This window comes from Aphis gossypii, chromosome 1 (assembly GCF_020184175.1).
Source record: "Aphis gossypii isolate Hap1 chromosome 1, ASM2018417v2, whole genome shotgun sequence".
Taxonomy (NCBI): domain Eukaryota; kingdom Metazoa; phylum Arthropoda; class Insecta; order Hemiptera; family Aphididae; genus Aphis; species Aphis gossypii.
Window position 1 is genome coordinate 81,376,207 of NC_065530.1, and position 61,086 is coordinate 81,437,292.

The 61,086-nt window shown below is 28.0% G+C and overlaps 1 protein-coding gene and 1 non-coding gene across 4 annotated transcripts; one reads left to right on the forward strand and one right to left on the reverse strand.

Annotated features, from left to right (window-relative positions):
- Positions 1 to 18,815: 18,815 nt before the first annotated feature.
- LOC114129373 (probable G-protein coupled receptor Mth-like 3) lies at positions 18,816 to 54,312 on the reverse strand. Of its 3 annotated transcripts, XR_007603101.1 has the most exons (9): positions 53,995 to 54,312; positions 43,100 to 43,470; positions 41,020 to 41,675; positions 34,824 to 35,336; positions 29,262 to 29,340; positions 28,982 to 29,169; positions 28,634 to 28,787; positions 22,804 to 23,324; positions 18,816 to 19,876 (listed from the first exon to the last, which is right to left on the reverse strand). XR_007603101.1 is itself a non-coding variant. In XM_050197112.1 (8 exons), exons 2-8 carry the CDS (start codon positions 43,357 to 43,359, stop codon positions 22,889 to 22,891), a joined length of 2,286 nt encoding a protein of 761 aa, XP_050053069.1. In that variant the 5' UTR covers positions 43,360 to 43,470; positions 53,995 to 54,312; the 3' UTR covers positions 21,101 to 22,888. The 3 variants fall into 3 exon arrangements, 2 of the variants coding, with proteins under 2 accessions (XP_050053069.1, XP_050053127.1); XM_050197112.1 differs by lacking the exon at positions 18,816 to 19,876 and having other exon boundaries at positions 21,101 to 23,324; XM_050197170.1 differs by lacking the exon at positions 18,816 to 19,876 and having other exon boundaries at positions 21,101 to 23,324; positions 53,992 to 54,312.
- Trnak-cuu (transfer RNA lysine (anticodon CUU)) lies at positions 32,321 to 32,393 on the forward strand. The gene has a single exon. It is a non-coding gene; the product is annotated as a tRNA-Lys (tRNA).
- Positions 54,313 to 61,086: the final 6,774 nt, after the last annotated feature.

Sequence of the window (61,086 nt, forward strand, 5' to 3'; positions counted from 1 at the left end):
AATATTTCTTTAATTCTATCTTCTTTTAAATTATAAATTAATAATAATATATTCTTGAAATTAATTATTTTTTAACATTTTAAATGTTAGTAGTATCAATAACATATGACATTTTAATAATCAAATAATAATAACATCGCTTACATTTAAAATGCTCATTTAAAGAAATAGAAAAAAAATATTTATACTAATGATAATTAACTAATAAGTATGCACGTTCACACTATAACATGCTAATTTTTAATGACTTATAAATGACTTATGACTTATTGCTACAATTTCCAAAAATATACACAAATTAATATCAATTAGAGTTAAGAAAACAATTGAATACCCATGGAGAAATTGAAGTATAGTGTACAACATTTATCTGTCTCTTTAAATGCTTGTCAATCGTTTAAATAAGTACCTAGGAACTTAATATAATTAGATTTGTTTTAATATTATATAACTTTACACTGTGTTTTCTTCTTTGTCTTGCTGTAGAATGTAATACTTATTTTCTGTAGGGTCCTATATCAAATCAATAAATTGTCATTAAATATTGACTTAATAAAATACCCTACAGAATAAGAGTATCATAGTGATCAATCAATTAGGTACCCAAAAGTAAAATTAACTTAACAATGGTTATTTAACTTATGATGGAGAGTTATTATGACTTTAGTTAGAAATAAATCTGAAAAAATACATATTTAATAAATAATTATAATTAAATAGCTATATGCAAAAGTTACAAGTAATGAATTTGTAAAGTAAACATTTGTTTGAGAGCCCCAGCTGGTATAAGCTGTAACATGATACATGAATATTTATTTAAGAATACTATAATATGATTTATAATATTTTATTTAATAATTAATTAATTTCTATTATTTTTATCAACTTTATTACTATACCTTATATTCTTTTTGGTATCATTATTTTATTTTTAAAGTTCATCTATCAAATAAGGATTTTTATCCTTGATGATATTCGAAGGAGTGTAATAACAATACCAATATATTGTAATTTCATTTTTGTAAACTTCAGTATTGCTGAATAAAATAAAGATTATTATTATTATTTCATATATTTTATAATGATGTAATTTTACATTGATAAAAATAATCATTATAGAATGGTCGAAAAGGACCCCTTATTTGAATTTATATATTGTATGTATATAAATTTATTATTTTTGAAATCTTTTATAATGACACCTCTTAATCAGTTGCAGTGACATTTTTATAATAACTATACGGATTTAATAACTTTCATTTTTGGCGACTTAAGACAAATATTTGAATATATAATTATATACATTATACACGCACTATATGGATCCCATATTCGATGATTTGTGAATCATAAATACATCTCATGGTAATGCAAAATATAAAACAAGCATCACATTACACGGCCATTAATGATATAAGTTTAAAAAATCAACTTTATTAAATTAGAAAAGTTAAAAACGCCCGGGCCTACTCACTTATCTCCAAAAATAAATGTTTTAAATCGTATTGAATATGTAGTCTATATGATTACTATAAGTACTAATATTTTTAAAATTTTAAATAAATGCATATAATATGCATACAACAAATTTATAATAATAATGTATTCTATTACTTTTTTGTTTAGTAAAAATATTCATTGGTAATTCTTACATCGATATCAGTTCTACCTAAGAAAAATTGTCTAGCTACGGCACCGCATATTAGTATACATAATTAAAGGGTTTTTTGGTATACCGGTTCTGCGGTATTGGAACCAGTATGTCTAAAGAACTCATACCTGATTTCAATACCTTCAATATTTTAATGTAACACAATAATAAAAAAAAACTGTGACAAACAAAAATTTTATTTTAAAAATCAGAAAGGAAAAAATAACGACAATAGATACAGCACGCTAGCAATAAATAACGTCTTGAAAAAAGACCAAAACTAAACAAGTTGATTAATTACTCTTAACTAGTTACAATGAGATAATATAGAAAAATTTAAGTTAGCTTTAAAGACAAAAAATACTTTTCTTTCTTTTTAACTTAACATTTAAATGTTGAATTGAAATGACATTATATATTATGAACTAAGATAACTACCTATAGAGGCATCTTGTGTTCAAGTACATTATATAAACTCCTTTAAAACATCCTTTTAAATTAATTCAAATTAAATACATAATTAGTGTGCTGAAGGGTCCGGAATTTTTAGCTACGATGAAAAGCAAAAAGATAGATTTTACAGGGCATTATTAGTAATAATAATAATCTGTCTCAATTTCCATAAATCTCAAAATGTCTGTTTGAACACCTCCCGGGGTCTGGCCTATCATATTTTAACTTAATCTATCGTCTGCCCATACATAGGTCTAATAATATATCTCTGTACTTAATTTCATGACAACCGGTTCAGTCGTTTAGAAATACATATAGAACAGACAGATAGAAATCCATTTATATGTATATAGATTAGGTATTAGGATTTGGTAACTAATTGCCATAGTAACTATCACATAATATCTTATCTTAACTTATCTTATTTTATATCCTAATAGTATATCTTAGCGCAATAGCAAAATAATAAATAATAATAATTAACACTCTCGTAAGTTACGGAACGAGGAGAACGTAGGCGATAGCGGTCACGCGTTAAAAAACGGATTAATAAAGAACTGATACATCATTTAATAATTAAAGGTATATGTTAATTTGTTAATTCATCACGCTAACCTAACTGGCTACTCCAAGTTCCAATGAATCTTGTTAATATTTAGAATAGTCTATACTATTTAAAATAGATCAGTCCTGAAAACTAAGGAAAAACAATTGATGCACTAAAATGTACAAAACGAAAGAGCTTAACTGCGTTAGGGCCACACCACACTTGAGCATTTTTGTCGTACGTTAAAAACGCTATAGATAAAAACGCATTTTATATAATATAGAGCGCAGCAAACTAGTGTAAATTAAACAAAAAAAAGCGGTAAAATAGTTATACTTTAGCTTAATATAACTAATAAATATTAATGATGTTTAAAAATAATATTTAAATATAATATTTTATGACATAGCTACTTCTAGTTATGAAAATAAATTAAATAGTAATTTAATAAAAATATTATTTTTATGTGCGATTAATTAATTTTCGACACATAATATTATCTACTCTAAAATAATTTAGACAAAATAAGAATATAGCACAATTACACTGTTGTTAATACAAAATTAATTTTCATTTTTATAATTAGACTTAAAATTATTATTTATTTTATTTTATTTTATTTTTTTATATTAACACTATCTATACCGACATATTTTAAAATATAGATTATACGCTATTTAATAATATATTTTACTGATATATCAATAATACCTACTGCATAATCATTTTTAATATTATTAAAAAAGTTATATTATTATCAAAGTTTAATACAGAAACTAATTTTATTACTTTATAATATTTAAATACAGAGAGAGAGAGAGAAAGACTTTAACGCTAGTAAATTGTCATAGGTAAATTATAACTATTTGTCTATTACTCATTAAAAATATTTAGGTATATAAACGCATGTTATAAAAATATTAATTTTTTTAAAAGGTCTAAAATTATTCTAACTATGTATATTTTTTAATCATAAAAAATAGAATTCTTATTTTTCCTAAATTTATATTTTATTTATGAAAAATTATTTTTAAACACTCATCATAAAAAAAAAATTAACTACTTAAACTAAATATAAATCTTATATTTATTTGAAATAATTATTGAAATTGAGTAAAAAGAATATTTTAACTTAAAAAACTAATTAAGTATATAAAAAAAAAATATTTCATCTAATCTAAAATTAAATTGAAATAATTTGAAACATTAAAATATTAATTAAAATAAACTTAATAATTTAATATGCATACCTTAGATGTACATTTGAGTATCGCACAGTCCTTAGATTTGGAAATGGTCTTCATCGGCTTCTCGGCAGCAAGAGCACGGCACGGCAAAGAGCGGAGGAGCACGACTGTCGGAGAAAACAACTTAAGACATACTGCAAATGACGAAAAGTGTGAAATGACGAATGCCGGATAATGCGGGCCAATTTATAAGCAATCTCCCCACCTTCTTCTTGAACAGCCGCCGTAGCAGGAGTGATTATTGCCACGGCCACACCCAGTCCGTCCCAGTCGATGTGCGCATCGTATAATATAGAATACAACATATCTCCTACCCAATGAACTCTCTGTTATTATAGACCCATGCACTATATATATACTATATATACTATATACTATATGTACTATATATATTCATCGATATTTACTGCTGAAGTCGTTATTGCTGTATTATAGATATATATTTTACATGTTATATGATAGGTATATTGTATATTATATATCAATACCAGGCTAAAGACACTGTGTGATATTAGCCAAATCGGATTACTTTGGCGTTGAACACGGTGTCCAGGAAGAAGCGGCATACGTTATCACTTAAATAAATCATATCAACATTATCACAGAACAATATATTTTTATAATTTATTATATTATTATATTTAGCAATAAACTAATGTCAAATAATAATATTACAGTAAAATGCAACTATTGCAATTTCAATTTGCACATTTTTAGCAATATTAGGTGACATAGACATGTTCCGGTGGTCAATGAATTATATCCGTTTTTATAATATCGTAACAAATAGGGATACACATTATCATAAACGAAACTACGGGTCAGGCTAGTCAGGCCATGGCCTGACCTAATAGGTACTGGCTGAATATCATATAGAATCATACTGGTTTATAGTAGTTAGTCGAATTTAAAATTAAAATTAAAAATTTTGAAATTTTTTTCAATTTATTACTTGGCCTATCCTAATAAAATTATCAAGTTTTGTCTATGCACATTACCAACATCTAGTCAAGTACGGATACGGTTTTAACTTTTAAAATCCAATACTTCATACCTTAGAGATACAATAGACCGACCAGCTGATCGAGTGTGTCACTTCTATATTGTTCTGTGTCAATACTAATGTTTTATATAAAAATTACAATATAGTCAATACATAAGAACTTGACAATGACGAATGATTATACTGTATAGAACAGGGGTGGCTAAACAGTTAAAAGTAATTAATTTTCGATAGTTGTAATTATATAGGTAATATGCTCTACTAGAAAATACTCGAATATTTAATATTCTATACGAATTCATAAGCTTTACAAACATAAGCGTTGCTCTGTAGGACTTAGTGGTAAGATGTTGCTAAAAGTTTTTAATTTGGCTATCAGTCACACTGCTTGTTATAGTGTTTGAAGTTTGAACAGCCTATGTAACCACACGGTAGCGGAGCGCGGCGGCGGCGACGGCGGCGACGGAGACGTTAATGCTTATCATTTCAACAACGCTCCGCCGCTGCCGTCGCGGAAGACGATTTATCATCACGTATGACATGCATTATTATTACGCTGTGTTCAGAAAATTGGTCGCTACTCAATGGTAATAAACTACCATTATATAACTAATAAATAATAATACAATATTATAATACGTATGTTAGTGCACCGGCGTAGTATGGTGGCGGCATTTACACTATATTTCAATTTGTTTCCTGTATTACAACTTCTCGATGACTGCTATATATGTGTTAATGATAATAATTATAATAAAATCCAAATTATTATTATTACTATACATATATATATATATATGTGTGTGTGTGTGTGTGTGTTATTTAATTATTTAAATATAAAATATTAGAAACTAGAAACATATTGATATCATTATATTATGTCACCGAACACTAGCTGTTTTACATTACAAGACGAATGATAATGTATAACTACATTTTAAACACTGAGCGGAGCATAAAATTGAATGATCTTAAAATTTAATTTTGTGTGACAACATGTGTGATGACAATGATAATATTATTCAAATCATTCGATCATTCAGCTCTGTATAATATTTAAATTCGAATAATAAATTGTCAATAATATACTATATATATATATGCTATCCGAGAAAATCTCGAATTTAATGTTAATCATTATGCTTCACAAAAATAGGCGTACGCAGAACTTAGTGGTAGGTTGTTGCTAAAAATTATTCATTAGGATATCAGTCACACGGCTTGTTAATGTTTGAAGAGTATATCAATTGCGCTGAAATTACGTTTTTACCTGAAACAAAACTATTGTCCTTCATATCAACTCCGCCAATTTTTTTTACATATTGTAATAAAAATAGGACAGTTAACCTTATATATATTATTTATATTACCTTATCCTACTAGATGAATTATTATTAAGAGGTTCGTAAATTTCTATAACAAAATAATTCCTCCATAGAGCAAACCTTGCTCATAATATTATATATAGTTAATTATTAATGCAATGTTAGAGACAAATGAATTAATTATGTTACTTCTTAGTAACCTGTTGTGAACTTCCAAATTCTTTACTCTTTCTGCAGTAATATTTCTGTAGGTTATTGTGTATTCGTAATAAATGAAAACTTTTTTGTTTAATAAAAATTATCGACACCCACATAGAGACGTTTTGAGCTTATAGACTAAGTAAGGCCTACCGAATATGATATTCTTATGTGAGAGGTCAAATCGTTTCTATTTTGTTAAATATTTATTGAAATCAACTTTTACAGTTATCAATATTTGTTATTTACATATAGTCAGTGATGATATTTCTAATGCTACCAAGAATTTAATATTTAATATGATTATTTGATTAAAATATGACAATATAATATAATTTATTTGTAAAGGGCGGTTCACATTCTTATGAAATAAATTTAATGTACCTAAATAGTGTGACTTTGAAAATAAATAATCTAATATAACTTATAAAATACTATAACATTAAATCGTATGATATATTGATATGATAACAATAATGATTCCTCTGACTATTAACTCTGCCGAACGATTATTTAAATATTTAAAAAATATTATTTAATTTTTTTTTATTTAAAAACGATTAATAGATTATATGTCATTTTTATTTAAATGTGTCCCGAATACAGTGATAAAGGTACGAATTATAAAGATAGGTATGCACTGTGAATACACTTTACCACATATACCTATTATAGATAGATAGGAGTCCCGACGCTCGTCCCAACCCAACTACGTTAAATTAACTGCAGCGCTTTCCACGGACATTTACACGTGTTAGTATAATATTATTATTCACTGTCCCGTATAGTATTTAAGTATGTATTGTATACACTTGCCCGATTTTAATGACATTTATTCTGTATAATATATATTTGTTAGACATAAAAATAGGTCGTAAAATATTTTTCAATAATTTTATTATTATATAAAATTATTATTAAACCAAAATACCCGCATTAATTAAAATAACTTATTTAAATATTTAGACTATATTTACTTATTTATTTCTTATATAAATAGGTAAAACTTTTATAACACATTTCCGTAGAAAATGTGACTCATCAATGAGCCGTCGAATACTTTAATACCATTATCAATTCATTTTTAATACCTCATGACTATTACGGGTACAGACGATGACTAATGATCATTAGTAATATAATGGTCACTGCCAACGCCAAACCAAATATTTGTATAATTATTATCGTAGTTTATTTAATTAGTAAACTATATATTCTAGTAGTTTGCTAATCAAATAAAATATGTCAATACTGGTAAGTATAAAGGTCATGTTAAAGTCATTAAATTTTATTGTAATTAATAATCAAGCAAAAAAGCACCGTGCAAGGGACCGGAGTACCGGACAATCTTTTAAATATAAATTCTTATGTTATGCTCGCCTGTTAACTCATTTAATTCATATTAACTATGTACTTATACCTATATACTGTATTCTTTATATGTATAATTTACATGTTATATTTTCCAGATTGTCCATATAAGTATTACATACTGTTTAAAGCTGGAGTTTATACAACATTTTTATATCACTTACTACTCGCATAATGTCCACGATCCGACGCAGGGGGATTTTTTCCAAACGATGACTGACAACTTGACTTGAATGTTCACATGTTATTCGACTTTAACTTATCCTACAATACAACATTAGACTATCGACGTCAGGAGGTACGACATTATCGGATATCGATTTACACCATGTGATGATTACATGATGATAGCTAGACACTTACCTACCATTTTTCGTATTTATTTATTTTTTCTATTTAATTAAAATAAAATAAGTTTAAAAAGAACCGGGTAATCGTCGAGATAAACTTTTTCATTACTTTATATTTACACCAAATGATAATACATACCATTTCCGACCGAATTATCGTTGAAACGATTTTCACTCGGCCACCTCGAAATCGGCTTCTACACACCCGAAATCGAGCTTCACCGGCCCCTATCTTATATTATAAAATATTATGTACAGATAACTACTGCATGGTATTAATCATTTATATTAGTACAAGCGGTTAAACGGACCATTTAAAATTGTTATAGAAACATATGAAGGTACCTAGTTGCTAACGTTGCGAACGCCAGCAAGACGTTTCTTTGAATAGAGACAGTCCCTTTTATATGATATGCATGTATAATGTACAGCATTAAGGTCCCCACACACTGCAGCGGTGACGGTAAAATTCTATTGTCTCAGCAGTGGCAGTAAAATTGTGTTCGGGCTCATTTTAACACTACCGCCACCGCTACCGCTGCAGTGTGAGGGCACCTTTAACCTGCGTAGGTCTCTATTATTCTCAGAACTGAATATGAAACGAACAACAACAAAATAGAAACCTTTAACATTATCTACAAAAATCCTTACAAAGCGTCTCTCACTCTCACTCTGTATGTATATATATATATAAGTATTCCGTATAGAGCAGGAACGGCCAAACATTTTTTGGTCAGGACTCAGGATCTACTTAAAATATAATTCACCTTTCAGGATTGGTTTCCTTTGAATTTTTTTTTTGTTTTGAAATACATTAATTATTAAGAAACATATTATAGGGTGTGTGGCCCTTAAATCAAATTATAATGTAATCGGCTTTGAAAATGTCCGTGTTCGACAATTTGACCACCCCTGGTATTGTTTAAACATACACTATGTACATAAATATAATATAATAATTAATAACGGTAGGTATTGTGTGACTTGAAACAATGAGATCCGAGAAAAAAGTATTTGTAGGTATACGATACTTGAACAAAAAATGCAAAATTATTTTATAAGGTCGCGTGTACAATCTTTATAGCGTTTAAAACCACGGACAAAACGTTTAGCAGTGGTTTTCATACTATTCAAATTAAAGGCCGCATAAAAAAATATGTTAACATAAATCCAAAAACGTGTTGTGTGGATCAAAATACTAAATGTTAAATTAATAAACTATTATCTAGCAGTTTGCTAATTAAATAAAATATGTCAATACTGGTAAGTGTAAAGGTCATGTTAAAGTCATTAAGACGATAACCTTTTAAATTATACAGACATTTATAAATTGGAAACGAATAATATACTTATCTATGTAATTACATACATATAAAATATGACTATTAATTATTGAAATATATTTTAAAAAGACTTATTAATAGCAGTTTCTCAATGTAAATGGGTGCTTCAAAATCGTAGCCACGCATTTCTAATATTTGATTAAAATAATTATTATTGATATCAACAAATTCTGTCTATTTATTTATTTATTAAACTCAATTAGTTTACTAGTGTTAGTACTAAAACTATTAAGCGTTTTAAACCAGATGAATCATTTTGGATAGCGTTGTAATTTTATTAAACTATTAGATATAAAGAAAAATTATTTTCTTTATACTCAAAAACTTTAAGATTATTAATATTATCTTAATTCTATAACATCGTATGGACTATTGCGACGATAACCTTTAAAATTATACAGACATTTATGAATTGGAAATGAATAATATTCTTATCTATGTAATTACATACATATAAAATATGAGAATTTATTATTGAAATATATTTTAAAAAGTCTTATTAATAATATCCTGTAACAGAAATATGCGTTATAATCTAGGAAAAAAAGCAGTAAATAATAAGTTTATAAATTATATACGCCGATGTTTAATGAATTAAACTTCGATGTATATACATCACATACTTAATAAAATCATATAAAATATAATATTCTTGTAATAAACGCTGTATTACAACAAAAGTGTATTATAAAATATTTTATAACCTTAATAATCAAAACACATCAAAATCCAATTATTACTATTTTGATAACGTATATTGGAAGACGGAATAATTGTTATTCACAAACGAAATCTAAACAAAAAAATCATATTTCTTTACTAATATTTTAATATAGATAAAAGGTAAATATTTGACATGAACAAAAATATCTGTTTTATGACGACAACAAAATACTAATTTTAATATATTGTAATATAGGTAGTGTTTGTGTTTCATACGATTCGTAGAAGTGCCTAATAAAATAATTTTTGTTGAATATTTCTCGAATATTATTACTATTGCACAAACTAGGTAGTATGGTAATATAAATAATCATGAACATGAGAATAGAAATCTTATAAATTTCGATAAATTGTGACGACACAAGCGAGTGAGTTAGGTTAGGTATTCTACCTTCAATCGTATGTTTAGAATGATAAAACTGTATTTATTTCACAAAAATTGTCTATAAACTTACTATAAAGTAGTACCTAAAGTACCTACTAGTTATTACCTACCTAATTTATAATACGTGCAGACAGTAATTTCGGGATAATTAACCGACTCATCACATTTTTATTCTATTTAATACACATAAAATATTATTTTATTTAATAATAATAAAAATTCAAAATTTAAAAATATATATAGGTATAATACATCATACTTTTGGCAATTTTTAATATTTTCACTTTCTATACCAACCTAAGCTATTTTGAAAAAAACTGATAAAAAATAATGTACTACCTGCAAAACAAATACGGACAAGTCTACAAAATTATATGATAGTAATTAATGTGTTCTCAAGGTTTATTTTATACTGCATACAAATTCTGTTTATATACCTAATGCTTAATATAGTTTATGTATATAAATTTAAATTTAATATGATAATGCATGTATAGGTTCAGGATGTAAAATTATGAGCATAGAATACAGTTCATATAATATTAAATTTTACAATCCAATATTTTGATTGATATATTAAACTAAAATTTGTTGTACTAATGTCGACATCTCAAAGATTGCAGCTCAGTAAATTGTAAATCGGTAATTATTGAGTCGCTGAAGACAAATAATAAAATATAAATCTATCAATTTTTTCTATTACCTTATTATTATTATTCTTTATAAAAATTAATACATGGACACTAATAGTAGACAATAGATGTTTAAATAATATTTAAGTAATTCAATATCATTGAATATGATAACTAAATACTTAATTCATTATCGAGGTTCACAATAACTGTATATTTTATCGATGACTAAATACCAATGTATTATTACTATAATTGTAGTGACTAATAATATTGATATCATTATAATATTATCTGACACCACACTATTGTCTATTATAATATTAATAGCTCAAAATCTATAACAATGAAATCGTTGTTTTGATTTATAGGTAAATTTCCATCGGAAAATACTACACGTATTTTTAATGTTGTACTGTTTGTACTATAAGTAGGTACCTTAAAAATGGTACGCTGACTATTCACATTTTCTATGTAAATTAGAAATATAATTCACTATTTTATAACATAAATTAATTGATGGTTCAATTATTGAAATGAATAATGGTTTAATATTTGTATTAAATATTAAATAAGTATCAATTAGCATATTGTACAGCCGCCAAATTTACACTTACCTAAACAAAACTGGTTTTGATCAATATTCTATGTATAGGTAAATCATTGTAACGTATTCTTCGCATTGTCAACGCGGCCGTAATAGTTGCAAAATTGTTTTATGGAATTTTTTTCAATTCTGAATTTATCTCTGAAAAAATGTTGAGTATGTATGTAGTTTTTTATTGTTTACGACTATACGTTGTATTCCTTTATAATATTTGAATAATATGTATACATACAACTCAAGTAAAAATTAAATATTAATACTTATTCTAATAAAACTATTATTGTGTGGAATTTTCGTGGTAACTCCAGAAAATCGACTCTCCAGAACACAAAATAGTAAGGTTTTTAAAAAGTTTTAAACTCCGTACAAATAACTGAATAATATGTCTACGAACTCACATAACGATTTTTTTTTTTTTATATATATAAATATTATGTTTTATAATATTTAATATTGTATATTTCTATGTATTAATAATGATTGTACCTAGTATAAACTATAAATGTCCCCTTGGCTGTGAATATACGTTGCACTAAATTTAATTTAATTTTTTGGCGATTGTTAATATCGCGTTTATAGTCGAAATTAAAAAAAAATAACTTAGCTAGCAGTAGCGGCAATAGTATTGGTACTTATTGGCGGTGGTTAAGCGTTGACTAAAACAATGGAATCACCACTAAGACAATACAATTTATTTGTATATCAATCTCTATGACTCTATTACATGAAGGATGAGAGGAAAGTAAACGTAACATATAAAATAAAAGAACGCTTTTAACACGACATATTTATTAAATATTTTTATTGGTCAATTGATTATAAATCGAATTTTTAACGACGATAAGGGTTTCAAATACTTAGTCAAATTAAACCAAATATATTATATATTATTTTTTATTTATATTACATTTTTATTATATGTGTGAATTAATATTGAATAACTACTAATACATAAAGTCAATATATGTATGTGCTATTAAGTCGTCGTGCGTTATTCCATTAGCGTCTTGACATCTAGTAAAAAATACGGCGAGTATAATATCATAAACATTGTACATTTGTACTAGGATCAATTACTGATATAATAACGTCTGCATTTTTTAATATAAAATCATAAATATAAGTTACAAATTAAACTAAACACAAACCATGCATATAAAGAATAATATTACTAACAAAATATAATTTGATAAATATACGACAATATAAAAATAATTAGCTTATAAAATATAAATAATCTATGTATGAACTTACTATGATCGTTAAATGTTAAAAACATTCAGTTTAATAATTGATTGTAATAAAGTAAATAGTATATACCTACTGTATAATAATAATTATTATTTTGATAGCAACATCCGGTTCAAACACATTTTTAGTTTTTACAATAATTGTTTCGATAAGACGTGCCTTTGATAGTTCAATATGATAATATTCATTATTCATGTACATCTGAATACGTTTGTGAGTACTATTCCGATAAAATACGTTCCAATTAAAAACGATTACAAGTATTTACTATTGGTTCAATCTCCAAACGCTTATGTTTTAGAGTAAAATATATAGGTACATTTCAAAAGAAACATATTCCCTAGTCAAAATACTTCAAGATAAATACAATGCAGAAAAGAAATTTTCGGAAATTTTACGTTTCATGCATTTTATTATTTTTAAATAAAAATATGGGAAAGTTTATCGATGTTCTGTACACTGTACAGTAGGTATCTTGAAATTTCGGCAGGCAATACCAAGGATTTTTATTTAATTAGACAACTACTAGGTACGAAATTTACAAATATTTCTTTCAGAGCCATAGCAACCCTGAGCAAATTATGGGTGTCTGCTCGTTGTCTATATTCGACAGACAGCATTAAAAATGAATTAAAAAATAATAATATGAAATTAATCAATTGGCTTCTTTTTGTGGCATTACAATAAGATACATTTGGCATTTTTTTCATATAAATTGTTCAATTTAACTAACTAAAATATTGTATAGTATGTATTGTGTGTACTGACTGCTATGAATTAAATGAAATATACCGTACACATACCATAAACCACTGATTTAATTAACATTATGACAATAAAATTATTTACTATACTGATCACGTGTTTACGTACTAATATTAAAAAGTAAATTACATTTTATAATTATTCTATCAAATACTCTTTTGTTAGAAGAGTAATAAATATTTTGTTTAAAATAATTGATTAATTAAACTTAAGTTTCAAGTTGTGTAAATGCGTTTAAATTAGCGTCGTACTAATAACCTAGCATAAACAGTCGTTGTACCAAAGATTAAATAAATTAAATACTATAGAATTATTATTACATTTAAATACTCTAATCATTACATTAAACATAATATCACTATAAAATACCCAATAGTTATAATTGCACATATACAACTCAAAGATGTTTGAATAAAATTATGCCGCAATCTATACTTTAATTGTACGCCAAGACAGCATCTCATTTAATTTAAAGTACATAATATGACTTACAAAACTACGCTCAGTTAGTCGTTCATTTTCTAGCGGTCCAGTCGCCCATTCTGTTTTCATTCAAGTATTATACTCTTTCAAAATTTAAGTTTTTTCTAAATTTATGTTAATTCTATATTATCGTTTCTGGATATTAAAATATTGTTTAAGTATATTCTTTTATTTTATTTTATTAACTCATTCTAAAAAACCAAAAAAATCAACATCTAAGAAGATAAATTTGGAATGAAATTCTACAAAAGGTAAAGTGACATCTGTATTCAACACATATCACGCTTTGTTTTATAAAAAGAAAAACTCTTGTACTCATCTTGGTACTAAAATTTGTCTCTAAGATGACCTCTGTACTTACCAGTATTAACAAATTTCATTTAATTAGCAAACTGCTAGATAATATTTTACTAATTAAATACAATGTGATGATAATCAAACATAAATTTGATTTGGCGTTTGCAATATGCTCTGGTCACATAATGGGCGAACTATCGCCTGCAACCGTAATCATCATAAGGTATTAAAAATTATATTTAAGTACTCGACGACTAATTAATGAGTCACATTTTCTATGGAAATGTATTATAAAAATTTTACTGACATATTTATATAAGAACTAAATAAGTAAATAGTCTAAACGTTTATATAATTATTTTAATTTTAATAATATGTGGCCATGATATTAATAGTGATTAATAAGCGATTAACAGCCACCGGATTCACCCATAATACCTGGGGAATAGTAAGTTCCTACACGAGAGTAGCAGGTAAACAATTTCATATGTTAGTTAAGTGAGTTTTTATTTTTATTTTTTGTAAATACAAGTTTAAAGTACACATAAAAATAAAAATTTTGATACCAAAGTTAACGTAATACGACCATTTATCCCAGAGTTGTGTCAAGTTAAAATGTGTAGTCTTTCAATGTTATTGGTATGGCAGTTCAATTTCTTGCCATACAGGAGTGGGGGTAACGAAAAATACGTCGGCCCGTTTTTCGTAACATACGAGCATAGGCAAGTCCGCGCTCCAGTATATTTTTAGCTATCTCAGTGTACAGAACTTGATTTTGATTTTATAATCTTAAAATTAGTTATAACTATACACACTAAAATATACATCTAGTTATATCTCTTAAAAATTTTGTTAGTATTGTTCGAAACATCCGTGTGTCCGTACATAATATCCGTCTATAGTTATCATATACAGTTATACAAAGTCACAATGAGCGAGAATGTATCATTCATGTTGAGTGAAAAAGGCAAACAACTGCTAGTTTTGAATAATTTTAAATTTTTTAAACATCATAAATCTAAAAAAAATGAAATAACTTGGCGTTGTGTTCTAAATAAGTGTAGTGCAAAAGTGTATACTTTGGGTCAAAATGCCCAATTAATAAATACAGATAAATCCTGTTTTGATCACAGTCATACAAGTGATGGCACTTTAAATCGGCAAAGAATAAGTAATGCTTGCAAAAGAAAAGCTGTAGACTCTATCGTTGAAAAACCGTCAAAAATAATACGAAAAGAATTATCTAATTATGCTAACGAAGGAGATTTGATTGCACCCGACTTAAAACTCATAGCAAGGAATATACATAATGCAAGGATGCATTGTTTCCCCAAACTGCCAACATCAAGAAAAGAAATTCACGAAACATTAACTTTATTAGACATAAAAACAAATAGAGGTGAGTTATTTTTATATGCAAATGATGCGCTAAATGAAATAGTTATTTTTTCATGTAAAACAAACATAGACTTTTTAAAAGAATTAGATGTTTTATATATGGATGGTACTTTTAACTATAATGATAAATATTATAAGCAACTATACACGATTCATAGCATTAAAAATGGAGTATACATTCCGTTAATGTTTTGTTTATTACCAAATAAAGAAAAAAAGACTTACATTGCATTATTGAAAACAATAAAAATAGCTGGAGTAATACCTAAAAAAATTATTTTAGATTTTGAAATAGCAATGCATCAAGCAGTTTTTGAAATTTTTCCGGAGACAGAGGTGTTTGGATGTCGTTTTCATTTGAGCCAAGCTTGGTACCGTAAAATTCAAAATTTAGGTTACGCACCACAATTTAATTCTGCAAATGACGATGTAGGAAAATGGTTGGTACATATTTTTGGACTTCCTTTTCTCAATCCAGAGGAAGTGGCAGAATGTTTTACAGAATATTTTATGGCAGACAAACCTGAAAATGCAGCTATAACCGATTTTTGTGATTATTTGGTAGACAATTATATATCAAATGAATCAATCTTTCCTCCGAAAATGTGGGCGCGGCAAAGTTCTGATAGAGTCCATACGACAAACGCTTGTGAAAGTTTTCATTCAGATTTTAACTCTAATTTTTATCACCAACATCCAAATATTTTTAAAATGATTGAAATTCTCAAACTTTTTCAAGTAAATACGTATATAAAAATAAGAACTACGATTAAGAACAAAAATCCAAAAATCAGTAAAAAATACGCCAAAAAAGAAGATTTTATAAATGAAAAAATTTCAGATTATACAACAAACAAAATTAATCAATACGATTATGTTAAATTTTTAAGTTATAGAAATAAACCTCATAAAATATAAGTTATAATTTTCATTATATTTTTAACGTTTAAAATTATATTCAATCGTGAACAATTAAAATGCGTTATGTGATTTTTATTTAATTTTTTACTCATCATATTATATTTATTTGTGACTATGCGTAAGGCGATTTCTTTTATATTTTATAATCTTCGTATATTTATTTGTGAAAATACGTTATGTGATTTTTATTTAATTTTTTACTCATCATATTATATTTATTTGTGATTATGCGTAATACAATTTTTTTTATATTTTTAACTTTTAAAACTATATTATATTCAATCGTGAAAAATTAAAATGCATTATGCAATTTGTATTATATTGTATAATCATCATTATATATAGTATATACATCATACATAGTATATAGTATATACATATTTACACCTTTTTTCCACAGTGTTGGAACTAACATACGTACCTGGATATTACCGTGTAGGAACTTACATTCGCCCTGTAAGTTGTAAGTACAATTTAATATTGTTACATATTTCTGTCTCTTCTGACAAAGCTGATACTGACTTGGGAAACATGCATTATACGTTAACTGACATTTATGAATAATAAATAAATTTTTACCAACGAAGTTTTATCTAATATTACAGTCAGTTATTTCATAAAACGATTTTGTACTAAACATTAAGTTTAATAAATTTGTCGTATTAAAATAAATAGTATTTATTTAGACAAATACTTATATAATATATTAGTTATAACAACGTCCGGTTTAAACCCATTATTACAATTTGTATCGATAAGGATGGTTTCTTTGGTAGATTAATATTGTCTAAAGGTGCCCACACACTGCAGAGGTAGTGGTGGCGGTGGCGGTGGCGGTAGCGTTAAAATGAGACTGGACACAATTTTACCGCCACCGCCGAGACAATAGAATTTTACCGCCACCGCTGCAGTGTATGGGGAGGACCTTAACTACTACAATTTCAACAAAACATGCTTTAATTAAAAATGATTACAAAATAATAATTATTTTCCATCGATTTAAATTTTAAACGCATATGTCTTCAAGAAAATGTTTTTTTAGTAAAATTTATTTCACAGCAACACAAATCCAAATTAATATACAAAAAAATATTTCCCGAATTTTTACGTTCCGACAATTTTTATTATATTATCATAATAAAAAAAATTGATTATTTATTATTACCTATTATCATATTATTGTTTTATTAAAATACATTAGATTTAATTAATTTCCAAGCAACTTATTGTATCATTTTTAATAACTTTATAAGCATACATATAGGTACCTATATTTATCCCGCATAGCTTGCATAGATCCACGGCCACTGCTAAGTGCTATTCGACAAGCTACTTACAAATGCTTCCCGTATAAAAAGATATAAAAACGGTATTATATTAATTGCGTATCCGGTTTTTTTAGCACGGCTGAATTGCATCCTCATTACCTGCGTGAAATCTAAAATTTATAAAGGTGAAATTATTGATAACCTTTTACTTATTATCAATTATTTAAGTATTTTTGATTTAATAAAACTGTTACGTTAAAGCTAATATTACAAAACATACACAAACAATAGAATTTTTCTAATAGACAACAACGATAATATTTTTATACAGTTACAATTACAAATGCAATAATCCAATATTAATATAAAAAGGAAAAACAATAATTTCAAACTACCTGTAGTAGTTATTATTATGTAATTATTATAACAGACAGTTCTAAGGCTGTGTAAAAATGAGAAGGGAAATATTGTTAAGTTTTTAAAATATACTGATAATAAAATTTTTAGTTCTTTTGTATTTTTTTTTTTTTTTGTGAAGTACATACATAACTCATAGTTCGGAATATACAATACATATATTATTTACATAAATAAATAATTATTTATAAAATATTTTTTTTGCAAATACATATATAGGTATAGTATGAATATTGAACATAGTTTGATAGATAAATAGAATCAATATTCGTGAAAATCGTAATTATTAATATTATAGTAATATAATAATCACATGGTTAATACATAACATTAATATAAAATTTTAATGCACACTAATACATTATTATTATAAGCTAACAAACAACACCAATAATTATATTTTGAATGGTGTAACAAACTTTATAAATTTAATAATATGTAATTAACAGCAGCAGACGACAACGTATAAATTTAAGTATTAATTTACATATTAATACATTTAATATGTATATATATATATTTAATTATCTATACATTCAAACCATATTATAAAGATATGCTTGGTAATATTGTATAAGTTACCTGATTAAACATACACGAATAAATAAAAATTGATTTTCTATAACCCTATTCGATGAATAAAGTATAAAACTAGTCATACGGTGTGTGTTATAAATCAAGTTAAATTTAGGATAACATAAAGCTAGATAGGTACTTTAAAAATATGTTTACAATTTGTTCAAAGCATGTAAAACAACAATAATTATTCATTTGTACATTCGGCTTGGTCATAAATGGTGACTAGATAACAATATAATATTATGTGATTAAGTGAACCGTGGAAACTACGTATATAATTAAAACAAAACGAAACGGCGAGTGGGAATGAATAAAGTGAACAATTATCAACCAAATATCTTAGATGTTAGATTCGTAAATTATAACGATATAATTAATAAAAATAAAATTAAAAAACATAGATATAAAGCGCGAAAAACGATTTTTCATTTGGTTTAACAAAATCGTTTTAACCGCAAGTCCGCGATTCTATATACTAATATATTATATACATTTTATAATAAGAAAAATACAACGACGTAGTAATAATAATAATAATAGTAATATGTAGTCTCATTATTTGTTGAAAGTCAAAAAAATCAATGTACCCGAGATCAACATTATATGTTTAGGTGGTAGATAAACGTGATGGCTGATGATAAGTTGGGACGAGTAAACAGCGTCTAAAAGATATAATACGACATATTTAGTATGTATAATGTAATGATATGATATAGGACGACAATATAATGACTAAAATATTTTATACTAAAAATTAGTATTAATGCGATGTATTATAAATTATCGATTGTTTGAGTATAATAATAATAAATTATAATATTATTCATTATAATGGTAACATATACAGAAGTAGTTATGTGTATGAAACTATAACGTATTATCTATTTTTTTCATAATTATATTAATATAGGTATTATAAAATATACAAAATAAGACTCTTTTCGCGGGGACGACTGGTCACACGGGTGACAGAACTAATAGCGTCTCCATCGCACTTATAAATACGTATTCTGTATAGATGTACAAATTAAGTATATTCAATATGTGACTGATAATCTAGTATTCCGTGAATAAAAATTACAATAATTGTATCTGATAAAATACTTCACCGATAACAAGGGTCAGACTACACGACAAGTCTCCGAAATATAATATAATCAAACACGGTAATAGGGGGAAAAAAATTAATGAGTTTCTTTCATTATCCTACCGTCAAATCACATGCACGTGTTTTTCATAACTTTTATTACGGTTCACAATTATTTATTTCAATGTTTAGTTTATTCATAAATGATCGTAACCTATAACAATTGATAATGAATCCTTAAATATATGTATACAGATAATAATATTTTTGATGTGGGAGAATCGTTATTTGAGAGTACCTATAACATACTTAAAATATTGAACATTCATATTATAATAAATTGTCTGCTGCATTCTTTTATAGTTTTATAGTTACATAATGTACGTAATACACAAGTATACACATCTTCGAAATTAATATGATACCTACTTACATTGTCTCTATAACTTTATAATAATTTATTTGATTTTTTACCTACAACAAACTTTGTTTTTTTTTTTCTAATGACTTGAAAGATGTAAATTCGTACATCTATAATGTCGATTGCTCAATTAAACGTAGTATAGTGAAGCCAAGCTTAAAATCTAGGACTCTCCCTCCACCCCCTAGCAAAAAAACTCAATTGTAGCATCCATCTGTATATAAAATAGTTTATCAATTGAAATAAGCATATTATTATACTAGACATAGAGACACATATACATTTTAATAACTTCCTAAGACCCCAAATTTCGCCTATGTGCAAAGGAGAATCATTTGAAAGAAATATCAGGTATTATACCTTAAAACAATGCACATGTTATATGCTATTTATTTAATCAGAAAATCGAGTTTATGACTTAAAATGTATATGTTAAAATAAGAATTATATTTTTAAAAAGTGAAAAAATTAAAAGATGATGCAATAGTCGTACGTATTACGTATAACATAATGTTGGCAACAGATGTATAGATTACGGTTCCCCGTAATATAAAGTGGCCAAACAAAATATCTATAAAATACATCTCGGGTTTAACACGTGATTTTAGGTCACAATAAATGAAAAAAGGAAATCTTCAACGAATTTTGTGGGGATTACACACAATACAAACTATACAGTATTCACGTCGTGCAGCTGCAGTTGAGTGAAACATATTTATGATTTCACAGGAATGGTTTTTTTTTGTCATAGAGTTCAGAAATCGTGTTTTAAAAATTTTAAAGAAAAGAAAAATACAATCAATATATGAAAATGGTATAATAAGAATAAAAACCGCGCCTACACACAAATCACACAAAATGTCGACATGGGTCGTACCGGTGCATGATATATGGACAAAGTGCAGGTCTAAATCGGTTGGGTCGGACGGATAACCCCCTGCAGACAACCGTATCGTATAAGTATAAGAATATGTCGAAACTACAGAAAAAAAATAATAAATCGACGAGACAAAGAAAATGTTCGAAAAACATATCATATACAATGATCGCATTAAATAAGCCGCAGTAGATATATTATACTTTTCTGTTAGTGCTCCGGCCGGGAATACAAGCGACAATTGATGGATGCAGAGGGTATGAAAAACGGGTGGGAAAAATAAGTAACATAAGATAGTTATTTCATACAACACGAGTCTTCTCAGTGGGGCCCATTATTCGTGTGTATAAAAATTTTTAATTAAATAAAATAAATAAAATATATACGACCTATTGGTTCTGGAGACTGGAATATACATATAGAATACTATACTGAAGTCTAAGATCATTTAACAGATACATAGTATAAATTATATTATATTACGAAATAATCGTTTCAAACCATATACCGTAAATTCCTCAGGGGGATGGTAGGTAGCGGAGGAATGTCGGGTATCTCTGCGACCCTTATACACACGTTCTGGTCGGTGGCTTTAAAAGTAACATTACCCTCTTGCAGACGTACACCGGTATGTTAAGACCGTCGTCGATTTCCACTAAAATTAATCTAAAATATTATATACAACACAATATTATGTACTTTGTATCGGCATTCTTGAAATTCGTTTGTAATTTGCATGATGAATAATTGTAGCTTGCGCCAAAAAAATAACTCACACGTTTCAGTATTAGACTATACGTTATTGAAGTATGAGAAACTAATAACACAGGATATTATATTGTTTTAGAATTTGAGTGGCCATTTCACTAACCTATTTGTCGAGTCTAGACATCAACGTGAATACTGACAAATTAATCGAAACATTACGCATCTCAAAAATGTTTGTGTACCACATTACGTAAACCCCATTAGTCGTCACTGATATTAGTTTTAACTCTATAACGTTATTATTAATATTATCAATGATGGTTTTTTAATACCACAGTTTCGATCGTATGTAAATATAACCGCTTTGTGGTAACTAGTATATTATAATAACAATATGATGCTCTTTGATCCCGTCCACTGCAAATACTATGACTCACATTTCCATTAACTATGTACACATTTTGGCAACCTCCGATTCCATCCCACCCCAACCTACCCAATCATGTCGTGATGACGGGCCCTCTCAGTATAATAATATTATTTTAAAATTGGTCGAACGGTCATGATGCCGCCGCCAATCACTATCGTCCAGATGAATCCCTCCTAGCCGACGTCACCGCCGCGACAGACGCCGAACTGCCAAACTGCGACAGCTGCAATCCGCTGACAGCCGTCTGCGCCGACGTCGCGCCACTGCTGTGGGTCCGCGTGCTCATGTTGGTGGTGGTACCGAAGTTGTTGGGATGGCACGACGACGAAAAACTCGGGTACCTGTGCGCTTCGCGGACGCCGAATGTCCGGACAAACCGTTCTCGGGCCGGCTCGGGCGCCCGGGCTAGCAGCAAGTTGAGCACTGACCGCTTCCAACAAAATATAAAAAATACAAACACGCCGCGGAGAGAGTTGATCGCGTCCGTAGCGTACCAGTAGTAAGCGGGCGCTTCCACCGCCCACGAGATCACTTCGAAAACGAAAGTCACGCCCATCAGACAGAACAGCTTTAAGTACAGCGACAACCTGCGAACACGAGATAACGATGAGTCAACGAATGACGTACGTGCGCGTGTGTGGGGACGCGCTTTAAGGGGAGAGGGCGAGACTTTGACGAGAAGCATTTTGAGCACGTTTTTCGCCATCGCCCTATTTCACTTAATATAAGTGTACTATATAATACATATATATACGTATATATATATATATATACAAACTGTCTTAGGCATCGTATTTGTTTTCTACTTCTGGTTCACGCGTAACGTATATACATGATATACCTAGCATATACAATATCTCAAAAATATTATTTTGGGATAATGTGTGTATATATAGGCTTTTTAAAACATTTAAACTATAATACAAAGTTATAATAATTTTAAAATGTTAAGTTTTTCTTGTTACTGACAGCTAATTTCAAAATTAAATTATTTAAAAAATGAGAAACCTCCCACCCTAAATACGTGATATTTTTGCCTTTAAATTCGATTTTAGGTCAAATTGAATGGCGTAGCTTTAGAGCCCGCAGACTCAACGTTCGGGTCCCGGGTCACGGTAATTTGGGGCCTTTGGTTATAAGGTTATATTTAGGTTAGCCCATTTTAAGGGGCCCATTTTTAACATTTTTGCGAGGGGCCCAAATTTTTTTGTTACGCCACTGGTCAAATTACTCCGATATTTAAAATAACAGTGTAAAATGGATGTAATGTTTGATATACTTTTTATGTATCAAGCATTAAAACGAAGATAAATAAATAATACAATCTAAAATATTCAATGTAATCTTAAAATTTATACTTAAAAAATAAATCTACATTTTATAAGCATTTTAAAAGTGTATGCAATGACCGAGTTTAAACATTTCGTTTTCATTTGTGAGTCTGAGGACAAAAAATAATACTAAGCACCACAGTAGACGGTTCGAAATGTTTTTTAAATTGCTTTAAGATAATTATTAACGATAAACTATTCGTTGGTGCACATGTCACATACAGACCTGTATCCGCTATTTATATAATATCGAACCCGTGTAAATGTTATACGATGTTTCGTGTATTGCAGTGTTAATGTTTCTTTGTCGTCCAATGGCTAAATAAATACAAATATATATCTGTACATAATAGATGGGACACATTTGTGAGGCGGCAGACTCGGCCGACGCCAAGGGTAGAACGTGTTTTGTTATACGTGTATAGACGTATAGTACTATAGTGTATATGCGTATTAATCATATTATTCCATCTTTTGGCTCCGATACTTATAAATAACAAGATTTTGAAACGGTCTCTTTATGTGATTGCAGGTGTGCGTGAAAGAGAGTGTGTGTGCGTGTGTGAGAGTGTGTGTGTATTTTATTTATTATAAATGACTGCTTTAATATTATTAACGGTCACATCAAATGCATAAAAATATCGGCTATATACGAACAAAGTCAATCGAAACCTTTTAGAACAGAATGAGTCTCTAATTATTTTAGGTATACATTTACATACTTATTACGCACTGTAAAAATTAAAATATGACATTAATAAATTGAGTCCCATAACAACAGTATGTAGTCGCCTCCGTATTATATGAAGGTATAGGTATACGATTATTTATTTAATATTTTTCGTTTGTACCGAAACTCAATTAGTGCAATATTTTATTCTCTAATCCTGTATAAAATAATACTTATTTAAGTAAATATTGTAAATATTAGCTGCGTAGCGTTCGTGTTACACGGAATTTAGGTATAAATTTCTAAAAGCATTTTTATCAATATATTGTTGTTGCATAACAATATTATGATAAGTACCAACTTATTCGTTTTTCGACACAAATTTTATTGTAAGAATTTAATAAAACGAAAAACTTTTTCATGAGATGGTTCAAACTCGGACAACAAAACAGTCACAGAGACTTTTATACCGAACTATACACGGCGTTAAAACCTATCGTCAAATCACACCTACTGCGCTTCCCCCGCGAATGACGATTTATCGTCATACATGTGTGTCATTATTATTTTACTGTATCCCAAAAATCGGCCGCTAATCGATACAACTAAAAATACAATATTATAGCACGAATGTATACTGCACCGGCGTAGTATATGGTGCGTAGCGATATTATAGGTATAGGTGCCAGACATCAGTTATAAAGAAAAGTATACGCTGCGCGTATACTACACTGTACCACATAGGTATAGGAGAACAGTTACAGGGTGAAAAATACTTTACGACGTATTCTCATACCTACCTACTAAATATATACGAAAACAATTTCATTAATATCCGTCTAACCGTTTAAAATAAATACGTTATTTGAACATTAATATTTTCGTGTACATCGCGTATAGTTAGTCAATTGTATACATTGCATACGGGACAGTGAATAATAATATTATACATACGAATGTAAAAGTGCGTGTTTCAAAGAAAACCCCCGCAGATAATGAAACGTAGTGCGGACGTGAAGCGCGGGGGTCCCCAAACTACCTATAAGTATATGTGGTACAGTGTAGCATACTTATCCCTGTAACTCGCACTTATATCGCTGTACACCATATTACGACTATGCACTATATACTTTTTATAATATTGTACTATGAGCTGTATGATAGTTTATTACCACCGAGGAGCGTCCGATTTTTGGTACTCAATTTAAAATAATAATTTTATACATGCATGATTATAACTCGTCGTTCACGACGGCGGCGGAGTGTTATTTTTGTAATGACAAGCATTAAAGTCTCCGCCGCTGTAGCCAATGCCGATTGATAGGGTGCAAACACCACTGATAGCCTAATCACACTCCGAGGAAACAAGTCCAAGTGAACACTGTCTCATTACTTCGTGTTTTAATAAAAAAAATACTAAAATTGTTATTAAAAAATGGTAATGATAGGGGTGATGGTAAGACGGTGAAAAATAGTTTACGACCTATTTTCATACCTACCAATTATACAAAAAAAAAAAAAAAATCATTAAAATCGCTAGAACAGTTTCGGAGAAGTGCGACTACAAACGCCGTGAACCGATATATATATATATGTATAGATATATGTCCATTGTACATAGATAAACGCAATGTAATTTCACAATTCTGGGTCCGATATACCTTTCAAATAACCGAATGTGATGTTCCAAAACAGTACCTATTATAAATTATAGTTATTTAATCCTCGTTGAATTTTGAATTTTTATGTAATCATTAATCAAGCAAATAAAACATAACTTGATGTTGACGATTATTGTAACGAATTAGTTAAAATAAACCCAGATGATACCCACTATTCAATAGACAATAGTTTATACAATTATGCAGAATGATAATTAAAAATAAATACAATAAAAAATATGTATATTGTTATTTAACAAATGAATTGTTGAATTATACAGAGTTTTAAAATAATAAACTGTATCTTGTTATAAGTTGATGTGTACCTAAAGTTAAATATTTTATTAAAATTTAAAATAAATGGTTTTTAAATATGTATTCCAAATATAAGAAATGAATTATTAGCCGAAATATTTAATATTGGCTTTATATGTTTACATTAAAAATATGTCGTTAATAAAATAAATAAAATGTTCGTTATGTTTAATAATTTTAGTGAATTGTATTATATTTTTGTATTTATTTATTCAGACTTAATATTTAAAAATATTAACGATATACTTCAATTAGTTTTAAACATTTTATTATCAATCATTATTATTTTTTCTTATTTGAACGTTTTATAACAATGTATAGGATATACAATACTAAGTATAGCAGACGGTCATCTGGTTAGATAACAATAGTGTAGGTAGTATATTTTAGTTTTAAAGTAAAAAGAAATACTCTGAAGTACTCTAGTGGCGACACAACGACGGGCGACAGCAAGACGCCAAACGACTCGGTCTGACAGGGTAGATAATATATTGTTATTGAGATTATTGAGGGTTGTTTTTTGGTGTAGCGCTATTGAACCGGTCCCATATTTGGAATAATATATTGTTTGCATTGGAATTTCTTTTAATGCATTATATTTTATACATACTATAGTTATAGTTATATATGCCTATTCAGTATTCACCCTCTTATTATCGGTATATTTTCTTGGGTTTTTGGTTTATAATAACATTCCTTGGCTAGGTACTTGGCCTTCAGCATAATATACTAAAAACGTGTACGACGCGCAAACCCTCTTAAATTCCAAGCCCATCATTGTTACAAACATTGGACACCCTCCGCTCGAACACACACGTCGATACACAGCATTTTAGCAGCTGCAGGAAATGTTGAAAATATAAAACCGACCCGGCTTAAATCTGTAAATTATTTATAATGCTATATAAGGTACTGTTTAAGAGAATCAACATGTGGCCAACATATGAAATGTACTAGCAGTAATATGGTGAAGGAATATTATTTTAAGCACGTAGTACATGATTTTATTACAAAATTATGAAAAATTAATTTAAAATATTCACTTTACATTATTATAATAATAATGTTAAATTGAGTGAACTAAAATAATATTATTTTAGAGTTTAGTGTGAAATCTGGATTTTGAGTTTTGTGTTTTAAATGATTACTGCAGATATTGGTCAGTCACTTGTACATACATATTAATATATTATTATAAACGAAGAAGTGTGACGTGTGTACAGTTAGGTTTATACTTACTTAAAAAAATGTGTAATAATATAATATGTAGTAAAAAAGTATAGCATGTAGTAAAATATTCAGTGGAATCATTTTATGTAATATCTAGTAAGTCAATAAATATGTTTTTAAAAAAAGCAAATAAAAAAAATGTCCTGTTTAAATAACTGTTGAACATTGAACGTTGGCCTTATACAATATAGTATATTAACATAAAATATAAACATCCTGTAAGACCAAACACAGAACATTTGTAAAACACAAAATTATTTGTATTATATGTCCACCACGTTACAAATTAAATCAAACAATTCGGTTTGATACCTAATTCGATACTATTTTACGATTTAAAAAAATATAATATGTTATAATAAATAATTATTATTTCTATCTGTGTAAATAGTATGAAATTAACTCATCTATTAATTATGATTACATTGTGATTTGTGGTCTACGTGTGAACGTAATAAATTAAATCCATAATTCAATAATCGTTAATAACGTTAAATTGTATGGCTAAAAAGATCTGCGTTATACCCATAGACCTTATAAAATATGTAAAGTATGATATTATATAGTATAAGGTCTATAGATATAATACCAACTATTATTACTAAATAAAATAATTTTTTTCTCTACCAAATTAAACTGTGCACAGTTATTTTTTATACAGACCATAACAAATGTTCATACTTATTTACCTCATATCGTTGTGATTGTTTTGACGATTCAATACTTTTGAAGTACCCCTTCGTATAAATACAATTCTAAAAGCAGTGAATAAGAACAGTATGAAATTGGTTGAAAGAAGTAACCCAATTGGTAAATAAAAGAATACACCAACTGAAAATTTATCTGAAATACAAAAATTAGTAATTAACAACAAAAACTATGCATAAACGTTTTATTAATAAATATGTATGCTTTTCGACCGAATTAGTTGATATTAAATCGAATGGACAGTATTGTATTAGCCATTAGGTACTAATTTTTTATATGTGGGTAGAAACAATTAATAAGTACTAAATATCGTTATGCTTATTACTTACTAGAAAACCAACAATCATAATTGCCAAAATTTGGCTTATAACTACTATCACCAAATAATTTGGTGAATTCGGCCATAGCTGTTAATATTGTGATTCCAATGCTACAGCCCCACGCATAAGCTGAATAAATTACATATTTTTTCTTCTCGTTTTCAATTTTATTTGAAGACAAAAGTAGCCTGAATCCGCTGTAATAAAACGTACATTTATCATTAATTTAATAATTATGCGCTATTAACTTTTTTATATTACTAATTATTACAATAAAAATGTTACCAACCTAAATGTCCATGCAATGTCCGCACACATGACGTTCAGCCAGAAAAATGCTGCAAGGAATGAAAATTGTATGACAAAACCTAAAAGAAAAATGTATCAATTAACAAGTTTACGAAACATTAGGCAAATCGTAAATGTATTTAACAAAATTATTATGCATAATATGACATCTTGTTTAGCCTTATTATTTCATTAAAAAAACAATATTAGTACATATACAAATAATATAGTATTAGTCATTAGAGGACTAGTTTTTCATTTATGTTTACGTGTTTTAAAATAACCGAGATAATAGTAATTTATTTGAATCAAGGTGTATTGATAATCAGATTAAACTTCGAAATATTTTAAATATGCATAATATTATCACACACGAGTATAGGTGTGCTAGATGATCTTGAACGGCGTTGCCCGTGACAAATGAAACAACCGCGGATTTTACCGTTTCTTAAACTTTGTTAAATTTGAACTGTACTTACCTACAGATTTTTATTATTTGAGTTGTCTTTAAAAATAAAAATACATATCTAAAATAATATCTAATCATAATAATCAATAAGTGTTTTATTTTAAAAATAAGTTATAAAAATGTTGTATACGACAAATGACAATAGAGATCTTGACGAACATTTAATGAAAATCATTTGAAAACTATGGATTAGCAATAAGCATAATAGTCATCCCGTATTCTTTTTAGGACTTTGACTTAAAATATTTAACACCTATATTTTATTATTATTAATTATAGTTGATTCTGCACGGTGTTATAAAACAATGTCATTGGATTTAGGTCCTGTTTTAAACCCTATTAAAATGTTAACTATTAACATTTTTAACACGTTAATTCGGGTATGTTTGATCAAATATAGAACACGAGTAAAAATTATTACACTAATGATTAATGATATACTGTTCTAGCCTAATATACTAGCTGAATTACCGTCGGTGCCGAGTTACAGTAAAATATTTTAAAATCTTAACATTTTCATTTTCATTAGTAAACAAATAAAAAATTCTTTAAGCAAACAGCGGTCCAGTAAAAATATTTTACCATTACCACCACATAAACTAAAATGTCCTCAAACTATTTCAATGTTAAATTACCCAAATTATAGGAACTAATTTGAACTATATTATGTGATAAAGAGCATTTATAACTTAATTTTCACTATGATTTTGGATTAAACGATTTTCATTACGTTTTTTCTTTCGCGTCTTCCAATTAAATAATGCGTATTACACTTGTTTTTAGTTTGCCTTTAACATAGAATACATAGAATAAATGACTTTTGAATATATTTATTATAAATTATTATACGCCAGGCGGCACGCAGTAACGTACGTCGCCGCCGCCGACTACGGCCCAGCAGTACCTTTTAGTATTATAAGTGTGTGTGTGTGTGTATGTGCGGCAATCAACGCCCGTTGCTACGCAAACTAAATATTTCCAAAAATTATTTAATTTAATGTATTTTTGGACTTTTCACATTGAATGGCTGATTAGCACACTGAATACTTGCATTTGAAAAAAAATCATAAAAATTGGTCACGTAGAACTTTAGTTATAGCTATCCAAAGAAATCGCGTTCTTCACATTTTATTAATATAATACAAAGAATAAAAATTTTCTGTGTTTTTTATGATGCCTCCTGTTCTGAATTGTAAGAATATATAATATATATACATACAGTATAATACACTGATAAGTGTATTTTAATAAGTTTTATGAACAATCTAAATATGTTGGAATTTATAGAGAAAAAGATAAAATCAAAAACTCAAAATATTTTAAAAATTTACCGTTTGGCGTTTATAAAAAATACTATGAAAAACATTTGAAGACAATTTAATGAATCTGTTATTGGTTTTTAAATTTCTACAAAAATAAAAAAATATATATTTTTAACTAAGTAGTTAACAAATTATAACATTTTTATGTGAACACCTTATGTCAAAAAATACATTTTTGTGAGCAATTAAAAATAAAATGTTGACGACAGTGGATATTCAAACATAAATTAACAATTTCTCTTTCATTAATAAGTATAGGTATTTGTAATTTAAACACCATTAATCGTAAATCGTAATAACGTGAAATATTTATTATTATTTAAATCATTATTTTCTGTACAGAATAACATTTTATAAAATATTTAAACTATTTTTATGCTATTATGCTCGATGTATTTTTAATTTTCATTTAACGATTAGTATGTTTGTTGTAATTTAAAAATTATAATTCATAAGGGTAAAAACTTTATGTTACCTATTGCTTATAAATTATAATATTATTTATCATTCAAAATCATATTTTTAAAATATTTAGATTTTTACAACTAGGTATTGATAAATGATTATTATTGTCTTGTGCACAATTTAAAAGTAATATAATATAACAGTGTACTTATCTACATTACCTATATCATAGTCCTTAGAATAAATACAATTATTTATAATGATAAAAATAATAATTATTATTTATATAGTTACTAACTATGAAGTACAAACAAGATCAATTTTGACGATATATGGTAACACTCATGCAACACTGCTAATTACCTATAAATTATGTATTTATGTATGTTATACAATTTGTAATTAATTTGGTTTATTATAAATTATAAATTATATTGTAGTATACTAACTAAATGAATAAATGACCTAATTCCAGTTTTTAAAAATAATATGCTAACAAATAATAACTGTCAATAATTAAAAATATTTTTATAAGTTAGGTAATGGTTTATGGTACCTACTAGCTACTACACATTTCTCTGTTCCACATATTATAATATTATAATAAGTTATTACACTTATAAAGTTATAACTCATTATTTACGTTTCCTATATTGGTTACGTTAATGGCTGATTATTTTTTAAATTACACTTAAAATTGGTGATGTCTTTCCTGACATATATCATTTGTGTAATTTACCTTGATTATACTTTTTTACACGAAGAAACAAGTCATGTAAAAAAATTTATAGATACACACGTATCAATTATTAAGATACGTGTGTATCTACCAAGGGAGTATAAAATCAAGAAATATCGTCATCAGCCCGGCTAGCTCAGTCGGTAGAGCACGAGACTCTTAATCTCGGGGTCGTGGGTTCGAGCCCCACGTTGGGCGAAAAATTTTTTTTATCATAATTATTTATTATTTTAATAGATTCTAGGCTAAGCTTGTACTTAAGAAAAGTAATGATTAAAAATTATTAAAACTTATTTTTATGGTCGGAAAAAATAAACAAAAATAAAGAACAACGTGAATTTATACACAAATCTCATTTTCGACGAAATCGATTTTATTGTTTCAATGTACCTTACTCGAAAACGAATAACCATGGAAACTTGAAATTTATGGCTAATACATGTATTATTATTTTCTATTTACGATTAAAAAAAAAAAAAATGTTAAGTTATTTTAGAACATTTTGAATTTTGAATTTTTTATTTTTTTAATGATAATTAAGAACTATTTACCTACTGAGTGAAAATACTTAAAAATTTAATACAGAGCTCCTCATAAATTGTTTATTTCTCAACTAAAAAATATCAGAAATCTAGTCTCAACATTTTTTTATAATTATAAATTAGAATTTTCACAAAATTCATAAATATTGCAAAAGTGGGTAAATTAATATTTCAAGTTCAAATGTTTACGGCAAAGGATATTCACCTGTAAAATAATTATTTCTCCTCAAACAATTCTTGATATTTTATTATATTTTAAAAAAAATAAAAAATAATAATAATAACAAAAGATGCTTGAAATGTTTACTAAATGTTTAAATTATCATTTTTCATTGTATAATAATATTTTCAATGTTTTACAACTTTTTTGAGCTATTTGTAGCAAATCAAATTTTCAATTTTTTAAAAAAATTTTCTATTATTGACGAAAAAAAGTTTTTGCAAATTTATTGCAAGATTCCACAACAGTTATTCTTATGTATAAAAATAATAAAAATACACATGTACAGTTGACAGTTAGTTTTTATACGCATTTCAAGTTGGAATTTTGACAAAATTCGTCAAGATCACAAAATATTACAAACTATTTTGTTGTTAAAAATTCATAAAAACTTTTTTTTTGTATCTAAGTTTTACGATTTTAATACAAAATTCTTTATACTGAAACCATAAAATCTAAAAAATTTATAAAGACAATTATATTTTATAGACATTTAAATTTCAATTTGGGTGAAATTACTTTTTTTAACTATAAATAATGATATTTTAATTATTTTTCTATGGTTCAAAATCATTCTTCGCTACATTTAAACTTCTATATATTTTATATCACATACATTTACTATATGCAATAATAATAATTTTAAAATATTAATTTTTTATAAGTACCTAGCAAAGAGATCTATTTTTATTATTTTATTGTATTTACAGAAACACGCTATTACATTTTGAGTACCTAATGTAAGTTGATACAATGTAGTAAAAGTACATATTTGATATTATTATAATAATTAAATGTAACATTTTCGAGAAAAATGTGTATTATCATTCTACTACATTTATAAAATAAAATAAATTACTTTAATAGCTATATCATAAAAACATATCAATTTATCACTTCGTATTATAAATTGATAGATCGTTTCCGCTGTCAAGCTAATCATGTTTCGTTTAATGTAGGTACATTAAATTTAACTTATCTATAATATTATAATAGTGACTCACTCTACGCTAATATATAGCAGAGTGTGCAGTACCTACCTTTTCTTAATATGATTATTCAGTAATTTAGTTACACACAGTGTTATTACTTATTAGTTACATTTTATTCATTAATTATCAGATATACACAACTAACTATAGTCATTATACGATAATCTATTGATATTCATTGATTACAACAGTAATGTACTATTGGATTTTGATTTGAATGTACAATAATATAATATAATAGACACATTTAAGAATATAGGTACTAGTGATCTATAGTCGAAAAAAATATTATCCTTACCTAACCTAGCCTATTATGGCTAGAGGCCCACTCTTAAAAAAAAGTTTTAATAAAACTTATTAAAAAATCAATGAATGATCAGAACACAACATTTTTATATGCCCCCTCCCCAGTCAAAAACTGAAATCGAGCCTGTAAAATATATGAAATTCTATTTTTATGTTTTTGGAATATTTGGTGTATACAAATACAATCATGTGTTTTTCACATTCGACATTTTTAAAATTTTTAATTTTAAATCTCTTAAAGGTATTTTCAACACGCCCATTATAATAGTTTTGATTAACCCATGTAGGCGAGTACCAATTTTTCTTATGTCTATCGTATAAAAACCAAATGTAATTTTCATAAGTTTTTATTGTAATGACGATTTTTCGTATGTACTGCAGTACATTTAATCGCATAAAATTCGTATCTGTTCGTTTTTCGGAACATATATAGCTGCACGTTATACCACAAGACGAAACAAGATTTTAAATAACCTAACCTATATAACACAAATTTACCAAGCCTGCAGCAGATTATAATATTATTATACGTAAACCGCAATATTAAGGTACGGGTAGGATACGTTACCGGCAATGATGCAGGCGCAATTGTTGAACATTTGCCGGACGAGCGTGGTGGCCGCGAGCGTGGCGTACGACACGAACAGGCAGACGGTGTGCGCCATCAGGTTGCCCGAGTGGACGGTGACGCGGAGCTCGGGCAGCACGGCGTATATGAGCAGCGTGGCGGCCAGGAATATCGTGCCGACCACGAAGTAGACGCCGTACAGTATCTGGCGGAACTTGAGCGGTCCAGCCGCGTCGGCCACGCCGGCGGCCAGCCGACAGGCCAGCATCACGCCCGTGTACGCTACGGGCGCCGTCTCCGGGCCGGCCTGCATCGCGTCCACGCAGTAGTCGTCGCGCTCGATGGGCACCAGGCCGCCGTCCACCTGCACGCGGCCGTCGGGCAGCAGGCCGTAGCCGGACAGCGGCTTGTTGGCGGCCAAGGAGCCCGTCTTCTTCGGGTCCGCGCCCAGCAGGTACCAGCCGCGGTTACCGCAGTTCGGCGGCTTCAGGCCGTAGAAATAGAGGTCCTTACCTGCGGACGAGATAAACGCGTTAATCGTGTTACCTGAGCGCGCACTTTTTCCTACAAAAATGAGATACCCAAGACGAGTATACCCGCGGTTTCCTCAACAACGGTTGTTTTCCTACGTATAATACAATATTTAAATCATATTTTATCGGTTTGTTAAACGCTAAATTAATAATATTAATCGTTTAATTTGTCTTACGGTCATTTATGAAATTACGACACAAATTATTTTATATCACTTTTATTCTATCATAACTAAGCATTTTATAACACTCCTGGTATAAATAATATGTGTATAATATATAGCCATATTATAGCGGTTATTGCATAATTGTCGGTAATTTGTATATCATTATATGTTTTAATTACAAGTTAGGTATATTATAGTTCTAGTTTATAATAAAAATTGATGTTTTATCACGATGATTTTTCATTTAAGTTTATTTCGCATATTCAATGTAAAGGTAGATTCACCCAAAAATTAATAAAAAAAAATACAATTGAAAATTAACTGTGGAGAAGTATTAGTATAATACCTATGTATCTCATTTTTGTAGAAAAAAAGCTAAACGAGTAATAGTGTTTTATGAAATTAATAACCAAACAGCACTGACACTAAAGTAGTTAATAAGCAAAAAATCCGAATCTACCTTTAGTTTTTTTACCTACAATAAAAATGACACTAACATGAACATTTTAAACTAAATTCACTCTCTTATATTTCATTGAATAGAAGTATAGAAAGCATCATTCGAGGAACAAATATTGTTAGTTCACCGTACGAATGCGGTATATCATATAATATTAATGAAAAAATTACACAAAATGCTATTGGAATATTTACTTAAGGCACGTTTGCCCTGCAGTTTCCAGACGCAGCACTAAGCCAAATTAGTAGTGCGTCCGCACGCACTGCGATATTTATCAACGCGCTGTGTTAAACGCGGGTTGAAAAACGGCCACATATAAAATGCATTATCTAATAACAATGGGTCTGACGCTGCAGGGAAAACGTACCTTTAAATTTAATAATGATTGACAACTGTATCATCTACCTACATTGTACGTGCCACGATTAAAAGGAAAAAAGATCAAACGCACACACTGGTATTGACGGTTAAAACCATTTCACTACCCATTGTCACAGAAACGACCCTCTCATATTATGTACATATAACGAGGAACATCAATTTTGTGATTTTTTTTTTATGTTTATGTAAAGGTATAAAATATAAATGTATATTGTTAAAAGCCCTCCGCATAATGTGTTTAATCAGTATATTTGAGAAACAGCCATCTGTCGTAGGCAAAATATGTATACAATTAGCGGCCCAGGACTTAAGCCCCTTAGTACCCTTTGATGATTGAGTACCCCTAAACCTACAATTAATAACGGTATGAATTGATTGATAATATAATTAGCATAAAATATAAATACAGGCTTGAATTAATACTTTAAAACTAAACTATACAATTTTTGAAAAAGGCATTGTGTAGGTACATAGTAAAATATAATAATATATGTACCTATAAGTTTCAAGTCTCCATGAAAATTATTTTTTGATTTACAATTAAAGAATATTCTTTTTCGTTTTAATATATAATTTTCTTCAATTTAACACTTAAAATATCTAAAAAAAATGGTTAAAATATTTCTAGATTTTTTTTTTTTTTTGTTCCCGTACTAATCTAAATAATACTTAATACATTTTTAACCATAAAATAATTTTAATTTTTCTTAAAAACGAAATTTGTTAACATTTAAACTTCGAATATATTTTATCAAAAATAAAAATCATTATATCCCTAATTATTTTTAAATGGATGTAAAAATACATTAAATACGTTTTTTGTGAGTGATTAAAGTTAACATTTTGAGGACAGTGGATATTCAATATAAATTAACGATTTTTCTTTCAATACTATTTGTAATTTAAAAACCATTAATCGTAGTAATGTGAAACATTATTTTCTGTATAGAATGACACTTTGTAAAATATTCAGACAATTTTTATGCTATTAGGCTAGATGTATTTTTAATTTCCATTTAACGATTAGTATGTTTGTTGTACTTTAATTTCAAAAACTATACCTTATAAGGACTCAAATTTTACGTTACTTACTACCTATATTATTATTTATCGTTCAAAATCATATTTTTAAAATATTTAAATTAATTTAAATCTATCTATTTATACCATGAACTTATTCATTCTATATCGTTATATCAATCATTGAAAATTGAAATATTATTGATTTTAAATAATATAATTATTAAATACCAAAAATAACATCTAAATCGATAGCTGGTTTTTAGAATAATTCCACGATAGTATTGTTTTCACTTATTAATTATTAGTTTAGGTACATAAAATATATAAAATGATAACTAAATTCGTTTGTTAAAATATATTCCGACGAATAATATCTGATCAAAAATATCGATTGCGATAGTATAGGTACCTACTATTTACAGAACACATACTAGAGTAGACACTCTATATATTATAAGAATTTAACAGCGGTGTCATTTATGGGGTGGCAATATATATATCGGAACCCCTTATTACATATATATATATATGTTTTATTGACTGGCCATAAAATTTACAAACGCACCGATAACCTATGCAGTATGCGTTACAGTTAATATATCTTATTTTGTTAACCATACACAATGCGTTAAATATCATATATGTTGTGTATACAACTGTCCCAAAAGTCCCGTATACAGTTGTCCTTATTATCTCTGTTGTAAATCAATATGTCAAAACGTGTTTATTTCTCAATAGTAATCTATAAAAAATGTATTTTATTAAACTGGAATTCACCTATTACTGTTTCAAAACTGCATTTAAATATTATATTTATGTGTCACGGCCTCATAAAGATACTTGAAACGGTGTGAGACTTTTGGGATACCGGATACGTATACGATAGAACCTCGACTTTCCAAACTAAATGGGACCGTACATAGTTTGGAAACGCGTTAATTCGGATACTAAGAGTTTTTCTAATACTCTATAGAGTTTAAGTACATACAACATAACATGCAACACATATTTATAAATTAACATAAAAACATATTTGAAGCACTCGTACACGTTAATCTCGTTTATATTATACATGAATGTACAAATTATTTCTAATTTTTATACTAATAATAGTTCATGTAAATACAATAATATTAATCATAAAATATATCATATTACAATATATATTACATTTATATACATTTTTATTGTAAATATAGAATTATTATGTTCGTATTATATTATATTCACGATTAACGTATACGTGTGTCATAACGCATGTTGATATAGGTATTTGAATACTCAAAGTTCTACTGAACTGTATAATAATATGTATTATGTATGTATGTACTTATGACAAAAGTTAGTTACGACCTTCTAAATATTTAGTTGGGATAATAATATTATTTTACTCGTATGTAGGAAATGTAGGTATTATACGTAATCGCGAGTTTTAAGTTTTCTCCAAAACAATATTATTTATACGAGTACTTAGGTATATATTATTGTGTGTCCGCATTTGTATTTTATATAGAGATCAGGCCGCAATTCACCAACACCATATTATAGTATTGTCGGTACTGACAATCAGGCATTATAGCCGACTCCACAAAATCTGATTGAAATGCATTTTTACCTAATGAACAAAGTGTCCAATCAATAAATTTGACACTAAAAATGTTAAAGATTTGAAACTTGACAAAAAGTATCGACATGGAGCACTGATCGACCAAAAAAAAAAAAATGTGCCGTCCCTCCCAGGTCCGCAAACCACCGTCATCTTTTATTATTGTAGGTCTCGTGTATACTGTATGGGATGTTATTTCGATGAGCAGCTGCAAACATTAACAATAATAAGGGACACTTTATAAACACCTGGCTCGAAGAATAAATATGTTGTGATTTTGGGATGGCTGGTTTTTACAGAGGGTAGCAATACGATGCTACACGATCACTACAACACTGTAATATTCACTGTTGGACATTTTTACGTTTAACTGTCGACTGTCGTTTCGTCCGATACGTTTTCCGTATTACTAGTTAAGTTACCATAGACTAAAGAGGAAACTAAAAGGGAAAAAGGAGAAATACAACTTTGAAATCTATAAATATTTATCGTGTACTTAAAATAATTTTTTATTTTATTCTATTTTTCAGTCATGGTTTTAAAAACTAAATAATACATTTAATAATGTTTAAAATCATGTTACTTTATTTATCCTATATTCTACGCAAAAAATTCTAATTAATGATAAAAATGTTAAATGTTTAGTATATACTAAAGATCCTAAGTACCTAAGCACTGCTGATAATATTTATGTAGTGAAGAATGAATACAAAAAATATAAAAGGTTATATATATCAATGTAATAAAAATACCAAATGAGGTAGGTTGTTAATAATTATATACTCCGGCAATATTTACAGTATGATAAATTAATAACACGAAACTAAACACACATATATACCTATATATTCTACGTTTATCGGTCTGTTTGCCAACTACGTACGTGCCTACGTATACAATATACATATACGTCATTATTATAGCGCGCGGTGCCACATTCTATTACCTACGAACGGATGAACTATTTTGTTCCTCTATTACTCTTACGTTAAAAATCTTTACAATTTGTTTTTATCAACGATTTCATAATCTTTAATAAATTAATATACAAACTGTTTAATCGAAAATTCAATAGTTTTAGAGATATTTTTAAGAACCCGAAAAATAAAAAGTAAAAAATTTCACCTAAAATCAAGATAGCGATCAATTGGGGACCTCGGAGAGACAGCGTATATATTTTTATTTTTTTGTTTATCAGATCCCCAAGACGAAACTTTTTGCCAAATTTCAAAACTTGAGTATTTTTTGCAAAGCAAAAACTAATTATAAAACGAAAAAGAAAACATTTACCTATATTACATATTATTATACTATTATATTATGTATTATATATATATTATTATATACCTATTATATGAAATTTATATACAATGAATTCCGTTTAATGTGATCAGTGATCACATTGGTACAGGATTTGATTCTATTAACCGGTTAATTCAATTATTAAACTACTTTTTTTAATGATTGTATATTTAGATGTATGCTTAAAATTAAATTAAAATTAAATAAATACAATTAAAAACTAAAAACATAATAATGTATGTATACGTTGTAATCAGTCTGAAATACTATAAAAAGCGATAAGAATGCCATTAAAGTGATTCAGTTGTTCGTTATTTAATTCCAATAAACGGTCGATACTATATAACTAATGATCACATTAAGTGGAACTCACTTAATATCTATAGAATAATTAATGATTAAATGTTCCTAATTATAAATGCATTTCTCGTGAACATATATCAAAAGATGAAATTGATAATTTTAATTCGTTGAGATATTATAATATACCTCTATTACCACTCTATAGGCGACTCTCTTTTATACCACATACACGAGCCGCTGGTGGATCAAATAAAATGTGATAAAGATAAAATTGGCCAGTTTAAATTTTGACACTACTATTTTTAAAAATGTAAAACGAAAAAAAAATACTTAAAACGGTGCCATCGCAATATACTATATTATGAGGTCGTGTGCGATCGACGACGACCACGGTAAGGAAGGGAGGAGTAAGGACACTCACGTCGCAGTTCCGTGCCGTTGACGAACTTCATGTGTATGGCCGCAGTGGCGTTGACCACGGACTGCACTCTCCGGCATCCGACCACGTCGTTCTTGTTGTGCTTCTGGTACACGAGCATCATTCCCTTGCCGCAGCACTTCGGCACGCACGTCATCCTCGAACAAGGCCGGCACACCAGCGCCACGTACGTGTACGTGGACTGCGTTTCGTTGTTGACGGCGGCCGACATGCCGTCCGGCGAGTTGATCCTGCTGCCGTTGACCGCCGCCGCCGCCGTGGTAGTGGAGGCCGTGCTGGTCGTGGTCGGCGTGGCCGTCGTCCTAGCGGCCGCGGTGGTCGTCGCCCTAGCGGCCGCGGTGGTCGTCGTGGCCTTGGCGTTGACAGTGATGCCGTCCACCAGCGACACGCGGTCGATGCAATACTCGGAGCTGGTGAACGTAAGCCGCCCGTGAACGCCGCCGGTCGTCCGGTTTTCCTGTCCGAACATGACCAGCCGCCCGTCGTCCAGCACCGCCACGTCCTCGTCGATGACGGTCATCTCCCGGACGCTTATGTCGCACGGCATGCGGCCGTCCATGTTGAACAACCGGTCGTCGGGTTCGAAGTTTTCCGATAGGTTCGAAGCCTGCAGGAACTCCATGTAGGGCGGTATCCACCTGAAATCGGACGTGAGTTTTCAGTTACATCGCAATTGTACGACATAATAATATGATATTAGAGATAATATTTTCAAACGAATCCCAAAAATATTTAGCATTGTAAGGGGTGACTCGTTCGAATTTATATGTATAAACTGTATACCCGCAAACTACAGCACGATAGTATTATTATAGGTCTATCTACGGGGAATCGCAAATTCCTACGCGCGAAAGTAGCGGCTAAATGTGGAAGTTCGTACACGGTAGAAGACAGATACACGTGTAAAAAAAATATACAGTAGAACTCCGATTATCCGAACGCCAATCACCAGACGAGAAAAAAAAATAATGTGCTAAGTCGGCTTTTTTGTTTTAAAATATGTCACACATTATAATAAAACCTTATTTTGTTTCAGTTAAATATTATAATACAATTATTTGTTTATGATGGTTACGAATTTTAAATTATATTACATACACATTAATAATAACTACATACATACAATATATTTATACAATTATATAACTTTTGATACGTCATATGTCAATCATTCCGATATTTGCTTATCCGCGGACCCCTCTTGACATTAATTAGTCCGGATAATTGGAGTTTTACTGTACTTTATTTTATAAGTTATCAGGCTAATGATACCATATTCAATAAATAAAATTATCATAATGCATTTTATTATAATGTTTCAATATTAAAAAATAATAATAATGAACTAAATTTTATACAATGTTATAACTATAAATTATCAAACTAATGATATGAAAATAATATAATTTAGAAGAATGTAATAGTGTGGAGCAAGTGATGCAATAACATAATCGCATTCGTTTCAACCACATATTCGGTGCCTATAAAAGTATAGGATCCATAAAGATGACTTATAACGATAGCTTATTTCGATAAAGCTGACACACTTTTCGACACACAAAATATTTACGAATTTTCATTACTGATAAAAACTATAAAGAAAACCACAAAGAATAATGTACATTTTCACATTGAAAATAACAGTTTTTTTTTATTGTTTTATTATATTAAATGTATGACAGTATCGTATGATATAACTGATAAATTATATTTATTATATAGAAATATAGAATGTAGTATATTGAATTATTATATATAAATATAATAATATAAACAGTGTAGAAACTTTCATATTATGTACCTATACATATTTTCACTATGTAGGAACTTACATTCACCCCTATCAACTAGCTGGGATTTCGGTTTCGGTATACTTTTTTTTGTACATATACATTTGTCCCAAATTGTTTGTTTTTAACAAGCGAAATTCGAGCAAAACTATAATGTGTGGCCTACAATTATTCGTCAAGTTAAAAATTGCTCGAGTCGATTTGAAATCTCTGGCGCGTGGCTGCACGATAAAAATAGTTCGTATTCGCGTATTTATATAAGCATTACCGACCAGGGTATAGAGTTGCTTTTGGAGACGGAGAACGCAAAGTCTTCCGGTGCAGTGGCCACGGCCGAGTCGTCTTCCGACGACCAAGCGTACGACTCGCGCTGGTTTTGGTCGTCGGTCACAAAGCCCGTGCACGAGAACGTGTCGATCGCCAATATCATGTCCCTGGGACAGCATTTCGTCACCTTGACACCGACGGTGGAGACAGCCGGACAGCACGCCCACGCCACAATCCATACAGTCACGTACGCTCGAGCCATCATTGTATTATGGCGACGATATGTATCCGAACTGAAAACAATAACGGATCACGTTTGACCGGTATATTTCGATCAGTTCCGGGCACGTGTGCTGCTGCCGCTGCACCATAATTTCTAGAAAAGAAAAATGTGCGAGTGAAAAATTTTTAAATTATGACCACACTACTGAGACGAGAATAAAATATTATTACTTTTTATTTTTAACGTTTAAAATACATGGAAACGAAGTTCAAAATCACCATATGCGATGTACAGACAAGTCATCGACAATTCATTAACGTGCGATTATATTAATATAAAACGTACAATGAGGAATATCGCATAAGAAATATTTAATACTATTCATTCCGTAAATAGTCACATACTTACTAGATTAACATATTATATATGTACTCGGAGTATACTACTTAACCCCCCCCCCCCCCCAAAAAAAAAAAAAAATTATTGAAAATACGCTACTGCTACATCGAGATGCAGAGAAATATCGATCATAAATAATATCGAAATTGACAAGTAATCGTTCTACTAGACAGCAAATAAGTGACGAGTACTTATACTCAAATAGGTAGATATATTATATTTTAATTCAATGATAAACCATTTTTATACGTATGATATAATAGACTACAAAAATAATTTTAAAGTTGTGAAATCATTATTATTGATTAAAGGGTAATTTTTTAACAATTTAAATCTGATTTTGTATTAAATATTATATCAAATAATATTAAAATAAAACAAGTAACAAGCCGTATCAACTATTGCAAATTAATACTGCAAAATAAGACATGCATATATTATATTATAGATTATTCAGGTCTCCTAGGACCAGAAGGTTGATGCGTTGCAATATATATATTAATAATAAATTATAGTATAAAAACTGCAACACGTTATTGTTATAATAAATTGCATTTCACACATGGCGTGTACCTTATCGCATAAAGTTATATAAGTACAACATTTGTTTAGAAATCACACATTGCAACGATATTATTTGATATCTGATAGGTATTTTAATATATTACTATAAAGTTAGATGCATATTATTCTAAACATAATATGGATGGTGGGAGGAAGCGTTGTAACTAGACGAATATTTAACTACAAAATAGTTTTTCGATAAATATTATCAAATTATCAACGAAATTCATAATACTATTCTATGCACATATTACAGATAGGTAAACTTAAAGTTAACCAAAATTGACTAATATTAGACTCGTTAAATAAAAACATAATTATATAGCTGCGCTAAAAACCACGTCAGCAGAACTGTTACAATTGGCCGAATTTCGCTGGTTAAACGATACATATCGAATATGGCGTGTCGTAATCGTCTTATACTCTAATGCGGACTAATTAGTTCATTTATAATTCATGTACCTATACGATCATACATACAATATATTTGCTTATATACCGATAAGTTGAAAAGTAGATACATGAATACTTCTTTTTTTTAGAATTCTTTTTTCAGACTCAACCATACGTACATTAGAAATAGTACAGCTATTTTAGTAACATTGTATTGTGTATGGAAATAGTACAGTACATACGTTTTGAAAAAAAAATGTATCTTAAATAGAACGGTATTAATAAGTATAGTATATACTTAGCACGACGGAACAACCATTTGAACTTTGATCATTAATACAATATAAAAATATAAGTGTTTAATATGTTAAATTAAGCTGCAAATAAACTAAAAATGTAATTTATACTCTAAGTTCCAAATACGTAAGTATATATTACCTTATATTTACAATACTCCGATAAGTAAACATCAATTGAACGAGTTTGTTAAATATTGTTTATAAAAAAAAATAATAATATACCTATTATAAAATTGATTTTAGAAATTTTAGAAATTGGTTTACTCGTAATATTTATCTCTATTTGATTTATTAAACTTATTATACATTCTATGTATTGTATTATATAAATATATTTTTGAATAAACCATACAATTACTATAAATTTTTATATTTTAGAAATTTATTATAACATACCTACTTAAAATAAGAAATGTATTAATAGAAATTCCTTGAAAATAAAACGAACTCCGTCATTATTATAATCTTCAACAATAATGTCAACGTATTATTATATTATAATTTTTTTTTTAACTAAAACTACGATTATTATATATTAATAAAGCAAATTACTTATTCTAAAAAATATTGTTTCATTATGTGTTTTAAATGTTTATTTAACTTAACATATAATACTTATACATATAATTTATCATATATAAAATAATGTGGCCGATAAATAAAGTATAAAAATCATATCAATAGGTCAAAAATCAAACCATTTTTATGTTTAATTTGTTTGAGTCATTGGAAACATTTAATGATTTTTTTATCTCATTTGATTTATTCGGAATGTTAATATAATTCTAATGATGATAATTATTTGATATTTTGTTTGAACACGTGATATTTGTCGGTTCGATAAAATTGTATGGAGAAAAATATGGTACATCATTATATTATGTGATATCGTGGTATAAAATATTAATGCCTGAATACTCTTTTAAAAGTCGGAATCCAGAACTAAACGATTTTACAATATCTAATATGAAAATACGGCTTCATTTATAAGAAAGTTCAAAAACAAGATTAGGTAACGGGTTTTAACTAAAACTAAAACGAACCACATAATTATTACCCCCTTAATAAATAATAATAAAATGTGAATATTATTATTAATATTAGATTGAAGTTTTTTTAACTAAAACTAAAATTATTATAATTAAATCAACCTAGCCAAACTAAAAAAAAAAATTGTTCTATGTGTGTTAATTAAACATTTAAACTTAACGTATAATATTTTTACACATAAATTATTATTCACAAAATAATGTGACCGGCGAATAAAATAATAAAATATAATAAATCATATATCTACATAGGAAGAAAACCGACCCATTTGCTTGAGTCATTTTTAAACATTTTAGTTTTTTTTTTTTTTTTATCTGGTTTAATTTACTCGAAATAATAAAATAATTGTTATAAAGATGATTATTTGATTATTTTGAACACGTGATAAATGTCAGTTCGATACAATTGTGACGAGAAAAAATAGTATCAAACATATTATGAGATATCGTTATATTAATAATTGATGTATTTTTAAGGACTTTAACAGCTCGTATAAGATTAGACCATTCACACTATGTCACTATGTAAAGCGAGGTCATTAAAAGTCGGAATTTGAAACTATTGACATTTGTACGATACCTATAGTAAAATAGTATTAGCTTCGTTAAAAAATATGTGTTCATTATATATTTAAAAACAAGTAACAACTTAACGGTATAAGCCCTACAATGTATTAGTGCAATCACAATCTTTAAATCGGAGGAAGGCGATTTGAAAATATAAATTTGTAAAAGCTATATATAACGCCATATCTGCATTACTTCAAGTATTATAAAATACCAAAATAAATCCTACAATAAATTATTTATCTTTTCAAGTAAAACTTTTAATTATTTCGTACAAAAAACATTTTCAATTTTTTTATTTTATACGTTGCGAATATTTAGTGTTACAATACATGCATAATACCTATAATAAACTTCATAGGCGCATAGAGTGCCATAGACCCTTCAAATGAGCTAATTTTTATTGTCCAAATAAAGTATCTATACAAATTTGTGAAAATATAATTAATAATTTTATATCTTGAACCGCGAGTGATATTAATAAACTATCTTTGAAAATACCTATAATTATAATTGACAAGGACCGTGTAATTAAAAATTCGGACCTTATATTGTTTTACATATATATTATCAATCTATCTATATAAAAGCCAAATACCACTCACTCACTGATCGCTGTATGTCAAAAACTATATAATGTAAGAACTTGAAATTTGGAAAAGTGGTTCCTCTAATACTTTAACCGTGCCATTAGAAAGGAATTTAACAAATTTTACGTTAAGTGGATTAATTAATAACAACTATTCACCGCCAATACATGTAGTGTGCAGTACGGTGGCCGCGGCCTTGCGGCCCGTTGGTTTCCAGCTACCTGTAACCTATTCTTTTTATCCGTCATTACTCATTTATGAATAAAAATAATCAAGCGCATCGCACGTACACCAATATTCTTATTATATACAATAATAATAAAAAAAAAATACAAATATATTATGCATTAAAATGAAAGAACGTCTAATTTATTTGACGCAATTAAATAGTTTTAGAAAAATATTTTAATACTTCTTATCCAATTATTTTATTAGATTAACATGTTTTTTACTGAATCACGGACGTTTCGTCCTCGGCAATTATTATTAAGATAAAATGTTTCGTCCCTGAGAGTTATTACTTATTAGCCATAGGACCTTTAGTCCTCGGGACCCTAGCATACTTTGATAATCTAAACAGAATTTTATGTTTAAATGACAATACTATAAAACATCCAAACACATAATCAATGATCATACAATATATTAAGTCAACACAACATAATATCGTAAAAATGATTAAATTAAAATTAAATACTATAATTATACTAAGATAAACTGTATATTTTATTTATTTTTAGGTGAACCAACTTATGTTTTTTTAATAGTATAAACTATCATTTAAATTATATTTAAATCCTGTACAACATGGTTGTAATTTCTTTGCCTTAAAAGTTAAAACTAACTATTTATTTTTTTTTTTTTGTACCAATGCAGTCAGATATAAGTCAGTTGACCTAAAAATAAAAATATAATTAATTTTAGTATTATAGTATTTAATTTTAATTTATTCATTTCTACGATATTTTATGTTGATTTCAAATACTGCGTGTGATTATTGAATACGTATATGTATTTTTTTGAGTATTGTCATTTAAACATTAAATTATTCATTAAAAATTAATGTATTTAGATTTGGCCGGGGCCAAACCTCCTATTGGTTAATAACTCTCTGGGACGAAACGTCCGTTTACCTTTTTTACTATATACCTATAGAATATCAATGAGGAGCTCAATATCTATAATATCTTACACCGCTGAATTACGCAGCTATTTTTTATTCCTGCATACACTAGAAAAAGTCCTTTCGTAAGTACCTATACATATACTCACATTTATAGGAAAACTTAAACTAGCAAATTTGAATGCTCATTTTATTGTATTGATTTATATTAATATTCTGTTTAATAGTGTTGCTAATCGTATTGTTTTCAACATTAACTACTTTGATAGTTAATAGTTAATACATCATGCGCTTCTAGAAATCTTTTATCAGTATTATCTAATTTTAAAGTAAAAAGAATAATATAAACACTTAATTGATAATTATAACTAAAAAGTGATGTGTTTTTAAATCCTAATGTGAAGTTAATAATAAAAAAACTAAATCGTTTCTGAGTTGAGAGACTGAAATATTAGTACTATAATAGTAGTGTGTATTTTCTTTATAAAAACGCTTATAGTGGCAAAATAATGGGTCATGAGTTCGTTGTCAGAAACACGTTAAACTACGTAGTATTCCATAAAAGTGCCAGTAAAGACTTATTGAATAGTTTTCAAGAAAAACGACAAAAAAATTTATGACAATTCGTCACAATGGGTATTATTTGATTAATCTCTGAACACAGTTCAGCCGCCTAAGTACAAAAATTTACCTTTTGTGTTTCATAAGTATTATAAAACAACCCTACTGAGCAGCCGGCCGCTGTCACACCCATATCTACCCAATAATTTATGACATTATGTAGTATATTATGTAGTGGTCGATTGTCGATATAAGCGTGTAAACTCGTCAGAAGGTTTTTTTTCCATTCCGCAATTCAAAATTATTGTAAAAGAATTTAAGACGCATTTCGAAGGTTATCTTTTACACCTGCTCTTGAACGTTAGCCGTTCACGGTGCATTATTATACATCCTGCATTATAAGTTTGAGGGAGAGATTTCGTAGTCTGAATACAGAGCGTTGAATTTATCACAATTCTTAAAAATAAATACCATCGAATAAAAATTTTTAAATTGATTTAAATTAAATTTGTATTCGTCAAAAAGTAAATGAATGAATTCGATACTTAACAAATATTGTATGCACCAACAGTTCTCGAATTGGATCGAAATTAATAATCAAAATATAATAGTATAAATGTTATACGTTATAGGTTACAGTGTTAATTTTATATAATAAATATTTTCTCGTGGTCGAAAACTAGATTAGAATACGAATTGATTAATACCTTGATTGTTAATTATCGCTTTAATTGTTTTCGATATTTTACATGTTATTTACCATGTTTTCGTTTGGGCGTCGCCCGAGTGCATCTGCGATAATATCGCTAAAAATAGTTTTGCTACATCCCAAGTGTATCCGTAATATTATCGCTGATAATGCATTTATACTTTAGTACATACTCCGTACATATGTTGTTATTAAATAAACACAAACAATTTGATTAAAATTTCTTATCATTTAAGTGTCTAAAAAAATTAAATCGAGCAATAAGAAAAAAATTTAGGTAATTCACTTAAGGTAATTTAAAAAAAAACTAAGCGATTTTAACTAAACGAATATCTAGATTCGATTTTATGAAAATTGTGACACAAAAGTCAACTAAAAATAAATAATATAAATATTAAAGAATAAACTTTATTCAATATTAGTAAATTCATCCAACATTTTAAAAATAGTTGTAAATAATTTAATAAATAAAAATAAATATTTTTGGGGTATAAGACAGTTAACCTCTTCTTATAGTGCATACTTGAACTAAGGCACATTCAGGATACGTCGAAATATATTAACTTTTATTATCTTGCGACCCCCTCGAAACATTAAAAATAAAGGTTATTCGGGACGCACTCGAAAAATTCCATTTAATTTATTATAACATTCTACGAAATTTTATAATAATCCAATTCTCTCCTATAAAGTCAAATTTTAAATAATGATAAATAAAAAAAAATTAACAAGAACGATTCGATTTTTAATCTCTAACTTCGTAATGGATGTAAAACTAAATATTTAACTTATAAAATTAGATATTAAAAATCGAACCGTTCAAAACGCATAATTTTTTATGAGTTGCGTTATAAAATTAACATTTCAGGTTTTTGATTTATTTTTATAGAAAACCTTTTTTTATAATTATTCCGACGACGGGTAAACCTTTTACAATTTCTTCGGAGAAATATATTCTATAGATTCCCGAGATAAGACGTATAATATCGATACTGTATAGCTTTATTTTTACGTATAATGTATAGAATACACATTATTGTTATGTCCGCGGCGCAGTGACTCAGTGTGTACTTGCACGGTACTATATACACGTAATGTATAATATGTTAATATTTATAATATTATTCATTATCATTATTCATTACACCGATGAGATCCGTAAACATGTGTATACGATTGCATACCGTTTTGCCCTGCAGTTCGAACTACTATTAATATAATATATTATCATACATAGTTATCGTCAAAGACCGTGCACGTGCGTAAGTACGAATGCGACTATACTATATATAATATTCAACTGTACCGTGTGCGTATAGTATACCAACTACCCATACATCTTATATACATATTATATACGTATAGGTACCCAATTAAACACAACATAATATTATAAACTAGACCCAATGCTTGTGTGTGTGAGTGTGTGTGGGCGCGTACATTTAAATTCACGGTCATTCATACTGTCGTACATAAGACATTTATTGTTATTTCTATACGAATGTAATTTATTCGACGTGTATGTCTATAGGCTTTTCGAGCGGGCGGCTGCCGCGGAATAACAAACAGCGCCTTAGTGGTTTTACCTAGTTTTGTTTGTTTTTTTCACTCAGTATATTATACACACACACACACACACACATACACACTTATAACCGCTGTCCGGTTGAATACGATCATTAATTTGCACGACCGTACGTGCATAATATACGCTTGTACAAGTACAATAGTGACGTAATCCGTAAGACGTTTGACACACGCGAAATCCGAGTCAAATTTTGCGGCGGATAAATGGGCGCAACGCCACCGCTGTCAGTAGACTTAAAGCTGGATTTCTGTTCCAATCGCACAACTCGATTTCCGGAAAAACGAGATAAATACCTTACGCCGCGGACAAAGACTAAGTCCGCCGACCGAGTTTGGGCTAGTTTTGAGTGCATTTAACCCCCCTTCTCCTCCCCCAAAAAAAAGAAAAGAAAATGTCATTAGGTACCTTACCCCTTGATTTTTAACTGTCATACGTATACTGTGTAGGTCTAATAATGCACCTACAATGCAGTTAAATATATTATTCCAGTTATTGGATCGAATTTTGATAAATAAATGTATTATGTAATATATATATATAATCTGATAACTTATTATATTATTTATTATAGTAATATAAATTGAAAACTAATTAAAACATTATCCTTATTTTTATTTCTAGAAAAATTATCTGAAATATTATCGAATAATGATCAAAAAATAATCATATAAAATGTAATATATTATCCCTTAAAAACTCTTATCCTACGAATAAATTTCCAAAAAAGTTTCATAAAAAAAATCGATTACGTTGAAATGAGGTCTTAAATAAAATTGTTATTGTTAGAAATGCACGCAAACCATGACGTATACAATAAGAAACAAACCATTTAACAAAGGCTGATTTGATTAGATATATGCCATTACGCTTAATTTAATTTATATATTAATAATTAATACATAAATCGAAGTAGTCATGTACTCGCACGTATATAAACTAATTATTCTAGTTATAAGTCTTGGATAACAATACAAACTGCATAAACAAGTGTAAAACGAAAACGAACTGTTCGAGTCAAACGTGTGTATTATAATATTTGTATGTAAATAATACATGCCTACCTACTTGTTTTGCATTTATTCTTCTTAAAAAGACGAAGAACACAATTAAGCATACACGATACACCTATCTCGTCTAGGTTTGTTTTATAAGGAAGGTACGTCAGTTTTTTGTTAAAAATACTAACGCTAACAATAGAATTATTTTATAATTTCCGGATAAACTTTCTAGTGAAAATACTTTTATATTGTAAATGTATATTTTTAATTAAAAAACTAACGTAACATTCATAGCCAGAAATCCGTATGGTTTTCAATTATGATCAACGGTTTGAAAAAAAAACAAATTTTTAATTAAACTTTCAGACAGTCTGATGCTGTTTTTAAGTAGATTTCTTAATTATTTTCTACAAAAAAATATTACTATTTCATTCAGTTATCTTCGCTAGTGTTCTTAATGGATAACTGTATTTAGTGTTCGTATCAAAACTTGTCACGAAAATATTTATTTCCTAAATTACTATTAGTTCATTCACACGAGATTAATTAATATTAATAATATATATCTATGGTATATACGTATCCTACATTTATCTGTCTTATCAAATAATATACTAATGAGTAATGACCAATTGTGATCTTTAGGTACATAGATTGTATATTGAAAAAAATATAAATATGTTCAAAGCTAAATTATGATAAATAAATACTAAATGAATAATATCATGTGCCATGTGCTGAATGTACCGATATAGTATACTTAGATTTTTGATAATATTGTATAATAGAAAAGCATTACATTATAAAGTTAATTTCCATATAGATATTATGTGTCATGATTAAAAAATGTTTTTAAAAAGTCGTTAAATACTCGTATAGTTTGATTTTTAAATTGCGCTTTGTGCGTTTAATAAAACGAATCTATTATTATTTAGATATTAAGGTACAGTTGTACTACCTGTACTGTCTTGTAATGTAATATTATTTTGTAATAGAGGTGTACGATAGTACTTTTATTTACATCATAAACCGGTTATAAAACCACTTAATTCATGTATAAAGTCGTAAGTATTCGTGTGAAATAGACAATTTGCGATTAGGTCACATTTTATACAGGGAAGTAATAATATGATGAACAATCTGCACAATATGTACAGTGTACACGGTCAAGGAGAAGATCTTGAAATTAGATTTGGTTAACCGCATATTTGGCAGAGGTAATAAGGTCACATAATATGAATTGTTCAGGGTCGGTAACTGAAAATACAAAGTAAACATACAATGTATTATCATAAATAATATTAGATTGTAGTTAAAAAAAAACAATGTAAATTTATAAAACTCAAAAATGTCCGTTGCAAAGATCCTAAACAATATACACAGTCGCCTAAGAAAAAAATTATGATAATCCTGATGTAATAACGTATAGGTACTTTATATTTGTAGTTTATTAACAAAAATAACGCACTAACCCCGCAGTATAATATTAAAAGGATAGCGATTTTAAAAAGCATCAAATCAATATAAATAAAAAAAATTGTTACATATTTTGTAACGCTATAGTTATGCATTTGTATAACTATATCATAATGTCACTTCTCCTTATATGTATAAAATTATTGTCCAGCTACCTAAAACTTTACTACAAAATACAGCACCAACCACCACACGGCAACACGCGTATAAATACGAATCAATTCCACATTATGTCGGTCGCAATCAAAAGCTACGAATAATCCGATCTCATATTTTTTACAGTGCGCTAAAGTTTATATTAATATTATACAATATTATTTATTATTGGTATAAGTAGGTAATGTTATATTTTTACTACTACCTTGTGCGCGAAACAGAATGCTTATCGCGAGCTGTTCATCGCCGGCGATTCTACTCGTTCGTCGACTGTCAGCAAGCGGTCGCGCGTTAACGATATTATTGTTTTACGGAGAAAAGTTATGTATTATGATGATAATAATATTATATAACAGATTTGTGTGCTGACTGATTCAGACTGAATTTTCTATGCAGAACCGATGACGCGACCGGCTAAAAAACGATAGTGTTATTTTGATACCATAAAACGCCAAAAGTGTATACTCAGCGGTTTGCGCTATACGCCGGCTTCGATCGCTGTCGGATCACTGACGCGGTCGTAGCTAGCGAATTGCCTCCCAATTGCGTGTCCGGTTGAACTTAATGAAGCCCCGCCTACCAGGTCCAAATATATTATCTTGAAACCGTATAGTATCATACTCAAAACTATATTATATTTAATAATATTATTGTCTCGTTATTATTACATTTTTTTACCGATTTTCAAACTCACACTATGTCGACGTCTAATATTTACCTATGTATTCTTGTAGTTTTGACACGACGCAATTTCTTTAGTATTTGCGGTGTTATTTGCAACTGATCGATTTCCGACTACAGTTTTCGAGTTGAACTCCATCACAACATTAGTGGTTTTGCCCTGTATGTACATAAAAACATATAACAGGCACATTAAATAATATTTAAAAAAGTTCAAGCAAGACATTGTACTCAAAATGTATAATTACGTGAAATAATATTACTTAATATTCCTGCGGCCTCAGCCTCTCCTCTCCTAATTTGATATGATTATAAGTTACACAATTTGAGTTCACTGCAGATAATGGGATTTTAAGTTGATCCGTTTACAAATTATACAGTGTGTAATCAATTAGTATAATAACTGTACATTTTTAAGACTAAAGGAGATGTATATGTCCGTTTTTTATATTATGTATATTTGTGCATTGATATAAATTGTAAATTATTTTTTATTTTTCATAATTTTATATATCTATGTAGTATATACATATTATGAACTTTCGGGTAGAATTTTTATTTTTATTATTTTAATAATAGCTAAAAGTTACAGTAAGTAGGTTACCTACATATTGTAATCAGTGCTAATTGCTGAATGGGATTTGTATTTTGATATGTCGGTGTAGAGCCAGAGATGCCGAATCTATGGCACGCGTGCTGTCAGGGAGTGACACGTTCAAGCTCTTTAAGTGAAGCGCAACTGTCAACATTCCTCGAATGTTAAATTTTATTTAAATTTTTTAAATTTAAAAAAAAAGGTTATCAAATTAGTTGATACATAGGGAAAATAAAATACAACAAAATTATTTATTTGACACGTAAGTATACAAAAAGGTTTGACATCTCTAGTGTAGACTGACCTTGTACAACTCGAGCGCCTTAAATATGTAATATATTAGCACGATGTATTATACACCCCGAATTCGGAATAAAATTACGCAGCTTAAAAAAGTTTCAAGTAATAATTTATTAATGAAAAATGAGAATTGTATACTAACATTTGGTTATTTGAACTACGGTTCAACGATTATGCCACGTGTTTAGGAAATATTTACATATTGATATCTACAGACACCACCATAGTGAATATAAGAAAAATTATAACTTTAGGCCTCTTTGACCACTACATCAAATAAATACCGTTTACCAACATAGTAAGTACTATCATTTATAACGTATATTACCTTCCAGTATTGATTATTAATAGAGCCGGGTTACTATACTGAACTGTGACAAATATGTGTTGAAACTATTAAAAAATTATCCTTCAAATAATATTACCATGCATAGCTTCAATTTTTGATCTATTTTTCATTTGTAAACAAATAATGTATTCGATTTACTATAACTTTTAGTACTAATTGAACAAAATGTTTTAAATTGAAAAATATTTTTTCATCATACAGTATTATTAATTGTTACTTGCGGTCGCCTTCTACATTTCCCTAGATTGTCACTATCACACTGCATATTATTATTTATTTTAATGCATTATGAAAATACAGTTATATTATATAATATATTATGTATTATACTTTAAAGTATATGCTATATTGTATATAGTATACACAATATAATGGTATACACATGAAATTATTAATAGTTCAACAAACTGTCAGATATGAGATATGAATTGACGTAATAGAAATTAATTTTTTCGGTCATTACCTATGATAAAAAATGTGATGTAGTCTAAAATATCAGCGCATAATGCGTCCTACACTCCTACGACACGATGCTAAATAAAGCACTAAAATTATTGTTAAATATAACGACTGTATGTATTATTTTATGCATGCATTTTAACTTTGCAATATCGGTGCTTTCAAATAAAATGATAAAAACCATCGTCACGATGTAATCGGTCCCATATAATTTAAGTAAAATATATAGAGCAAAATTAGTGGAAGATCACTATATTATGCATGGAGTTCCACAAAAACGCGTGAGCTCTGCACTCTTAAGTCATGTTTCGCGGCATTGAAAAGAAACAGCCTCATTGTATTATGCAATCATATATATAAGATAACACAACGTTTTGTCAAAAATAAAAAGTATGAAATACATATGAGTAGGTATATTATGTTTATGTTGATAAAAAATGAGTTATGCGACCCATAATACGTCTACTCAAATTTGTGAATAAAATTAAAATATTCAGCGCGACACTTAAAATCGCATAAGTTTAAATCTGTCTGCAACCGATAGATTGAATAACAATAAAATAAAAAAATAATGGATAAACTAATACTATTTTACTCATTGATAAAATATTCCAAAACGTACAAGAGCTAATAGAAACATGATTAACTTAAGTAAAATTAGGATCGATTATTAAGGTTAAGATAGACATCGTATATTTTACGGATATTACTGGTACCAGAAACTTGGAAGATTGTATTTTAATTTTACTTAAATTGATGTATTTTACATAGGTACACTATATGACCTGCGTGGGTATAAAAAAAATTTAAATAAATGAACATTAATACGTTCTAACAAAAAAAAAAAAAAAAAAACACAATACAATTATTTAATACGTTTAATATGTGTCAGCGTGATGTAACCAATGCAGTTCCTAGAAATATATTTTGAACTACGCTATAGATAAGATCATTTTTATTGCAGATGATTTCCTAAAATTAATTTTTATATAATGTGTTATATTATTTAATATATAATATGTATAGTTAAATGAAATAAAATGATTGATTAATTTAACAATTTGGTTAGTTATTAATGATATTATTATTAGGAAGTATAAATTATAAATAGGTAGTGAATTCTTCAACACAATAAATATGTCTTGAGACTTATTTACGAATAGGCAACCAAACTTACTACAATTATTAAATGTTGCCAGTATATAAAAATTAAACGCAAAACCTACACACATGTTCTAACACTATATTATAACATACATAATAAGTATAGCAGACAGCTATTATGTGTATTATTATAAAATTATTTAATATTTATAGATAAATCTCCTATAGCTACCTAGTTACTACTTACTAGTATCAGAGAACCTATACCTAAAGATGTGAATATCTATAAATGTACAGTTGAATGTTTGATTTAGAGTTAGTCATTAGTTTGTTACAAATACCTATACTTTGAGAAAGAATATGTAGGTACCTCAGATTCATACCAAAACCCGAAAATAAATCCATTTAAAAAAATAATTATCATATAAATTAAATGACTTACTTTTTTTTTCTCCAAAAACAAAACAATTTATCACAAAATGTAAGACAATAACGAATATAAAGTAAGTACTTCTTTTTATCAAACTATTCTCTTTATCATCAACTTAGACTCTTCAATATGACTTGTGAATATTATCAATATTTTCTGTAATTTTATAACCGTCGACAATATTGTTGATTCTGCCCAAAAAAGTTAAATAAAAATATTACCAATATCATATTGATAACACTTTGTCTAGACGTTCGTTTGTCAAATCTAATCAACACATCAAATGCATATAACCATCTGTACAAAAAATAAAAAACCCATAAATTATAATCAATTTTATATATATAGCTATTAACAAATAAACTATGATTTATTAGTTGAACATCTATTGTTAAATATAAATAGGTGTATATATTATATATATATTTAGGTCATGTCATAATTGATAGTTGATAGATGACTTTTTTTTTGGAAAGATGTTCAATAATATTATTTTTTTTTTTTAATAATTTACTAGTGATCTATCTATGCGGTTAGATTTACCCTTCTCCAGAACTTATTTATTGACTATTATGATGTAGAAATGTCAAATTAGAAACTTTTGGCCGTAATATTATATATTATATTCACCGTACAATTTGTTAGATAAATAAATGTCGCAACTAATTATTTAACATGATATATATTTTTAGGCATACGTACCAACTATACTTACTACATTCACATAATATAACACCTTTAGCCTAGAGCAAAAGTATATACAATATTATGTAGGTACTATATATTTATTTATATAATCAATGGGCATTAGCCCTTTAACAAAAACATTACATATTTATTGATACATGGAAATTGACATACAATATGAATATGTGATGATAATACAAATAAAACTATAATAGAAGACAAAGAAAAAATAAAAAAATTATAAAATATATATATATGTATAAATAATCTAAGACTGTGAAGATTTTATCGGCGTTTAAAATGGCTATTGAAAAAAATGAGTTTTTGTATGTGTATAAACCTTAGATCATATACAGTATATGATCTAAGGTATAAACCTACACATTTAAATAAAAAATAATATGAATAGGTACAATAAATACATAATACTTTGGGTATATAATTATTAATTATGATAAATTGGCATAATGTTATTGTAATAATTGCATTTCGATCAATGTAAGTATTTTAAAATTTTAAATGCTAAAAACGTTGTGTTGTAATGTTTAAATAAAATTGTGGCGAAAATGCCATCATTGGAATATCTCGTATTCACACCCCCAAAGTCAGATTTTAATAGGTACTTTACACTAAATTTGTATTTACATATTACGTAAAACAATTTAACCAAACTCTATTATACAATCATATATATTAGGTATTTCATGAATCAAGATGAGCAACGTTTAAAAATGTTAAATTTATGTGTCACAACATAATGTGTACCTACGTCCCCTATAATAGTTATCTATTAAATACAATAACATATACATATTGGTCATCATCGTTCATCCAGTACTGCACTGTTAACGACCAATTGAAGTTCATTATCAACTATCGAAGTCCGAACAAATAACTTTAATTAATTAAAGTCATAAGGAATCACACCGAGATGACTAATTGAATTCATTCAAAGAGACATTATAAATGTATAATTCAACAGATGCTGTTTACTTACCACATAAATTATATATGGCCCGGATGTACACTTGTTTGTATAATTTTACTTAATTGACAAAAAAATGACTAGATCAGCTACGAATTTTGATTATTCCTATATACAAATACATATAAAAATTTTATTTTACATAAAATTGCATATTTTGAGATAAGAATTTTTTTATTTATTCGTATATTTTTCAAATTATTTATTACTAACTGCGTATAAAAGTCAAATATTATATAATTTTCCAAATTAATTACTTTTAAAATGCCTATAGATAAATTAAATTTATAGTTCTGTTTGACGGCAAGACATTGATCAAAGTCATTGATCGTGAATTGTAGTATTAAAAAAAAAATTAATTTAACAATTCATATTGTTATATAATATTAATATTATAATGTATTTCAAATATTTAGTTTTATTTTTAAATGTACAATAAAATTATACTTTTAATTATCAGTCAACAAAATAGAAATTAAAAAAATATAGTATTAGAAGATATTATTATTACTTATATATTAATAAATGTAAAAAAAATGTCAAGGCTTATTTCAACGTATTTTTCATTTCAAGTCATTCAACAGGTTAGAGGCTGCGTAAATTTTAAAACTTAACTTAAATTTTTATGGGTATATCTATGGCGTGCACTATATTTGTAAAAAAAAGAAATATCATTCATTTTTATTTTTATCAGTATACTCGTATATTTATTATCCTATATCCGTTGTCACTTGTTTAGCGGAGGAAGGAGTACCGAACGATTTTCGAAACTATAGGTTGTATGATCATAAAAATGGCTACTTAAAAAATAAATTCCGAAGAATTTCATTTTTACTATGAATAATTTATTTAACTATCGCAGTATGACTATACTATACCCGTTGATGGCCGTCTCCATGTACGAGTGTACTGGTGAATATCCAATGTCACAACAATTCGAACTTGAAATACTAGTAATAATTTAATATAATTTCCGGTTAACTTTGTTTATTTTTATCACAAATAGAAAAACTTATGAAGAATTTTATATACAATTCTCATGTTACAAAAAAAAAAAAAATTTGTGAATTTCTAACTACAAAACAATTTATGAATTGTCAAAATTTCAATTTCCAAAAAATTGAGGCTGTGAATTTAAGGTATTTTTTAATTGGTAAATTAAAAATTTGGGATGAACTTTTACAACATTTTCAAGCAAGTTTATTAAATTTAAAAAAGACTTTAAATAGCAACAAAAAAAATTACTTTGAAAATTTTATCTCGTGTATATAACATGCTAATATTAAAATTCTTATCAACTACTTACCAAGTATAAGTTATTCATACGAGTAGGTATATACTTCAAAACAAAAATTTAAACAACACATAATATTATTAGGTAATAATAAAAATAAAACGGGGATTCATATCCCTGTTTAGAACTTAAAACAATTTATTAATTACGGGCTTTAAACTTTCACCGTTATTTCATTAAATAGTATATTGTATGAAAATAATTTCAAAAAATATGCTTCTATTATAAAATGCATAATTTGTATTACAAAGATTAGTAATATTAATTCATTTCTCCGTATTTTATTATAATATTCTAATTTCTAATCATAGGTAATTAAAATATCTGAAAATTGTGATGATGTCAAAGTTTTGTAATCATTGAATTAAAAATTAAAATAGTATGCAATATCTTAAAAATGTATTATTTAAATT

Bases quoted from the DNA above. Each gene is read 5' to 3' on its own strand.
- LOC114129373 (XM_050197112.1), bottom strand. From the start codon at position 43,359: ATGATGGCTCGAGCGTACGTGACTGTATGGATTGTGGCGTGGGCGTGC. The intron at 35,337-41,019 runs GTGAGTGTCCTT...TCTCGTCCGCAG, and splicing joins CAACGGCACGGAACTGCGAC to GTAAGGACCTCTATTTCTAC. The intron at 28,788-28,981 runs GTAAGTAATAAG...TTTGTATTTCAG, and splicing joins TTATGATTGTTGGTTTTCTA to ATAAATTTTCAGTTGGTGTA.